This window comes from Periplaneta americana, chromosome 16, assembly GCF_040183065.1.
Source record: "Periplaneta americana isolate PAMFEO1 chromosome 16, P.americana_PAMFEO1_priV1, whole genome shotgun sequence".
NCBI classification, from domain to species: domain Eukaryota; kingdom Metazoa; phylum Arthropoda; class Insecta; order Blattodea; family Blattidae; genus Periplaneta; species Periplaneta americana.
The window spans coordinates 174,872,343-174,944,431 of NC_091132.1; the positions used below are offsets into that span (position 1 = coordinate 174,872,343).

General features: G+C 34.8%; 4 protein-coding genes across 9 annotated transcripts in view; all 4 read right to left on the reverse strand.

Annotated features, from left to right (window-relative positions):
• Positions 1 to 16,678: 16,678 nt before the first annotated feature.
• LOC138691997 (zinc finger protein OZF-like) lies at positions 16,679 to 32,009 on the reverse strand. 3 transcript variants are annotated; one of them, XR_011329997.1, is made up of 6 exons: positions 31,905 to 32,009; positions 30,799 to 30,896; positions 27,867 to 28,004; positions 25,618 to 25,691; positions 19,968 to 21,721; positions 17,994 to 18,121 (listed from the first exon to the last, which is right to left on the reverse strand). XR_011329997.1 is itself a non-coding variant. In XM_069814735.1 (5 exons), exons 1-5 carry the CDS (start codon positions 31,939 to 31,941, stop codon positions 17,305 to 17,307), a joined length of 1,164 nt encoding a protein of 387 aa, XP_069670836.1. In that variant the 5' UTR covers positions 31,942 to 32,009; the 3' UTR covers positions 16,679 to 17,304. The 3 variants fall into 3 exon arrangements, 2 of the variants coding, with proteins under 2 accessions (XP_069670836.1, XP_069670835.1); XM_069814735.1 differs by lacking the exon at positions 19,968 to 21,721 and having other exon boundaries at positions 16,679 to 18,121; XM_069814734.1 differs by lacking the exon at positions 17,994 to 18,121 and having other exon boundaries at positions 19,731 to 21,721.
• Positions 32,010 to 36,308: 4,299 nt separating this feature from the next.
• On the reverse strand, positions 36,309 to 44,635 carry LOC138691983 (zinc finger protein 235-like). Its single transcript, XM_069814689.1, has 5 exons — positions 44,449 to 44,635; positions 42,217 to 42,314; positions 41,329 to 41,466; positions 39,377 to 39,459; positions 36,309 to 38,980 (listed from the first exon to the last, which is right to left on the reverse strand). The coding sequence occupies exons 2-5, from the start codon at positions 42,307 to 42,309 to the stop codon at positions 37,942 to 37,944; spliced, it is 1,353 nt and encodes a 450-aa protein (XP_069670790.1). The 5' UTR covers positions 42,310 to 42,314; positions 44,449 to 44,635; the 3' UTR covers positions 36,309 to 37,941.
• Positions 44,636 to 51,224: 6,589 nt separating this feature from the next.
• Positions 51,225 to 65,097, reverse strand: LOC138691984 (zinc finger protein 235-like). Its single transcript, XM_069814690.1, has 5 exons — positions 65,003 to 65,097; positions 62,878 to 62,975; positions 60,504 to 60,641; positions 59,408 to 59,490; positions 51,225 to 53,740 (listed from the first exon to the last, which is right to left on the reverse strand). The coding sequence occupies exons 2-5, from the start codon at positions 62,968 to 62,970 to the stop codon at positions 52,858 to 52,860; spliced, it is 1,197 nt and encodes a 398-aa protein (XP_069670791.1). The 5' UTR covers positions 62,971 to 62,975; positions 65,003 to 65,097; the 3' UTR covers positions 51,225 to 52,857.
• Positions 65,098 to 66,531: 1,434 nt separating this feature from the next.
• The window catches only part of LOC138691985 (uncharacterized), a 23,213-nt gene continuing 17,655 nt past the window's right edge, over positions 66,532 to 72,089 (reverse strand). For all 4 annotated transcript variants that reach the window (XM_069814694.1, XM_069814692.1, XM_069814693.1 and 1 more), the window contains exon 6: positions 66,532 to 67,094. In XM_069814694.1, the coding sequence (XP_069670795.1) occupies positions 66,642 to 67,094 (453 nt within the window). In that variant the 3' untranslated portion in view covers positions 66,532 to 66,641. The remainder of the gene's footprint in view (positions 67,095 to 72,089) is intronic.

Genomic DNA, 72,089 nt, shown 5'->3' on the forward strand with positions numbered 1-72,089 from the left:
ATTAAAGGAAAATTAGATCGAAATACGTATATAGGGCAACTAGTGTACAAAATGGACGGAAATTAGAAAGGAAAATAGACGGAAACTAGAGCAGTACATAGAGGAAAATAACAGCTAAAATTAGAGGGAAATTATACGGATAATAGAAGGAAATGAAAGCGAATTTAGAGGGAAATTAAAACGAAAAATAGGAGCAAAGTATAGTGTAAGATAGAGCGATATTAGAGTTGGATATAGACTGATATTACTGTGGTAAAGAAGGGGAAATTAGAGTGGAAAATAGATGTAAATTAGAGGGAAACCTAGAGGGGAAATAGAGCGAAGTAGAGCAAAAATGAAGGGAAACTAAAGCGGAAAATAAAGGGAAATTAGAACGGAATATATAGGAAAATTAGGGCCGATAATATAGGGAACTAGAGCGGAAAATAAAGGTATACTATTACGGAAAATACAGGGGAATTAGAACGGGAAATAGACGGAAATTAGAGCAGAAAATTTGAGCGAAAAATAGAAAGAAATTAGTGCGGGAAATTAATACGGAAAATAGGAAGACCTACAGAATAAAGTAGAAGATCGATAAATTTGAATAAGTAGAAGATATTAGAATAGATTAGGATCGATACGGTAGATTAGAAAATACATCATAATACATTATAATAAATGGAATTGATTTCAATAAATTAGAATAAATAGGATACAATGGACGAGAATAAAGTAGACTAGAATTATTTGTTTTATTAGGATCTTTCAGCTATACAATAATTACAATACGTTAAATCAAAATTAAAAAAAAAAAAAAACAAAACAAAATAATAGTACATACAGCGTACTGGATATACAGGCAACAACCTGAACAGCTTTTTGCTGTTCTCTCGCTGGTGAAATTAATGTGCGTTTTGCGCTATTACCACTTATCTCAGTTTTCGAAGTGTTGTCCTCCGTCGCAAATACAAGCATCACACCTGGAAAAAAAGGTTCTTGGACACACGCTGAAGTTCCTCGTTCGCGTGGAATTACTTCACGAATTTTCTCTTCCAATTGATCAAGAGTTATTACGTACATATTTACTTTGAGCATGGATTTAAATCGGGTGAGCGTGTAGGCCACAATTTTCGACTAATTATCTGTTCAAATGCCCGTGAGACTTTTCTTCTTCAGTCAAATGCTGGAAGAATGGAGCAGGATATACCGATCTGAAGTTGTTTTAAATATCGCTCCTACAATTTTGTTCGTACTGACTGCACACCATACTTCGATTTTACGATCATGCAGAGGAATTTCATAATTTAATGAAAGAATGTGGATTTCCTTACTCCTATACCTATTGTTTTGACTGTTAAAACGACCACTTAATGTGAACCAAGCTTCATCTTAAAAAAAATGCATACCGTGGATCGAGAGCACCATCATGACTGTTGAAACTACCTGCAAAACTGTGTTCTTGTTTCATTGGAGGTTCTAAGAAGTGCACTACTTCATTTTATACGGCCTTAATTTTAAGAGTTAAGTTGCAACATGAGCTGTTGTATTAGAAATTGCACACCGTGCAGTTAGGGGACTTAACAACTGCCTAGGGTTGGCATCAACATAATCTATTTTCTGCTCTGGTGTCTTGTTTCAGGCTTTTTGCCTGACACAGACCCCGTTTCGAGAAATTCCTTGGCAATTATATAAACTGCATTTCTGCTTGGGGGATGAACTCCTGGAAAATGCCTAACAAATTCTCGATGGCAACTTCTCAAACAAGAATATTCAGCAAATGTATTGTTTATAAATACCTCCTTCATTCGATTGTAAATATGCCATGCAACAATACCCCACAAGAATCGAGGTACAGCTGAAGTGACCTTTGCAAACAGGAAGTGATAGTGACACGACAGTGGTCCGGGTGAATTGCAGAATACCCACATGGTCACATGAATGAATTCTTCAGGATGCACAAAAACTGATTACACTGGTCTTCATAGGTTTTATTTTCATTAAAGAAAATAGTGTTTCTAAATTAGAATTTTGTGTTGATTGCAAAAATGAAATCCGTTTTCGTATATCAAGTCAGAATTTTTCACAATTCAAAATTTTATGTTTCCAATATTTTTCACAATTTGGAACTTACTTCGACAGATTCAACATTCCAGCAGACATCGACTCTACATGCTCCTGCCGCGAAGACCTTCACAGTGTGAAACAACTTCTATTTGACTGTCCTATTATTTAAGCAAAGAGATTTCAACTAAAGACACATCTTCTGGACTGCAGCACCGAATACAGGACTCCACTATGTGAAGTGATCAAAAAACCCTGTTATTACCGAGAATTCATAGATTTGTTAAACTTTATCTTTAAAAGACTGAAGAGATATATTTTACCATTATCTGTGTACATAAAATAAGTAGTATAGATAAGTAGTATAACGTATAACAAAACTAAAACCCTAGCATACTGCTTGGTTCTTTTCCACGGATATTTAATAATAATAATAATAATAATAATAATAATAATAATAATAATAATAATAATAATAATAATAATAATAATATTGTAAACATTATTACTTTCCTGTGCTTGACATTTCTTAAAAACAATTATCTGAAAGATACGACAGTTTATAATTTCAACTTTATTATCTAAAATGTGAAAGAATATCGTTCCTTATACACACATCAAAAAAAGTTTTCCATCACCTGTCAACCAGACCTTCAATAAAAAGAAGACCAAGGAAAGGTAAGGAATGAAAATGTATTTATTTTTAACAGTTACTGACAAAATATAACAGTTGTTGACAAAATTATAACCATGGTATGGATGGCCAAATGAAAATTGAGTAGTGTAGTGCTTCCTCTTGCATTGATTAATGCTTGTACTCTTCGTGGCATACTGTCTACCAGCACATTTTATCAACTGTTAATCCATTCTGTCCCAGTCTTCAACAGCAACTCTCCATAGGTCTTCGAGATTGTGTGGAGGGGTTCAGAGCGCGCACGAATGGCTATCTTTAGTTGAATCCAGACATGCTCAATTGGATTCATGTCTGGAGAACTTGCGGGCCATTCAAGTCTGTCAATTCCTTCACACTTATGGAAGTCATTGATGACAGCCGCACAATGGACTCTGGAGTTATCGTCCATGAACATGAATCTTTCCCCGAAGTGCTGATTAAACGGGGCTACCATGGCTTGAAGAAAATTGTCCCTATACTGTGGAGCCCTCAGCATTCCTTGGATCGACACCAATCATGTCCGGCGACCCCACATAATGCCACCCCTAAAACACCACTGACCCGCCACCTTGCTGCATTCGATTGTAGGGGTGTCTGAGTCGTGCAGCATTACCTAATTCTCTCCACACATGTTGTCGATGATTATCTGGCACAAGGCATATTCGGCATTCGTCCGTGAATAAAACTTTGTGCCAATTTTGTGCAGTCCATTGGTGACGATTGCTTGCCCAGGTGTAACGTTGTCCATAGCGCCTAGGTGTAAGAGTTGGGCCTCGCCATGGACGTCTGGAGTGCAGTCTGCTATCATGTAATCGGTTTCGTACAGTCTGATTGGATAAGCGTCGCTCTGTCGCAGTTTGAAAGTCATTGTTAATCATGCCAGCAGTATTCTCAGCGCTTCTCATGGCAATAATTCGTAGATATCGGTCATCACATTCTGTTGTTGCACGTGGACGACCACTACGAGGTATGTCGTCGACATTACCTGGGTTTCGGAAGCGATTCCAGGTTCGTACCACAACACTCTGGTTCAATCCTAAGCTCCTCGCTACTTGCCTTGAAGACAGTCCTTCCTGACATATAGAAATAATCCTCACATGGTTGAAGTTCGTAATTTACCGCCTTGCCATTGTTCAGCCTTCTTACAATGAAATAAAATTGTTTTACCCTGAGCTATTCGCTGAGAGATGAGATTTCTTGCACTTCTGTTTAATTTTTCAGTCGGTTTCTAGAGTAGACTTCTACTGTTTCTCAACATTGTTTACGTTTTTCACACAGTTAACCCTCTATATCCCAAATTATTTTCTGAAGTCTGAAAATGTTTTCAAGCCTCTATATTAGTTGATAGTGGTCTAAACAGCACATGTTAGTAAAATTAAATTGTTTATTAATTTTTATTTTACATCACATGATTGTGACATCCAGGTAACAGTGGTCGACAATGACATGGTAAAATAAATATTGACAACTAGAGGATAAAATATGAACTTCAGGGACCATTAAAAATTTAAGAAACAGCAGCCATATTGTAACTTTGAAGTCACGTTGATCAACAATGGAAAGAACATTCCCTCTCGTTAAAAAAAAATAAATAGAATTACTGGACGTGATTTTCAGGTCATACGGGCCAATAGAGGGTTAAAAGGATAGTTTTCAAATGTTTTTATGGACATTGCTTGAAGTGGAGTGTAAATATCACTTCTACAGTTGGTGGAAAACTTTTTTTAATGTGTGCATATTCAGTAAATCCTAGTCTTTGCAATTATTATGATGTACAGTAGTACATATGATATTTCCGTGCAGTAATTCTGCGTTACCATATGATGAAGGATGGATAGAACAGAGAAAAATTCTTTCCGGCACCGAAATCCGAACCCGGGTTTTCAGCTCTACGTGCTGACGCTTTATCCACTAAGCCACACTGGATTCCAGTTCCGAATCCCCTCAGTTTAAGTTCTACCTCTCAGTTTTCCCTTTGGTGGCCTACCTTCATGTACTAATTCCGTTATTCATCCTTGAGGATTGAATAATTTCAAGGGAAAAATTGTTCCGGGGCCGGGTATCGATCCCGGGACCTCTGGTTGAAGGTAACAGCGCTCTCCCAACTGAGCTACCCACCCGACACCGTCTCAACTTTTCCCTTTATATCCACACAACTCGCGTGGGCTGACGAAACGCCAGAGACCCACATCGAGTGCACACAAACTCTGTGTGACTTGGAATTGTGGTTTTCTGTTAACGTACACAGTGACGTATATATTATGCAAATCTAGTCTTTCAGGTAAAGCTTCCTGTAAAGCAGATTTGAAAGACTAGATTTGCATCCTTGAGGATTGTTATTCGTCTCCATCGAACGTCATCTACAAACAGAAAGTTGAAATCCAAGTGTTTTCAGGTCATAAAAATTTTCTGAAGGAAATATGATGCATTTTTATTACTGTACTGCCAGTATAGTAAATTAAAAACAAGTGGCCGGAAAGATCCTTAGTTTTGTAGTGTGGAGTAGTAGAAACTCGATGTGATCACTGGGAGAGCTGTGGTCCCAACCGACCCGCCCTAAATAGGTTCATTACTTATATAGGAAAATCGTCGTACTTGAAGGAAGAAGGCGGCCATATTCCGTCGTTGTGACGTTATTTGAGGTGGAGTGGGAGAATGATTGCAGTATCGCCAACTGTGGTACACACCTAACAAAACCTAACCTAACCTAATCTAATGTGCTACACACTTATTGTAACATTCCTCACTGTTTCATTTCATTTGCCGATATTGACATCCCTGCTACGCGTCTGCTGGAACTCAAGAGTCATCTAGTAGAAGTGAAGTGAAACTGCTACTCTGTTAATAACGTTTCCGAAGTTGTTTCTGTGTTATCTGCAAGAATTATTGCATCATTGTAGTGATAATTGCATTTATATTGTACAATAAAAATTAAAATGTGTCGTGGCTGAGATAAAAGTGTTCTAAATTGATTTCCAGCGGCACAATCCCAGTGATAAACGTGTGAATATTCGTTAGTAGTTCGTTGGAAGTGGCCGTAGAGTAATAAAAATTGACCGGAAATATTTACTCTTTAAGAGTTTGCTACTGAAACACTATGGGAGAGTTAACTGTTACAAGGTCAGGTGCGATCCAGCCTGTGAGACAACACATGTAAAACCTTTCAGAGATAATCTACCTCTCTTTAGAAGTTGTGTTAAACTTAGAGGTTCAGTTTAATGTTGTTCATTGTCGTGCTGAAGTGAAATGTGTTAGCAGGTCTCATTTTTCCGCTAGAGTACAGAATAATACCACAGTCTAGTATATACAGTCACGAAGCTTGAGTTGTGAGGGTACTAGGAACAATAGACTGTGCCGGTACTATTTCGCATTGTCTGTAATGAGGCGATATTAGCGATCCTAGTGGTTAGCAACTATCTATGGATCCATATTTACTACGTATTGAGCTTCGTGACTGTATATACTAGACTTGATAATAGTGTTGTTTCATAGAAATGTCGAAACGTGTGAAGTTAGGTTTAATGAAACAATTTGTAAAAGCTCTAGATAAAAGATACTGAGTCCTTTAAAACCCTCATGTTAAATTTCTTTAATTAACGTATAAAAAAACTGAAGTTGGTATATTCATTGGTCCACAAATTCCAAAATTGATGATGGACAAGCAGTTCGAAAATAGTATGAGATGAAATGTAAAGAATGCGTGGAATGCGATCAGTAGCATTGGTTTTAATTTCCTTGGAAATAAAAAGGACCCACATTACTTTAACGTAATAAAAGTGATGTTACAAAATTTCAAACAGATTGGTCCCAACATGTGTCGAAGTATATTTCCTTCATTTCCATCTAAATTATTTTCTTGATAATGTACGATATTTTAGAGAGGAACATGGTGAAATATCAAAAAATGAAGAAAAGGTACCAAGGCAAATGGAGGTGATTGATTATTGCTGGATGTTGAAAAGGGACTGCCCTGAATAAAAAGGTCAAAGAGGAGGGAATTTGAAGTGCAATATTTAGATAAGGTTATGAATGTGATTGTTAATGGTTAATAGCAAATTGTAGTCTACTTTTTATCACAAAATACTTGTTGAAAATAATTTATATGACGTTCCACGAAGTTACAACTTCATTTCTAGGTAGAAATAATTTATTTGCATTTATTCACATTTTTATGATTTTCGTAAAAAACTGAAGTGCTGCAAAAAAATTGGAGATTATTTTCGAATTCAGTAAAAAAAAATCCATTAAGACCATTGTTATCTTCAAAAGCATTTGGTATTTTGAGGTGACTATTTTTCTTATTCAAACATAACAAGTTGTAGTGTTTGATATACGAATACATAAACTTAAAATTTTTTTCTTTAGTATTTTATGGAAAGAATTTTAATTGCCTGGGCATGTGGGATTTCTGCAATTCACGACTAGTAACAAACATTTTATTTCTTTAAAGCAACTTTTATGTCAAGAAGACGGAGAAGAAAATTTTCTTTATTTTATAAACAACTTTACATATACATTTAAACCAATAAAAACAAAAAGTACACAAACATATATAAATGCTAAATTATATAACATATTTTATCCTTCAAAATGTATTTAATCCTATAGGAAACAAAGAAAATCAAAGTGTTTTTTTCTACTTTCTAAACAACTTCAAATGTTCTGGATTTGTGGCGTTTCTGCAATTTTCTGGGCAATGCGCTGTAACTTATTGTCGCTGTGAAAGGTACACTGAGTACTGGAAGTGTGGAGTTCCTGCACCACTTGAAAGGCCTGTTTGAATATTACAGCCATATGAAAACTAAATTTGAGGAAAAATGTGACTTGTGACCATTAATTTATGGTCGGTGACAGGTGGTAATCTGCTGACACAACACATTATGTTCCAGACTTATACAGCCACGGAAATGAACATAATGTATAACAGAGTTTTTTTATTTTATTTTAGTTGGTTATTTAATGACGCTGTATCAACTACTAGGTTATTTGAATAGGTTATTTATGAAAGGGCCTAAGTCTTGAATACTAAATTGTTAGCAATGATAGCTGCGAGCACATTGTTTGCCGATAGAGTCGGAGATGCATAGCCCTTTAAGCGAACTGCATACATTACAATAACCACCTACATATTTAGATATGTTGAAAATTATGTCCTTGAGCTATTACACATTTCTCACATCTTTTAAGAAAATTTGCAATAACAGGCATTGCATACTTCCACTCGATAATGAGTTTTGGAATAATATTCTGGAGAAATTCTACAGATAGTAACAGTATATCCCTACTACAAGAAAAAGTAATTAGAATAACAGTAGATGCCAAATCTAGGGAATCGTGTATGACATTTAAAAAAACTACAAATAATGCCCATGGCTTGTCAAAATGTGTTTTCATTAATAAATTTCCTCGCACTATATGTAATCGTGAAAATTTTGTAACTAATTCAACAGTTCATAGCAGGAGAGAGAATATCATCGAAATGATAGCCGTCCAAATCTTGGATTTAAAATATCGGCATCCTTATCAATTCAAATGAACAAAAAAGAAAATGTAAATGGATGTTAATAAAATACATAATGAAATTTTAAAAAAGAATATTCTGCGACAAGATTTGGTAGCTATCAAAACGATAAAAATGTATTGAAAATAAATAATATACATTGAATATTATAAAGATGAATAGAGATGGTGATTGATGATGTTCAATGAAGATTTTAAAATGGTGGATGCAATTGTCTGAAGAGTCTTATCAGGAACCTTTAATTTTCTGAGGATCTCATATGTAAATTTGGGAATTGTTCCTCGCACACCAAACATAAGTCCAATGACATTCCAATCTTCAATATAAAAAAAATGACTTTCATACTCCATCAGCAAGTCTATCATGCTATCAAAAAGGAGTGCGTTATATGGCAGTAAAAATTTTTAATAGCCTCCCTATGCATATAAGAATTCAAACTCAAAGCATATGATTATTTAGGGCCGAATTAAAGCAGTACCTAATTTCTCGTGCCTTCTATTCTGTAAACTCTTGGCCTCGTGTTGGGCTTTTGTCGGAAAGGAGAGTTATTGCGTAACAGCAGACATCATAGAGTCCGTGGAGCTATCGCCTGTCTTCTTCGGAACAAGGGTTGGGAAGTTCATGAAGAGGTGCACTGCATTTCTGAAGACGACTCTCATAGAAGAGCGGATATAATATCAATAAACAGGCAACAACAAAAGGCTATTATCATAGATCCAACTATACGCATGGAGAGAGATCTAAACCAAGCTCATCAGGTTGATCAGGAAAAGAGGGCCATTTATGAACCTTGTATTCCCTACCTTAGTGCCAAGTATAACATCTCTCTCTTCAATTGGTCAGTGACAGGTTTATTTTTTGGTGCTCGGAGTTCTTTACCAAAATTTACATATAATTTTCTTAAACAATTATCATTATCATCTTTTGAAATTCAAAAAATCATCTCGCAAACTCTTAAAGATTCCCTGCAGATTATACAATTTCGTTTATACCACTCAGAAAGCCTTAATTAAGGATATGCTAATCTATACTAATAATAAATCTGTAGCCGAAATTTTTCTGGTAATTTTCGATTTTCCAAAAATAATTGGTCCTAACATATATAATTAACCACCCTGAAACCGAAAATCGCTTTTTTGAAATTTTTGTTTGTATGTCTGTCTGTCTGTATTTTTGTTACCTTTTCACGCGATAATGGCTGAACCGATTTCGATGAAAATTGGAATATAAATTAAGTTCGTTGTAACTTAGATTATAGGCTATATAGCATTCAAAATACGTTATTTAAAAGGGTGGTTATAAGGGGGCCTGAATTAAATAAATCGAAATATCTCGCTTATTATTGATTTTTTGAAATATGTTACATAACAAAAGTTTCTTTAAAAATGATTTCTGATAAGTTTTATTCTTTGAAAAATTTTGATAGGACTGATATTTAATGAGATAAATGAGTTTTAAAATTAAAATAACTGCCATCTAAGGCGGTGTATTGAAATAAAAAACAAATGACTTCGTCTATAAGGGGCCTTGGACACAACAATCGAAAGCTATGAAACATAGCCTACAGACAATGTTTCTTTGCTTGTATGAAGTAATATCGGAAGCTAAATTTACCGATTTGTATAATTAATTATTATTTCATCATTGGAAAGTGTAGTTTCTCTGGATGGACATAATGCTATAATGTTATTACAGTAACTTGTGAGTGAATTGAGGACAGGTAAGATTAAAATAGCTTCTTATGCACAGAAAACTTGATAGGTTATTCTGTATATTCATTTCCTGTATTTCTTATAATAATGTTTATGAACATATTCATTTTTATCTCAGAGAATTAACGAACAACGAGAGTGTATTGATTTAGTATGCAGTAATAGTACATTAGCTTAGCAATCCATTATTTTATAATTCAAATTTTAACTATGCTCAATTGAATCGTGTTAAAATACATATGCAATAAATGCAATGCAAAAAAATTGGGTAATGAGCCAAGCAGATTATGTTGCGCTGTTGTAAAAGTTGTTCCTCCTGAGATTCAAGAGCTCCCACAACAAATTAAAAACTTTCTAATTCGAGTACATCCGTTATCAACACACTTTTTCATAATATAATATAATATAAACATAATAATAAATGTGTAGCCAAAATTTTTCTGTTAATTTTCGCTTTTCCAAAAATAATTGGTAATAACAATTAAGAAACATGTTAAAGGAATTGTCATTGCGCCAAATGAGTGTCTCTGGATCAAAATGATCGCATTTTAATATTTTAAATACAATTTAAATTAAGTAACATATTAAACGATTTATCCTTCTATCAAACACGAATGTTCCCTGGATCAAATGTCCTATTTTAATTATGTAATTACTTTATATTTATTTCTAACGGGTGCAGCGGAGCGCACGGGTACAGCTAGTTTTAAATAAAATCTTTCATTTATAAGTATAATTTTAAAGTCATCTACTAAGATTTTATTTTATAATTGATAATCAGTGGTACTTAATTATTACATTTTATTTTTATAATAATACTCATATTTAATTAATTTGATTTTTATTTGCTATTAATTTCCGGATCCTCGTGGTCATCCTTAATTAAGGCCGGATGTTTCATTTCTCTCTCTCTCTCTCTCTCTCTCTCTGACATTCAACAACGCTGCATGAATATTTCTGTCTTGTATTAAGTTTCGATACTAACCCCTTGTGTTGTACTAGTACATTGTAAACTTTTCTGTATATATTTTGAACTAGTCTGTGACTATTTATTAACAGTTTATATAGTACTACTAAGATTTTTGTGACGTGTTGCATATTTTAGCTGCGAAGCGATGTAGGAATAGCATGGAAAGTAAATTAATACAAAACAATTAGTTCTGAAACTGATGCAATTTCCCTTACTACATTGCCTTTCAGTTCTTCTAACATATGCAGCTTATTCGATACAATTTATTTTTTAAGTTCCCCTGTAAACAGAGATCGTAAATGGTAAGATCTGAAAACAGCACTAGTCATACTTCCTTACTCAAGACTCTATCTTAAAAAATTCCCACAATTAATGTTAACGAGAGATCAGCCGCATGTGCTTGTTGAAAAAAATGCCTCTGTACTATCAGATAATGGTTTAATTATGTTATCCCAGTACCTCTGCGCATTCACGGCAATTTTGTAAAATATAGGAAATGTCTGTTATTATTCGGTTGAGAAGCTTTTGTCATCTAGTCTGCTGTCCAAAAATCTGAAAGTTAGAATTTATAAAACAGTTATATTACCGGTTGTTCTGTATGGTTATGAAACTTGGACCCTCACTTGAGAGGGGAATAGAGGTTAAGGGTGTTTGAGAATAAGGCGCTTAGGAAAATATTTGGGGCTAAGAGGGATGAAGTTACAGGAGAATGGAGAAAGTTACACAACACAGAACTGCACGCATTGTATTCTTCACCTGACATAATTAGGAACATTAAATCCAAATGTTTGAGATGGGCGAATCCAGAAATGCATATAGAGTGTTAGAATTATTAGTATTTATTTATTTATTTAACCTGGTAGAGATAAGGCCGTCAGGCCTTCTCTGCCCCTCTACCAGGGGATTACAACTATAATATGAAGAATAAAATTACAATTAATATTAAATTTACAATTACAATTACAATAAAAATTAAAGTACGACAATATTACCTGATTAATGAAAGCTAGATAATTTATCATAGAAGTTAAGAACAAAGAATATGTTTGTATTTACTGAATAACAAATTAAACCTAGAATAACAAAATTCTATAGTGATGAAATTACCATATATTGAAATATTTTGTCATAGATTAAGAGAACTATTTACAAGAAACCATGTCTGAACGAGTCTCAATTACTGACCAAGTGCCTAGTAAGTTTGCGTTTGAATTCAATTTTATTTCGACAGTCCCTGATGCTAGCAGGTAACGAATTCCAGAGTCTTGGTAGGGCTATTTTGAAAGAAGATGAGTATGAGGAGGTGCGATGGGATGGTATTGTTAGTATTGTTTCATGACGAGAGCGTGTGTTCAGATTGTGGTGGGAAGAAAGGTAAGTGAAGCGAGACGACAGGTATGAAGGAATAGAAGAGTTCAAGATTTCGAAGAGAAGAAGTTAGTTGGGAGGCTCCAGGCAAAAAGACTTTTGGGGGAGACCGAGACGTAGATTGGAGGATAATATTAAAATGAATTTCAGAAAGGTGAGACGGATTAATCTGGCTCAGGATAGGGACCGAATGTGTTATGTTTTATTTAACGACGCTCGCAACTGCAGAGGTTATATCAGCGTCGCCGGATGTGCCGGAATTTTGTCCCGCAGGAGTTCTTTTACATGCCAGTAAATCTACTTACATGAGCCTGTCGCATTTAAGCACACTTAAATGCCATCAATCTGGCCTGGGATCGAACCCGCAACCTTGGGCACAGAAGGCCAGGATAGGGACTGATGGTGGGCTTATGTGAGTGCGGAAATGAACCTTTGGGTTCTCTAAAAGCCAGTAAGTAAGTAAGTCATAGAGCTATTATTAACATTATCCAACATTCAACTGCAGATATTAACTCTACTCACATTATCACATGGCTTCAATTCCTGAAGAAATAAAGCGGTACATGGCTATTTTTGCATACATTAATTATGAGATCTTACAGTGGATATTCTTGTAATACCATGCGGGATGTCTACTTATAGGAACTTAAAAAGTAATAAAATAAAGTGTATGGAAATAACCCGGATATGTTAGAAGAGCTGAAAGACAACATAAGAAAGGAAATTGCAGCAATTTCAGAAGAACTTATGCGTGTTAATGAAAATTTTCTTAAAAGGTGTGAAAGATGAGATGTGAGAAACCATTTCCAACATCTTCTGTGACAAAGACAGGTGGTTATTGCAGTTTTCACGAGCAATCGATGCACTTGACCTAGGTAGCTATGAATATCCGACTCTGTCAGCAAACAGCTGTGAGCCACCACACACTCATGGATGAAGGCTCTGTATTAATGTAGGGGAGAGTCGGGTAGTATCGGACATCGGGTAATATCGGACAGTGAGTTTCTTTCATCTACCACACGATGATAGTACCTGATTGACGTGGTTACGTTTCTGTGATGTCGCATAGAGAAACGTAACCATGTCATTCAGGTACTACCATATGGTGGTAGATGAAAGAAACGCACTGTCCAATACTACCCGATGTCCGATACTACCCGACTCTCCCCTATATGTCTAATTTTATTGACTACAAGAACTGAAAACAACAGGCAAATACCACATTTATAACAAAAAATAAATAAATATTTCGTAATTAAATTAATTTTTAATAATTGAAGGCTTACGTACCTGATATATAAGTTGGCTATTCTGGTGGCTCTTCTTCGCTGAACACAGAAGGCAGCAGTTTGTTGAAGCAGTTTTGATTTTAAATAATTAAATTATGCATTTAAATGTATGTCATGAAACTGAAATTTATTCAATATATTGCACAGAGACAATGTTTTTTGTGTATTGTTTCCACAATGTACAGTGTTGCCAAAAAGTTTAGGGTTAAATTATCAGAGAAACTAACAATGTTTTTAACTGTTGATTTACAATAGGAAAGACTAATATTTTAGTGCAATAATAAATACCGAATTTTTTCTCAGTTTTTTCTCAAACAAAATAAAAAATCTTACGGAATATGTATGATAAGTCTTTCTTGTGTTAAATTTTAACGTACCTTGTTAACATGTTTCGACTTATTTTGGGTCATCTTCAGAACTGGTCGTTGCTGGTGTTGGCACCTCTTGCTTCCTGTGTGGGTGCGTTCGTAGTGTAGAGTAAAAGAGTGTATGTGTTTTTAAGTTGAGTTCTGTGTTGAGAATTTCGTTGGGGTGTGTTTTCGTGTGTCTGTATATCTCATATTTTTCTAGTGTGTTAAGTTTCTGGCTTTTTGGTTGGATGTGCAGTATTTCCATGTATGTGTTGATGTCTCTGTGGGTGTGGTTAGCATTTGTGATGTGTTCTGCATATGTGGAGGTGTTTTGTAATTCTGTTATGGCTGTGATGCAGAACACATCACAAATGCTAACCACACCTACAGAGACATCAACACAGACATGGAAATACTGCACATCCAACCAAAAAGCCAGAAACTTAACACACTAGAACAATATGAAATATACAGACACACGAAAACACACCCCAACTATATTCTCAACACACAACTCAATTTCAAAACACATACACTCTTTGACTCTACATTACGAACGCACCCACACAGAAACAAGAGGCGCCAAGACCAACAACGACCAGTTCTGAAGATGACCCAAAATAGGTCGGAACATGTTAACAAGATACGTTAAAATTTAACACAAGAAAAACTTATCATACATAATCCGAAATGAAACAGTGTTAAAAGTTGTGTAATCAAGATATATAATAGTACATTATGCAACGAGCCTATAATAAAGGTAATTAAGAAGTGAGTATGGATATTTATGAAACGAGCGCAAGCGAGTTTCATAATTTTCATACGAGCTTCTTAATTACCATTATAGGCGAGTTTCATACGACTTTTTATGCTCGACCATATTTCTAACTTGATATTATTAATTTTTGAGCAATGTCCCGTATGTTGTGAGATGTGCGCAGAGGCGAAAGTATTGATTTTTTCCGAGGAACAGATATCCACATTGACCTTGCTAGGCCATAAGAACCTACAGAGATAAAATTTAAATTAAATTAGACATTGAAAAACGAGATGACAAATTGAATTTGAATATTATTTACAATTAACGCTAATTATTATAGTAACAGAACATAACCTTCTGCGACAGTATTGGATTTCCATCCTCCGTGACTTTTCGCTAATTCTCTTTCGATTGCATATCCGAGAATAATCGATACTTGCGGTTTTATAACGGTAGTAAGCTGACCGTCATTGGCTGAACAGTTGTAACCTGAGTCGTCATTGGCTGAAAGACCTGACCTTTAATGAGTAGGTGTACTTTAATGACATGCATTAAAGGTCTGATACCAGGTGTATAATTACTACATTTCGGCATGGTTGAGCATAAAAAATCTTACATTTCCAGTATTAAAGTTCAAAATGAATGAATAACTGATTGGTGTACAATTCTTAACTGTTGCTGGATGATGTAGGATATATTACACTTTAAATTACTAAAGATCAAATATTTGTAAAAACTTTTCTTTGTGAATGTCCTAGCAGTTTCTAAGGTTTGAAGATTAAAAACAAAAAGGAGACATTTTGTTATTGGTCGGTTCATCTGTAGCTGTAGAATGAAGACAGTTACAGCTGCGTTCTTTGGGGTCACAGTGGTAGGAGGGGGGGGGGATTGTAACTGTAACTTTTTGGCAACACTGAAAAGGGAAATTTGATATTGTAAAATATCAGAGCTCAAAGCTGTATCTACACCTTTAAACTGCTTTCGTGTCATGTAGTTGGTAAGTGGAACTCACCTTACAATCTATTTTAGAAGACTCTACATTGTCTGATATCTACTGTAACTTCTTTCTCTGGCTGTCGTTTTCTATAAGCTGTTTCATCTGCCATTTCGGAACCACGATTGTATATAAATGTGTGGATTGAACTGTAGAAGTGGAGAGCCAACACTGCTTAAGAATATCAACCCATTTGCCCGGGAGACTAGGACAGCATTTCTCTTTTTTGACATTACTTCATTCACTGTCCTGAATGATCTTTTGAACTCTGATATTGAAATTGCCAGAGCGTCGATCGTTTGTTTTAAAATTTTCAGTTTATGTGTTTCAGTTTCAAAGTCAATAACCTCACGGAAAGCAGTTATGAAGAGTTGCTTTTCTACCAAACGAAAAAATGTCACAGTCTGTTCACACTTTCATAAACTCCAGTGATATCAGTCTCAGGAGGCCAGTTTTTATGTTTTGCCAAATTCAGGTCATTTGCAAGTACATTCAATTGTTCATCACTTAGCGAGAAAAAATTTCAATTGGTGACACTGAAAATTGACTAGATAAGTAGCATTTCCTGAGAGTAACTTCACTTTCATACAACAGAGTGCATTCTCTGTCTGTCTGCATAGAGAAAAAAGGTCGACTGATCACATCACATTCCGTTTTTTTTAACATAGTGTATTTCTGTTTAATGAAAGCCTACTTTAAATTGAAATTTACTCGAATATTGTAGCTATCCGATAAAAATACAGAAATGTTTCATTGAATTACACTTTTACTACGTCATACTTCTTTTGACCAATAAAACGGTACGAAAGGACGTCTTTCAACCAATCATGGCTGCTTATCGCACAATTTTATCGGTTCCCTAGCATTTGTTTGTTTGTTTGCCAAACTGCAAATTCTTTACGGTACTATAAAACATGCTCTGCGATCGTAATTTGTTTCCCGCTTTGATAGTGGCTCCGTTCAAACATTTTGGTGAAAGTAACTTTAGTGAAATAAAATTTTAGTAAGTCAATATCTATTTTATTGTATTAGAGTATTTTATTTCTTCTGATCTTTATATACTTTCTCCTGTTTTTATCACCTTCCTACCATTTGTTCCTTTATTTGCCAACATTTCAAAATGCAAATTCTTTATGGTACTATAAAACATGCTTTGCGATCGTCATTTGTTTACTCCAAAGACAGTCAACTGAAAATGGCGGCTCCGTTCAAACGTTTTGGTGAACGTAACATTAGTTAAATAGAATTTCAGTAAGTCAATTAATATTTTATTGTATTAAAGTACTTTTTCTTCTAATTATATATATTTTCTTCTAATCGTGTAATAATTAAATCCCACTCGAATTTTGATTTTCTCTAGATAAATATTTAGCTAGAATTAAAAGGTTATTTATATTGTTAGTGAAGTACAACTGAAATTTTAGTCAGAACTGCGTTCTGGTCCATTCTGACCTAACTACAGTTCTATACATAAAAACGGGCCTGTGAGATGCCTGCAATTATAAAGCATTTTCTATATTTTTTGGAATTCTCATAGCTTTCCGCTAGTGAGTGTATGTAAACTGAATCAAAAAGATAATGACTGGAAGAAACATATCACATTGATAATGCATTTGAATAGCTTCTAGCTAATATGCGTACGTACATGATCTCCGAGGGTTCCCAACCTTGAGAAACATTTCCCACAACTATCACACTTGAACGGCTTGTCGCCAGTGTGCGAGCCTACATGGCGTCTGAGAGTTGCTGATCTTGCAAAACATTTCCCACACAAATTGCATTTAAACGGTTTGTCGCCCGTGTGCGTGCGTACATGGTGTCGCAGAGTCGCTGAATGCGAGAAACAATTGCCACAAACATCGCATGTGAATGGTTTGTCGCCTGTGTGTGTCCGTACATGGTCTTTGAGACTTCCCGATCGCGGGAAACATTTCCCACAGACATCGCATTTGAATGGCTTGTCGCCGGTGTGTGTTCGGAAATGATCTTTTAGATTTCCCGGTTTTGAGAAACAGTTCCCACAAATATGGCATATGAAAGGCCTCTCGGACGAGTGAGTGCGTAGGTGTTCTTTAAAATTTGCCAAATTTGAGATATATTTCCCGCAGATATCACATTTGAATGGCTTCCCACCTGTGTGCAAACGCACATGGGCTTTTAGATATCTTGATTTAGTGAAACATTTCCCACAGATGTAACATTTGAATGTACTTACGCCCTCGTGAATACGGATATGCTCCCTGAGACTGTGCAGAGTCGATAACAACTTGCCACACGTATCACACTTAAATGACTTCGTCCCTGTATTCCTGTGCTTCTGTGACTCCAAGGTCTTCTGGATACGAGCTGTACTTCCACATGCAGGATTCTCTGAGGAGACACAATTCTCAGGGCCTGGGTTCTTCAAGTTCTGCGTTTCATTTCCGTAAGTATGCAAAATGCTGCAAGGACAGAAAATAAAATATACGTCAACATACAGTACAATGAATTAAGTGCATATATGAGGACTTTGCATACATGATCAGGTCAAGGTTTGCAATATTTATAACCCATTGACAAATTTTTAGTAAAGATTTGCAATATTTATAACCCATGTGATTAGTTTTTAGTAAAGATTTGCAATATTTATAACCCAAGTGATTAATTTTAGTAAAGATTTGCAATATTTATAACCCGTGTGATTAATTTTTAGTAAAGATTTGCAATATTTATAACCCATGTGATTAATTTTTAGTAAAGATTTGCAATACTTATAACCCATGTGATTAATTTTCAGTAAAGATTTGCAATATTTATAATCCATGTGATTAATTTTTAGTAAAGATTTGCAGTATTTATAACCCATGTGATTAATTTTTAATAACGATTTGCAATATTTATAACCCACGTGATTAATTTTTAGTAAAGATTTGCAATATTTATAACCCAAGTGATTAATTTTAGTAAAGATTTGCAATATTTATAACCTATGTAATTAATTTTCAGTAAAGAGTTGCAATATTTATAACCCATGTGATTAATTTTTAGCAAAGATTTGCAATATTTATAACACATGTGATTAATTTTTAGTAAAGATTTGCAATATTTATAACCCATGTGATTAATTTTTAGCAAAGATTTGCAATATTTATAACACATGTGATTAATTTTTAGTAAAGATTTGCAATATTAATAATCCATGTGATTAATTTTTAATAAAGATTTGCAATATTTATAACCCACGAGATTAATTTTAGTAAAGATTTGCAATATTTATAAACCATGTGATTAACTTTTAGTAAAGATTTGCAATATTTATAACCCATGTGATTAATTTTTAGTACACAATGGATCCCAGGGTTGCCAGATGTCCCAATTTGGCGGGACATGTCCCGATTTTCATATAAAAATCTCGAGTCCAGCTTCGATTCCAGGCGGGATGCAAAAAGTCCCTCCATTAGAAAATTAACATCAGTTGTATATTTTTATTGTTATGTAATAACTGAAGAGTCCACTGCAAGAATGATGGATGTTACTTTCTTGTCGAAAATGAACCAAGACTGTCAATGCATAGCTTAAGACATATTGAATGTATATAGAGAGATCTATGGCATTAACACTGATAGTCATTGTCCAGTAATGATCGGAAAATCACAGTTAATCTTTGAGCGCTAAGCATATCAAACTTTCAATTGCTTCTCCTGGAAAATGTATTCCAAATGACATCCATCATTCTTGCAGTGGACTCTTCAACTATTTTCGACTCGGCCTAAATAATAATTACATTAAATTTAAATTAATATTTCAACAATGTAGCATTGCACATTGAAAAAAACTAATATTTTGGCAAGTGTAAGCTTTGTGATAGCGAATTCAGTTGTGAATATAATATTTCTGAACATTTAAAAAGAGACGTTCATCAGAAATTCGTAGCACAGAGAATAGAAAAGAAGTTTGTTGAAAATGCTAAATTACAGAGATAAATATGTATATAAGCTCTGAATTTAGCTATAAATTAATTTTATGTCACTGTAATCAACGAAAAACTTTGAAATTTAAACATTGTGTCACATGTGATGGTATCTTATGGAATTTCTGTTTTACAGTTAATAATAGACAGCTGGGGAAATCTATCAGACAGAATTACCATTAAGTCATTGAGTTAATAATAATTTGGTATAACATATTATTGTCACAAGCCTTTCAGAAAGACGCCAGATAAATGTGGTGCAACTTACAGCCCAGATAAATATTGTTTTGCGCTTGGAAACCTGTACCTACAATATTTTTTTATTAAAAGCAACTTACTCTAAAATACCCGTAACCGCTGTTCCTCTATCAAAGTGAGAGTCCAAGTTTCACAACCATATGTAAGCCCTGAAACCTTCAAACCACACTTTCTCGACTTGCATTTTGGCGATGTATAATGTTTCTATTTAGTTTGAGAGACCGTTCACAACATCCACCATGCTCCATATTCATCACTGTTTAATTATAAAGTCTTTCCATAAACGAGAGTTAAGTATGGTATCCTTTACGTAAATAAACACCAAAAAGAAAATTCTTAAACTTTCGAAAAATAAAGAGATTGTGCTTTAAAACTAGAACTAATTATCGTAGAGATTTGAAGATGTTCTTTGTCTTCCATCCAATAGAAAAGGTTCAGTACACGTACATTTGTTCACATGCGGAGACTACTTGTATGGATTGATGATTAAAATCAGATTTCGTTTCACTGGCACATTTCTGAACTACTGCATTTCAATTGGTTTTTCTTCGTGTGCGTATAAGCATGACGTCTCAGGTGTCCCGATACGCGAAAACACTTCCCACACACGTGACATTTGAAGGGTTTTTCGCCAGTATGACGACGTACATGAACTTTCAAGGTTCCAGATTCCGTGAAACACTTCCCACACACATTGCATTTGAAAGGTCTCTCGCCGGTGTGTTGACGTTCATGTGTTCTTAAAGACCCGGACTGCGTAAAACATTTCCCACACACGCCGCATTTGTATGGTTTTTCACCTGTATGTTGACGTAAATGAAATCGTAAGGTTCCGGACTGCGAGAAACTTTTTCCACAGACATCACATTTAAACGGTTTCTCGCCAGTGTGTAGGCGTCGATGAGCTGTCAGCTGCCCCAGATAAATAAAATTCTTCCCACAGATATCGCAAATGATCGATTTGCCGCCCGTATGAGAGCGTGCATGTGATTTTAGCTGTCCCAAACCTGAGAAACACTTTCCACATACATCACACTGCAAACGTTTATCGGTATTGTGCTCACGTGCGTGAATTTTGAGATATCGCCACTGAGAGAAACATCTACCGCACACGCCGCATTTTAATTCCCTCTCTTCAGCATGGATGAGTACGTGTCTTTTCAGAATCCCCGAATCCGCAAAACCCTTTCCACAAACAACACATTTGAATGGCTTTTCGCCTGTATGCGTCAGTACATGCCGTTTCAAATTAGTCGAATACGAGTAGCTCTTTTCACAGACGTCGCACTTGAACGGTTTTTCTCCAGTATGATGGCGCTCGTGACTTTTTAAATGGCCAGACTGGGAAAACCTCCTTCCGCAGACACCGCATCTGAAAGGCTTTTCACCTGTGTGCACCAGAGAGTGTTTTTTCAGACTACATGAATACGAAAAACATTTCCCACAAACATCGCATCGGAAAGGCTTCTCGCCACTATGTTTGAGCATATGCCTTTTCAAACTTAACGAATACGAAAAACACTTTTCACAAGTATCGCACTTGAACTGCTTCTCACCTGTATCACTCCGCAACTGGCTTGCGGGAGATATTGAACTTTCTGAAACCGTGCCAGAAATATTACACTTGTTTGGGCTTCCACCCGTTTTATTGGGAATAGAACACTTGGTCCTGTTGTCTTGAGTTTGTGTGAACAGTTTGTCGTAATTTTGATATTCGACAGAACTTTCGCAGACATCTGAGGAAATAAAATCCTTGGGAATTTGACCCATAGTCACGTGTGCCTTTATAACATTGTTGCACTCTCCTGACACATTGTCGTCGGTAATAGCGATGCTAGAATGAAAATATATCGTCAGTCTAAGCAATAATCATAATAGTAAAGCATCCATTTCATAAAATTATAATAAAATTAATGAGATTTATAGAACCGAAGCCTATAAAGACAGGTCCACAAAAAACTGGGAATGAGAACGGGAAGCGGAGGGCGTGAACGTAAAGATTTTTGATTCACAAAAAAACGAGAACGGAAACGATTATCCCTGTCAATATGCATATCGATAATACGTAAAGCCGATATTACGCATTCTGATGTTATTTGTGTGTGATTGACCAATGACGTTCTCTCATTAATACAAGCCAGCCAACATAAACACAGATCAACCAACTTTAAAAACAAGACGCAGAATATTAAGAATTCAATTCACGTGGGATTCTGGTCACTTCCATACGTAGCATACATTGAAAGTGAATTCTCACGGCTTCCTTACAATATACAACCAAATATGTTTAATATTAGACAAAGAATCTAGCAGGCTGTGATGGGAAACTAGAAGGACAAAGTTCCGTTCCAGTGTCCGGGCTCCAGCGAGCTTCTGGTTAATTGTGAACGTTCACATTTAAATACACACACATATATATATATATATATATATATATATATATATATTAACAATTTTTCCTTTCTAGTTAACGTTTCCATTCCCGATTTATTGTGCACCAGGCCTAACAGCTTTAAGGTCCTTGGTGACCCTATCGAACTTCCCTCATTTCGATTCCATATGAAGGGAAGACAAAGGCGCAGCGAAATTATTATCGTTGTTATTGAGAATTTTAACGCAAGTATTATCCTCAAATACCTTACTATAATAATACCGGACAGTTGTATACTAGCAGCATTAGCTTGAGTGCGAAAAATCGCGGACCTGACATCTAGCGCAGAGGGATAAAATTACGTCCACATATACAAATATTAACATAGCGAGATTCGGACTATTGTTTAAAACGTGAGTTACTAATGAGGAATTATATATGAAACACTTAAGAAATGTTGAATAATATTAGATGTAAAATTATTATCTTATATCAAAGCTGCAAATTATGAGAAATATTGCATACTTCGTATTACTTTCCGTAATTAATTGTTACATATTTTTTCTTTGGTTTACCGAGACAAAATCAATTCTGACATTAGGAATGAATTTACAGTAATGTTTTATATACGCATTGCTGACAACTGCAAAGATAAAATTGATAGTAATCTGATGCTTGTAATAATTAGTAAAGGCATGTGGACAACAATAAAACTTAATTTGATAAAACCTTAAAATCCAATACATTTTAATTTCTATTTATTTATTAGGTCTAAATAAAAAAAAACTAATTTGTATTTTTCTATCAACACAAAGACGAAGGAATTAGGCCTACTAAAGAATGTTGTTGACTCACGTTTTATGAACTGTCGGAAATCGAAAGTACGATTTGGAGCAATTTGTAATGCTGCAATTGTCACAATTATAAACAGCACATATACACCCTGACATTTAACACTAGTACTAATTCATAAAACTATTAACAAATTAACTAGCCCAGCAACAATATACATTGCAGTTGATTACAGCTTGGTTCGCGAGTATCTCCATCCCGGCAGGTAGGTAGCAGCACCATCGTCGTTCGCACGTAAAACTGCTAGCTGTCCGGTATTATTATAGTAAGGTATTTGTTATCCTCACCGATGTGGATGACACTGAGGGTTGCTGTCCATGTGGAAGTTACGTAACACAAGAATAATAAATATAAACAATTCTTCAAGAAATTAAATCAACCAACAAACCTCAGCGACAAGAATTTGCAACTGAGATCAGATTCTAGAATGCCTTAAGAAAGGTCAGGATTTCCTCCACTCATGCTATATTTCCTGAAAAGGCAACTTTTTATCTGTCGTGAAAGTTAACCCGCACAATGTTCGAATATGGGACTCTGAAAACCCTCCGAACAGTCATGGAGCATATTCGACATAGCACTGAACTACTTTCATCGGGTTGAAACATTATCATTAGTCGACTAAATGTATGGTGTGCTATTATAAAGAATATAATTGGATGTTTTCTTTTTATTGTGAATACTGTAACAGCACCTCTATACCCGGACATGCTAGATGAATATGTACATGAACGTCTCAGCATAATCTTCTAACAAGATAGTTTGCTTCATATATGTCAAAAATAAAAATTGTAAGGTGTGATGTCCGGACTGCGTGGAGGCCCTCCTAATTAAGGTAATTAAAACAGTCCCAACATACCTATATAATTCCGTTTCGTTTAAGTACACCACGCAAAGAACAATGGGACTATTACATTAAATCTGGCAGGAACATACCACATATATACGCTCAAGTTCGAAAAAATCACGGAGGATTCATTAGCTCATATTTTTAAGTACTGCTGATGGCCGTATGCCGAAATATTAAAAGTGTTCTGATTTCTGAACATTATACGATCTAAAAAAATACTCGTCACTGTCAATTTAATCATGAAAATCGGCAGGTAATTCAATATTTTGCGATTACTACATGGGCAGATAGCATGTAACAATTGAAGGAGTTAAAAAGTGGACATTTTGAAAGCTCTATGTAAAGTTGCTTTTGAAAGTGTTATAATTGTCGAGTTCTCCAATTCACTGCGGGCTAAAGCAAGGAGATGCACTATCTCCTTTACTTTTTAACTTTCCTGTAGAATATGCCATTTGGAAAGTCCAGGATAACAGAAATGATTTGGAATTGAAAGGGTTACACCAGCTGCTTGTCTATGCAGATGAATATATATGTTAGGAGAAAATCCACTTAAACTATTAGGGAAAACACGGGAATTTTACTGGAAGCAAGTATAGAGATGAGTCTGGAAAAAAATCCCCAAAATAAAAAATACAAGTAGGTATATCATTATGTCTCGTGACCAGAACATTGTACGAAATGGAAATATAAAAATTTAAAATTTATCCTTTGAAAAGGAAAAGTTCAAATATCTTGGAGCAACAGTAAGAAATATAAATGTACATGTGGGAGGAAATTAAACGTACAATAAATATGGAAAATATCTGTTATTATTCGGATGAGAAGCTTTTGTCATCCAGTCCGATCTCAAAAAATGTCGAATTTTAGAATTTATAAAACAGTTATATTACCGGTTGTTCTTTATGGTTGTAAAACTTGGACTCCCACTTTGTGAGAGGAACAGAGGTTAAGGGTGTTTGAGATTACGATAATTAGGACAATATTTGGGGCTAAGAGGGATGAAGTTACAGGAGAATGGAGAAAGTTACACAACACAGAACTGCACGCATTGTATTCTTCACCTGACATAATTAGAAACATTAAATCCAGACGCTTGAGATGGGCAGGGCATGTAGCACGTAAGGGCGAATTCAGAAATGCATATAGAGTGTTAGTTGGGAGGTCAGGGGAAAAAAAAGACCTTTCGGGAAGCCGAGACGTAGATGGGAGGATAATATTAAAAGAATTTGAGGGAGGTGGGGTATGATGATAGAGACTGGATTAATCTTGCAGAGGACAGGGACCGATGGCGGGCTTATGTGAGGGCGGCAATGAACCTATGGATTATCTAAAAGCAGTAAGTACTGTAAGTAAGTATAAATATGGAGTATATTTACATATTAATTTTTATGGACTGCGAAATGTAACTTGTGGATGATCTTTGCTGAACATTCATCTTGTATACAATCGTTACCATAGAATGGATTTCTGCCTGTCCTTTGTTTTTAATACCAACGCCAGGAAAACTTGGGCAGTTAAGTTTTTATTTGCTGTGGTAATTTTGCTGTACCATAATATAATTAAGGAAAATCCGCCCGTAATAGTAGGCACCTCATCAATAAAAATATTTAATAAAGTAATAAAACAAAGGACAAAATGGAGTCTTGCGCACTACGCTCACCTTTCAGCTATAATCTCGTTCTCCTGTGTTGTTACTTCCAGCTTTAGCTCTTCCTTTACTGTGTGCAACTGTTCCTGAAGGAGGAAAGCAGAGAAAACACAAAAAGTGTATAAATTTACTGAATAAATAGTCCATCTTTTTCCGGTACAATACATCTACATTTAAATCCCTCAGAATCTAAGTAAAATGTCTAGTAAGAGATTATATTTCTTAGGAAACATTTTCATAAAGTTCTTTGGTTCCCTACAACTTAAAAGTGAAACTAACAGTTGTTGCAGAGATTAACTGTGAACCAACATTTCGTCAGTCATTTTCGTGGAATCCACTTCGATGTGATAATATTAAAGAGTTAATTGCATTAATAATTTTTCGTTTGTTTTGTCTAATTTCTTCAAATATCTTGCAGCAGCAGTAACAAATATAAATGATACTCGGGAGGAAATTAAACACAGAATAAATATTGAAAATGCCTGTTATTATTCGGTTCAGAAGCTTTTGTCATCCAATCTGCTGTCAAAAAACCTAAGAGTTAGAATTTATAAAACAAGTTACAATATCGGTTGTTCTGTATGACTGTGAAATTTGGCTATTCACTTTGAGAAAGGAACAGAGGTTAAGGGTGTTTGAGAATACGGTTCTTATGAAAATATTTGGAGCTAAGAGGGATGAAGTTACAGGAGAATGGAGAAAGTTACAGAATGCAGAACTGCACGCATTGTATTCTTCATCTCATATAATGAGGAAGACGTTTGAGATGGGCAGGGCTTGTAGCATGTATAGGCGAATCCAGAAATGCATACAGTATAGAAAGTTAGTTGGAAGGCTGGAGGGAAATACCTTTGGGAATGCCGAGACGTAGATGGGAGAATAATATTAAAATGGATTTGAGGGAGGTGGGGTATGATTGTAGAGACTGGAATAATCTTGCTTAGGATAGAGCCCAATGGCGGGCTTATGTGAGGGTGGAAATGAACCTCCGGGTTTCTTTAAAGCCATAAGTGATTAAGTAATTTATTGTAGTCCATACGTCTTACGTAAATATTGTAGGTTCGAGATGAACAAGTGAAAAGTTATAAATAAATACAAGCTTTGTTTCAAGATAGCTTAGAATCGATTCTGAATTGCCTGCTCATGCACAGTATCTCAATATACGTTCCACGAAGCCTTGAACTAATTCTGAACTGAGTCTGAACTTGCAATTTCCTGTTGCAACATACTTTGGAACTCATTCAGAACGAGTGAAATTGGTTTTCGATTAAGAATTATGAACTGCTAACACATGCGCAGATGGTTTAATCTTAAATTGAGGTTAAAGAACTTCGAGATTGGGCAGGTTGAAACTATAAAATAATCGATCACGAGTGATTTGGAAAGTGATACTTAGTGATATATTTTATAAATATTTAAGTAAGTAAGATGAATATAATTTTAATCTGAGAAGAAACTCACAAGTCAGAAGGCCATGAAAGAACAGTTCGAGAAAGTTTTCAACAACGTGAAATCCCAAGCTTGTTCTGACAACGTACTCTACTAGTGCATGAATCGAAAGACGTTCGATATGAGTTCGTAACGAGTTCTGAATTGCTCATGGGAACAAACGTACGAGTGTGGAGAAATATTGTTGATTGTGATCGTCAAGAACATATTATTTGCAGATGATCAAGTAATATGATAGAAACAGTTCACTATTAACAACATACAAACTGAATAAATAAAACAGAACCATATAGGATGAAAAATTGAACCAAAATATAAGGCACAATGGCTTTTAAGGACAAATACTAGTATAGTACACGTTAAATAATCTAACACATGATTTTTCGCGAAGTACATTACAAAACAAAAGGAAAAAACTATGTTTACATATATATATATATATATTTTTTTTCACGATGTATATATTTCATTTCTGAAATTCGTATGACTGAAGTTCGCTGAAACTATTTTATTTTGTGCATATGCATAGATGTCAAGGATAACAACATTTATTAATAACACATTTCAATGAAGGCACTATTATTAAAATTGCTTTCTGACACTAATGGTCATATTTATATATTGCAGAACATGCTGCGGTTATTGTTGTCTAGTAAGAAAAAGAAAATGGAATATAACAATATTTCGAAGAAAATTATTATAAAAACTACAGGAAAAAAATAATTTCTTATCCATAATTGCAACACCAAACTATCACATTCAAACTTGTATAAGTATTGAAAGACATGGTGCACCATATGATCTCCACTCACCTCAACTTCACACTTTATCATGGGAACATTAATTGTCACTGGAGTTTCTGCGTCTTGCAACTCTGATGTGACATCATAGCCGAAATCCTTACATTCTGTCTTTATCTCAGTTGGGTGCAGATTCAGTAAATTGACATCCTGGACAATGTAGAGATAAAATATGTCAGTAGATTAAATTTGTAGTATTGAATATGAAGTTAAATGTTAAAATATACACTCTGGTTCTTCATACAAGGCTTGGATACTAGTTACAGTAAGGGGGAGAATTTATGAGAACAATTTGAAGTAGTATGTAGACTAGACATTTTTTAATTGTTCATTTTAACCCCTCCAGTCCTGAATTTATATTTAAAAAAAACTGGTCACATAATCATTCTGGGGATCCAAAATTCCCAAATCAAGTCTGCACAGAAAATAAAAATTTGGGGACAATTTTGACACCTGGGGCCCCAAAATTTAAAAAATTTAATTTTTAGAAATGTTTAAAAAATAATATTCTCCATTTCTATCACACTGAATTTTTCAAAATATTCAAAAGTATCGAAGACATTCCAAAATATATATACACTATAATGTACACCAGGTCTGAAAGGGGTTAAGATGCTTTTGAACTGCAATGATCTCAGAGAAATGAAGGTGATAATGCCAGGAAATGAGTCCAGAGTCCAGCACCGAAAGTTATCCAACATTTGCTATTAATAGGTTGAGGGAAAACCCCGGATACGATTAAGTACTAAGAAACCTTGTTTCCACAAGTGCCTGTGGCCCAGGCACAAGCGTGCTTAAGTCTTATCCAAGTGACTCGAGTTCGATCCTCGGACAGATCATGACGGAATTCATGGTGGAAAAAGCAGACATTGCAGTGTTTTTCTCAAGGTATTCCCGTTTCCCTCAACATTAGGCTGCGTTTACTTGTCAGCTTCTAATTTGTGCTTCGATTTATTGGTGAAGATTACTTATGTCCCAGACACTATAGGAAATTGATAAAATACCTTGAAAATGCCTTGGATTTATAGAATTGGTTAGTAGAAATTAATGTGATCACAGGGAGAGCTGTAACCCCACTCAACCTGCCCTAAATACGTACCTTACTTATAAACGAAAATCGTGGCTGAATGAAGAATAGGGTCATATTTCGTTAATGTAACAGTGGGTTTCAGTGTCGCCAACATAGTAATAATACTACACACCTAATCAAACCTAACCTAACCTTTCTCATAATCCTAAACACCTAATCAAACCTAACTTAACTTGTTATATAATACACACCTAATCAAACCTAACCTAACCTTTCTCATAATCCTAAACACCTAATCAAACCTAACTTAACTTGTTATATAATACACACCTAATCAAACCTAACCTAACCTTTCTCATAATCCTAAACACCTAATCAAACCTAACTTAACTTGTTATATAATACACACCTAATCAAACCTAACCTAACCTTTCTCATAATCCTAAACACCTAATCAAACCTAACTTAACTTGTTATATAATACACACCTAATCAAACCTAACCTAACCTTTCTCATAATCCTAAACACCTAATCAAACCTAACTTAACTTGTTATATAATACACACCTAATCAAACCTAACCTAACCTTTCTCATAATCCTAAACACCTAATCAAACCTAACTTAACTTGTTATATAATACACACCTAATCAAACCTAACCTAACCTTTCTCATAATCCTAAACACCTAATCAAACCTAACTTAACTTGTTATATAATACACACCTAATCAAACCTAACCTAACCTTTCTCATAATCCTAAACACCTAATCAAACCTAACTTAACTTGTTATATAATACACACCTAATCAAACCTAACCTAACCTTTCTCATAATACTAAACACCTAATCAAACCTAACCTCTCTCATAATACTACACACCTAATCAAAGTTAACTTAACTTGTCACATAATAGACACCTAATCAACTTAACCTAACCTCTCTCATAATACTACACACCTAACCAAACCTAACTTAACTTGTCACATAATACACACCTAATCAAACCTAATCTACGCTTTCTCATAAGACTACACACGTAATCAAACCTAACTTAATTTGTCACATAATAAACACCTAATCAAACCTAACCTAACCTTTCTCATAATACTACACATCTAATCAAACCTAACTTAACTTGTCACATAATACACACCTAATCAAACCTAACCTAACCTTTCTCATAATACTACATACCTAATCAAACCTAACTTAACTTGTCACATAATACACACCTAATTAAAACTAACCTAACCTCTCACATAATACTACACACCTTATTAAACCTAACGTAATCTGTCACATAACACTACACACCTGTAGTAACACTCATCACGTTTAGTACAATTTCGTTTGCATTTATTGCCAACCCTGCTACTCGTATCGGGAACTATCTAGTGGAAGTCAATCGCAATGCCAGAAATAAAATATGGCGACTTTCATAATAATTACATTACACCTCAAAATCTGTGCTTCAGTGACTGACCATGACAATATCTTTGAAAAATATTGGGAATTGAAATGTGTTGTGGTTGTGACAAAAGAAATGAAAATTGGTTTATAGCGCCACATTGGCAGTGATAAAAGTGTGCAATATTCGTTCAGTGGCCGGTGTATACTCTACCTTGTTCAATTTATTTACTGTATTACTGATTATATCACGATTGCATCCGTCTTCTTGGGCTATATATTTTGTACTATGGAGATCATCGTTGCACCCGTTTAATTTTGTATGATGACTGTAAACATCCAATTCTATCTAGTATGCCTCATGGTGAAATATGGTTTTTACATAATTATTGAATAAATAATAATAATAACAATAATAATAATAATAATAATAATAATAATAATAATAATAATAATAATATAAATAACGCATATATAAAATAGATGGCAATAATTTTTAATTTACCTCTGAGAATGGCTTCTTCTCCTCCGAATCTGTGTTGTCATTTGTTTCTATCGCCAATGGGTCGATCTCTGGTTCCTTCTTGATAACATCCATTACAACTGAAAGAGGCGATAAAGAAACTAAAGGCTGGTTCACAATAAACCAGACACGGAAGCGAGAACAAGAACGGAAATATTGTTAAAATAAATGTATTTAAATGTGAGCAGTCACAATAGTTGATTGTGAATGCTAAGATTTAAATACATTTATTTTAATATTATTTCCGTTTTCGTTGCCGTTTCTGGTTTATTGTGAACTAGCCTTAACTTAAATTCCGCGAAACAGTTGAATGTCATACATAGTGCATAGTAAATACCTTAGTGGAATTCGCAGCTTCCATAATAATAATCAACCGGTTTGTGTTAGGGTAATTAAATTTCACAAGATTTTGAACTCTCACATAACAAATAAAAGTAAAATTTAAAGTTTTTGTTCACTACATGGCACCAACTATGGACAGATACCTATTCCCTCATCTGAACTTGTGACAATTCTGTATCTCCTCTCGTCCAACCCACTCTAACCTTGTCACAGTTATGCTGACCTTTGTCACTAACCTATCTCATCGAACTTGTCACATTCCTGTGCCACATGTTGATTAACTATCTCATCTAACTTAACCTTTAACCAGAAATTTTGAGGGAAATATATGTTGGTGGAATATTGAACATCATGCAAAACATCTCTACGACCAGACGTTGCTACTATGTGTCGAATACGAATAATCCATGGTGCCATTATATAAATAATTACGAAATATAAATTTAGGATCTATCAGTCTAGAACACACTTGCTTCCTGACTACCTTTAAATACTAAATTATTTTTAGACTATAATTGGAGGTTAATGGAAGACAGTGAATCACATTTCTACACTTTCGGCACACGTACACTAAAACAGAGAGTTTCAATATAATACTGAGAAGTAAGTACCGATTTTCGGATGTATCTTTCATTCTAAATATTTCAAACGGACTTGGTTTAAGACAAAGTTTCATTGTGAAGAAGAGGTCTTATGTGAGCTGCATAACAATATGCAGCATTTTGTGCGAGAAGAAACGTACTTACTTAGCTGCGTTTTAAATTTCAATTTAAATAATAACATTGAGGTAAAACATTAGTACAATAACAGAAACAATGAAAGTGCTTTGAACACATAAGTACATGTTCAGCAGGAATAGAGATCAAGGTAGCCGTGATCTCCTAGTTCGTAAAGGCAGTGTTGCCAACAGACGGAAATTCGGTCAAAACTTGAAAACTGACGAATTTCAATATAGCGGACGGGAAAATGCTTTTGACGGGTAACGGGTTTTCTGTCGGAATAGTCTTTTGATTTCTTTTACCTGATCTTATTTTTAATTGTTTAATTTTTGGGGGAGCGTAGACCAATCTAACACGTCAACTGCAGAACTAGAGGCACATGTTGTGGATGAATTATTATTACAATGAAGATTGGTAAGGAAGTTGCGATTTTGCTTTTATTTGTCTTACCGTATTTATTATTTTTTTATTTTGACGGATTCTGACTTATTTCCAGGGGTTAGACTGACGGCGATACAATTTGTGTTGGCAACACTGCCTAAAGGCCAGCGCCGTAACTAAAAAAAAAAAAAAAAAAAAAAAAAAAAAGTTGAATTATCGAAATATGGTCATCACGATTTCCAAATCAAAGACACCTCAAAATAAAAGTAAAAACTAATATGCCTGAACAATGTGCAGAGTTGCCATCATTCGTTTTTCAGGAGTAGTGCCAATATCAAGTTCGAAGTGTCTATATCCATTAATAGCTGCCTACGTGTGTTGTACTCGAAATATATTCCTTTCTATACCATGCCTACAGTAGGTCTACCATTTATGTAAGATACGGGACAGAAGTGTCTCTCCCTCTCTGGCAGCGTTGCCAACCTGAACACGAGAGCGTCGGCTACAAACATCCCGAAATTTAGCTACAAAGACTGAAATTAAGCTACGCTCAAAACTTTAAGAATTTGCGTATATGTTTCATTGTTATTTGAAGTCGGAGTACGGTTATTTTTGCGGACTAGGCGACCCCTAATAAAAACTCTGCTGTGTGCCGGGAAGTTCACAAACAGAGGAACTGTCAGGTTACTGGTTTACTTTTGTTGGGTAGGCGACCCCTAATAAACCGCCTGACGGGTGTCTGCAAATTCACAAGTACAGAAATTGTCTGTTAGGTTAATAGGCGCTATTCACATAATAGGAAAATAAAACTGAAAATAGCAATGCTATCCTTGCCATAAATGCGGGTCACATTGTTCAGAATTCAATCTGTGACGCAAAGTTTCTACCGGTATGTTTTCATAACTTTAATGAGGAAGTGAGGAAATTCTGGTGGGTATTAGTATGAGAAAATAAATTTGTTAAAAGTGTTTACACATAAAATTTGAGTATTCACAGATGGTCGCTCGATCGAATCTCAATTCGGCTACATTTTGACATTCGGCTACGACCATTCTGCTACAAGCTACATGACTAAAAATCAAGCTACGTTTAGCCGAATTCGGCCACGGTTGGCAACGCTGCTCTCTGGGCTTCATTCTCAGAATTATTGTTGATTTAAACATACTAAGCTGTGCTTTTAGACCCATAAATAATAATAATAATAATAATAATAATAATAATAATAATAATAATAATAAATTGCACTACCGTAAAAAAATTTACAATATACAGACGCCTAAACCATCTAACCTAGTCTCAGTAACATAAATGACGAATTCAAATGAAATGCATAGAATACATTCCCAAATATTTCTAATGACAAATAATGCAATGAATTTGATTGGACTTCAATATTGCCTTCATTTAGTACTTCCATTTATTTTGTTTTTGTTGCTCCTAGCAGATTCCTATAGTTGTATTTAGTGCTTTCTTCCTGAGAAAAAGGTAGTGTAACTCTGTAAAATACATGATAACGGTTGGGGAGATGATTACTGTCCATTGCCCGGGAATTTTTTTTTCTATCCTTCTTTTAGTCCAACTTCAAGACTTTCAATGCATAAGAGGAGTTCAAAGAAAAATGTTAAACACATAGCCTAATTATTAACACTGTTACGGATTCAATGATGAACAATAGACAACAAAAAGGTGACGAAAATGCTCATACTTTAGTTTTTTACTTGGTTATTTAACGAGTCTGTATCAACTATTAGGCTATTTAACGTCAATAATTGGCAATAGCGAGATGATATTTGGAGAGATGAGGCCGAGGATTTGCCACAGATTATCTGACATTGAATCCACACCTGAGTACCTATTTTTTGCCTTCCTCTTGGTCTCTGCATATAATCCATGTATCTTAATGTTGTATATCTTACTTTGTTACAAATGAAGAGTTCGCGGGAAAAACGATGAATGTCACTGTTTTCTTAAGGTTGATGTCATTATCTAATTCAATGGATCACTGCGAAATGTAATGTTGTTCTTATGAAAAATGGTAAAAAGAAGAATTATCACCATGAATACAGTAATCCTTTCCTTTATTTTCTATAGAAACAGCACTATATCTTGCAGTTATAGACTCAATTAGATCATTATCTAATCCTTAACAGAAATGTGACATTCGTTTTTCCCGCGAATTCTACAAATGGTTTTTAGAGAACCCGGAGGTTCATTGCCGCTCTCACATAAGTCCGCCATCGTTCCCTATAATGAGCAAGATTAATCCACTCGCTACCATCATATCCCGCCTCCCTGAAATTCATTTTAATATTATCTTCCATCTATGTCTGTCTCCCGAAAGGTCTTTTTCCCTCCGGCCTCGCAACTAACACTCTATATGCATTTCTTGATTCGCCCATACATGCTACATGCCCTGCCCATCTCAAACGTCTGGATTTAATCTTCCTCTTTAGGTCAGGTGAAGAATACAATGCGTGCAGTTCTGCGTTGTGTAACTTCCTCCATTCTCCTGTAACTTCCATCCCTCTTAGCCCTAAATATTTTCCTAAACACCTTATTCTCAAACACTCTTACCCTCTGTTCTTCTCTCAAAATGAAAGTCCAAGTTACACAACCATACAGAACAACCTCCCTATAAACATTCAACTTCTTCCTGTTGAAAGTTATAAAACAAAATTGTACAGTTGGTTAATTAAAAACCCAATGAGTTCTTTGAAACTGAGATACATTTTTAAACAATGCAGTTTTAAATATTACGGTTGTTGTTTCTATTAGTAGTGAGATTTTGAATGAAACCTACTGCTAATCGATTTATATTTAAATTTCAATGTAATAATGAACAGAGCAAATTGCACTACCTTATGTTGCATTTTTAAAGTTTATTATTAATCTCTGTTGTAGTATTCTTAATTAGTTATTAAACATATGACAATTAGTACGTGATACTGTCTTTTATCTAGTAAATATAGTACTTTTAACTTTATATTATATAATATTTGGATAAATATCTACATTGTTTTAATAATTAAATTTTGTTTTTGTATATCTATGAAATGTATTGCAGTAAGATTGTAACATTTGACAATGTCTATAGTGAAGTTTTTCATTCAATGGCAATAAAGATTATTATTATTATTATTACAACTGTTTTATAAGTTCTAACTTTTAGCTTTTATAAGAGCAGACTGAGTGATAAAAGCTTCTCAACTGAATAATAAAAGTGTCATTTATATTTAATGTTGTATATCATCAGATATATTCCTCTGCTTCGAATTTTTCTGACGTTTACCATTCCTTACAGAATATTCTTCAGTAGGCGTTTTTTTTCGGCCACTGACCAAGTCAATTTCTTTTTCTCTTCCTGATTAGTTTCAGCATTATTCTTTCTTTACCCACTCTTTCTAGCACAGCTTCGTTTCTTATTCTGTCTGTCCATTTTAAAGCTACATTCTTCTCCATATCCACATTTCAAAAGTTTCTAGTTGCTTCTCTTCACTTCGTAGTAATGTCCAAGTACGATAGGCAACAAATGAAATGATTATCAACTATGTTACTAGTCCTAAAAAAACAGGTCTGGTAATGAAAATGGATAAGTGCGCGATCTCAGAATGCAAACAGGAGGGTAAATAAATTACAAACTAACTTCCCAGAAAATGCAAAACTGACAATGAGTTTAATTGCCAAACATTAAATTAAAGAAAAACATCCTCCAAAAATAAATACACAATTATTATTACAACATGAATATGCCAATATTAGTGGCCTTAAGAGTGGAAGAACTGCATATTTCCCATAATTTTTCTTTAGTCACGCAAATGTTTCTAATTTTTGTTAAAATAAAATTGTATCATTAATTTCACAATCTGCACGAAGAAATAAACCATGGAAAATGACAGCAAATAAGTTTGAATGTACAAGTTAATTTCTGGGAGAAATACGTCGTTCTTTCTTCTGGCACTGTTCTCAGTGGGAAGAATGTTTTAAGCTTAACACTGTAACATAACAGCAGGTCCATTAGTGACACATTTTCATGCATTCAATAAAAACTGATAAATTTGAATAAGTTTTATTATCATACAGATGTGACAAATGTGATATGTAAAATAGAGTATTTACTAATACCCATACAGATGTACAAATTGTTTCAAATACTGCTGGTTCAGATATTCATACACACAAGCATCAATACTAACGCAAAATATCGCATTGAAAGATTTTCTTGGAACAGAAATACAATGCTTTTCTTTTTTAGTAGGTTATATCACAACACTTTATCAACATCTTCGGTTATTTAGCATCTGAATGAGATGAAGGTGATAATGCCGGTGAAATGAATCCGGGGTCCAGCACCGAAAGTTACCCAGCATTTGCTCAATTGGGTTGAGGGAAAACCCCGGAAAAAACCTCAACCAGGTAATTTGCCTCTATCGGGAATCGAACCCGGGCCACCTGGTTTCGCGGCCAGACGCGCTGACCGTTACTCCACAGGTGTGGACAATACAATGTTACTTGGTATTGTTAATTAATAATATAGTATGCCCAGTACTTTAATGTTCATGAGAATCAAGTCCAAATAATGTAATGTCCATAATTCGTTAAGTCCACAACAGAAATTTAGTAATTGCGGGATGCCGTTAGGGTTGCCAACTATTTTTCAAGAAATCAAGTAATGACGCTAGATTTATTAAAGAAAACCCTTATTCTAACATGGTCAAATCTCATTGTATTTTGTTACAGATTTGGCTTCACAAATAAGGTTGTACATCATATTTTATAAATTGTAAAAATTCTCTGCGGGAATATTTGAAGTTGACTGCAATTTGTATTTCTCCTTTTATGAGATTTGTACTGTCTCTATAACCTCTACTGAAATCATACGGTCGATAACTAGAAGACGTCAGGTCCAGAACAAATTTACACGGAACATATAAAGCATTCACAGGAGATACTGGACAAACCTGTTCAATATTTGCCCGAGGTCTGGAACAACACAAGGTAAATGGACATCAGCAAGAAGTAAAAATCTGCAACTTCATAAAGGCTGAGATGATACCTAATGCCTTCAAATCATTATCTTCATTGTTGTCTAATATTAAAACTTGGAACTGTTTGTTCTACTTGTCGTATCTTCATTGTTGTAATTCTTTTCCGACAGAATAAATAATTGTGAGCCTGCCTGGATAACCCCACTTTAAGTTGGCAGACATAATTTTTCAGTAGAGCAAAATAAAGGGAATCAGGACAAAAAAATCGATTTTGAGATCTGTTAGGTTACTTCACGAACTACATTCAAAATACAGCTCAAAGGCTGCCAACGATGTCGAAACATATTATATTAGTATCCAATTTTGTTTGTTCAACTTTAAATGCAATTTGCTGAAAATATTATTTAAAAAATAAAGATTTCACAACTCATTAAAATATAATTCTTGTCGTACAAACATGATTTTTTTGTTTAAAATGTTCAGCATTTTCTCCTCTATCAAATACGGAAAAAAACAGAAAATTAATATTTGGCGACTCAGGGTGGGATTTAACAAGCAGTCTCGCGAATAATAAACAAATTTCATTCCCAACTAAATCTGGGATACCCTAAAACGACTTTTACAGACGTCGTCACTAAATTTCTTGCATGCCTTCTAACATAAACCAATACACAGCAATGTATTCCAGAGACAATGATTTAGAAAAGCTTCTCGTCCATATGTTGGCGTACATGTTTTTTGAAATACTGCAATCGAGTGAAAAACTTTCCACACACTTCGCATTTGAAAGGCTTGTTGCCAGTATGGACGGTTTCGTGGGACTTTAAATGTACAGACTGAGTAAAACACTTCCCACAAACATCGCATTTGAAGGGCTTCTCACCCGTGTGAAGAAGCGCATGCTTTTTAAGGTGACCTAAATGTGAAAAACATTTCCCGCAGATATCGCACTTGAATCGTTTCTCGCCAGTGTGTTGACGTTCATGGCTTTTCAGATACGCAGAACGCAAAAAACACTTTCCGCAAACTTCGCATTTAAAAGGCTTTTGGCTTGTATGTACACGTGCGTGGGTTTTGAGATATCGAGAACGCGTAAAACATTTTTCACAAACATCACATTTAAATGGCTTGTCGCCAGTATGTACAAGAGCATGGGAATTCAAAAGTCCCAACTCCGAAAAACAATTTCCACAAACGTTGCACTTGAATGGCTTGTCACCTGTATGGAGACGTCCGTGGCTTTTACGATGATTATCTCGAGTGAAACGTTTTCCACAGATATCGCACTTGAACGGTTTCTCACCTGTGTGAACGCGAATGTGATTTTTAAGATGTCCCAACTCTGAAAAACACTTTCCACAGATATCGCATCTGTATGGCTTCTCGCCGGTGTGTATACGTGTATGTTTCTTCAAATGATCCGAACGCGTGAAATCCTTTCCACAAGTATTGCATTTGTATGGTTTCTCGATTGTCTGCGAAGAATTCGCTATATTGGCGTCTGACGTATTACATTTATTCCGAGTCTCCGTAGCTTTACTGGGTCTGTGGCTACCAGATGTCTTCAAACGCTGTTTGTATGTCTTCTGTTTATCAATATTAGACAAATCCATAGAACTTTCAAAGGTAGGCTCGCGGAACGATGCAACATTTCCCCTCCTCTGGCCGATGGTCAACTGTTCCTCACGTAAAAAACCGTCGCATTGTGATAACTCGTTTTCATAGGTGCCTGCACAGCTGTCAATGAAATGCAAATGTTCCATCAATTGAAACATTAGTCATGGTTGTAAAATCACAATACCAAAGGGGCTAATAAGATTACCCAACTGATGACTTTCCAATATTATTTTTAATTCCATGTATTTGTCCTTAATAAGAAAGACGCAAATAATCAATGTACTTTTTTTTTTTCGTTGTTGGTAACTCTATAGCATCTATTAGATGCTTTATGGTTGTGCTAACAGATGGAGTTACTTGTCAACAATGTGACGCTGAAACATGTGTTCAGGTTACTGCCCAGCGACAGTCCTGATGTTAAGTATTAATGCGCATTATTCTTGCGTAATGATATTGTTAACCCTCTTCATAGTAATGAAAGAAAGGAGGAGGTGAAGTCTTATGCACTACACTTACCTTTCAGCTAGAATCTTATTCTCCTCTGCCGTTACTTCCAATTTCAGTTCTTCCTTCACTGTGTCCAAGACACAACACTGTTCCTGAAGAAGGAAAGCAAAGAAAATAGAGTTATATAAATTCACTGAATAAATAACCATGCACCTGTAATCCATTGAAATCCCATAGAATATCTAGTAAAAGATAATAGTTCTTGGGAAACATTTTTCGTGCGGTGGTTTGATTCTGTATAACTACAAAGTTAAACTAACTGGCCTCTATTTGACGAAAGTAGAAATTACAAATCACAGGCAATAAAGTTACAAATTTTTGTGTTTCACAAAGATACTCTTGTAAATATGTAAGTGAAGTAGAAAATAACAGGTTCCTGGCCATGATACTACAAATTCAATTGTCAATTGTTTACAATTTTACAAATCGTATGTTACAAATGCACAAATTTTGTACCAAATTCTTATCCTACTCTTGACGTGGGTAAATAGTTAAATTACAGGTTATACTGTATTAGTTTAGATTCTAAAATCGTCTGAAGTGTTTTATTAAAAGAAAAAAAAAAGCATGTACTCTTCTTCTGGTGATGAAGAACTTGAGATTTATCAACATAATGGTCGTAGAAGAATATTTCGAGAAAGAATTAATGTTCAACTTGAAACTTCAGCGGAGTTTAATTACAGATTCCAGATGCGTCATGAGAAACATAACTGCTATTAAATTAAAATATAGGTATCATATTGCATTTATTATTCATCCTATTTGGTCAGCATCGATAGCGTAGTCGATATAGTGCTGGCCTTCTGTGTTCGAGGTTGCGGGTTCCATCCCAGGCCAGGTCGATAGCATTTACGTGTGTTTAAATGCGACAGGCTCATGTCAGTAGATTTACTGTCATGTAAAAGAACTCCTGCGGGAGAAAATTCCGGCACATCCGGCGACGCTGACATAACCTCTGCAGTTATGAGCGTCGTTAAATAAACTATACTTTAAAAAACGATTTTTCATTCTATACGCCAATAATATTGATGGAGGATATTTCAAAGTATAAAGATAGGCTACATATATAGGCATATGAAAGAAATCATTTTATGACTTATTAATACACTGGTAGATATGAAGACAATAGTGACTTACAAAAAGTCCATAGTTATTCTTTATTACGTACATCATATTTAGTTGTAATGTTATAGTTGACATTCTATTCAGTTTTACATTCATGGCTAATGAGAGCATTATTAATATAACTTCAACAACGACTTTTAAGTAAATCAAAGCCTACTTTATACATCACTCATGACCTACATTTATAAATCACTGTTACAATTACAGAAACATTTACGAATGTTTCGTGGAATACATTTTACTGTAATTTGTAGCTACTTCTGGAAATTTGTACATTAGTAATTTGTACTTTCGTGAAATCGGGCACTGCTGCTGCAAGAATTATCTGTGAACCACGTTTAATTCGACAGTCATCATTTTTTTTAAATACACTTAAATGCGATACTGTTAAAAAGTTTAATTGTATGAATATGTTTTAATATTTTTATTTCATTTCATTTATTGCATTGTATAGGTGATGAGTAAACATTGCAGGTTTGTGAGAAGCACGTCAAAAGTTATACAAAATATAGACAACAAAGTAGGCCTCCCTAAGCAAATTAATTCAGTACCTACATAACTGAGTAGGAGCTACGAATAGGGATGAATTTTGTTAAGTTTGCTCGGAAATGATGTATTCTACGTGAGAAACAGTAATATTTGCATATGATCGATTAGTTATATCGAACGATGAAAACAATTAACTATTAGCAATATAAAAAGTGAATAAAAAAAACATACCGAAGAAACCAGTTTATTTAATTATTTACGAGGATTAATATTACAGAAAAATGAATACATGTCGGTAAATAAACAAAAAATTGAAAGATATGTTGCACCATATGATCTCCACTTACCTCTGCTTTACACTTTATCATGGAGTCTTTAATTGCCACTGGAGTTTCACCATGCTGCAACTCTGATGTGACATCATAGCTGATGTTCTCACGTTCTGTTTTTATCTGAGTTGGGCGCAGATCCAATAAATTATCTTTCTGGCGAATATAGAAATAAATAAATATATCAGTAGATTAAATTTGCTATACTGAATTTTATTTTTGCTATTACAGTTTGGATATTACTCACAATCAAATTGAGAATTTTATTAATGAAAAAAAAAATGGAAGTAGTATGGCGCACAGATTTTTTAACTTCGTTATTTAAGACACTGCCGAAATGTACCCAGTACTTAAAGGTTTCCTAGATAATTCCGAAAAAAAGAAAACCTCTACCAGGTACCGACCAAATCTTAACAGCTGGATACAACTAGGTACTGAGAAAAGCTGTTTCTACACGTGTCCGTGGATCAGACACTAGCGCACTTGTGTTTCATCAAAGTGGCTCGATCACCATTCAGATCACGATAGGAGTTCATGGTGGAAAAAGATGCAGTTTTTTTCGGGCAACTCCCATTTCCCTCTACGTTAGGCTGTATTTCCTTGTCTGTGTTGGATTTATTTACTATAGTACTATCTCAGACATTCATCTGTCTTCTTGGACTATGTATATTATAATATTGAGTTCATAAATTTAACCGTTTTCATAAAATTAGTAGCCTAAATACCTTTTATAATGTACAATTGTTGAGTTTTTGAAATTAAACCCACTTATACATCTCATTATTTTGATGCTGAAACTGAAATCTTAATTTTATATAATGATTGTAAATATATAACTCTACTAGCTAATAAATGATATATCATAAATATCACATAACAAAATAGATAGTAATACTTTCAATTTACCTCTGAGAAAGGCTTTTTATCTTCTGCATCTGTGTTATCACTTGTTTGTATAGCCAATGGGTCGACCCCAGGTTCCATCTTGATCACATCCATTGCAACTAAAAGAGATGGGATCTACTGAAAGTTACGATATGAAATTTCACGTTTTTTTTCTTTTTGGCAGATTGAGAGTTTTGGTAAGGAAGAGAATCAGTGACAAGTTAGGTTAGGATTGATGAGGCTTTTGGTGTGCTTACAGTATCATTATTAAATTACGTCATTGTCGCCATCTTTGTTTCATCAGCAGGGTGTAATATGACTATCTTTTTTTTTAGTAGATTATTTTACGACACTTTACATCGTAGTTATTTAGCGTCTGAATGAGATGAAGGTGATAATGCCGGTGAAATGAGTACGGGGTCCAACACTGGAAGTTACCCAGCATTTGCACATATTGAGTTGAGGGAAAACCCGACCGGGAATCGAACCCGGGCCACCTGCTTTAGCGGCCAGACGCGCTAACCGTATCGTATTCTTCAGTAAGGCCCGTAACACACTTGCAGAGTTTTCGCCAGCGAGAAATGTGTTGCGAGAAAGAGGCGAAGAGCCCTCCTCCACACACTTGGCGAGTTCTCGCTATCACAGATCACACCTCGCTATGATCATCTATGCACAGCCTTCATGCAGAAAGCATTTTTCTGATTATAGTAATGACTCGTTGGGGGAAATATTATAGGTTATGTATTTACGTATATTGTCGTTCTTAAATATATAACCTGTAAGTATATTGTCGTACTTTACAAATTACGTACGAACGCTATGTTGAATCTGAGTATTCAGATGATGAGGAAATGGAGTTACATGATCATATTTTGTTAATGAAAAGAAAAAGTAGGCCTAAAATTAAAGCCAGAAATATCTGAAAATCACATTGTACCTTACGAAAATAAGGGCGAGTTTTGGACACTGGTCTCGATTTGAATGATGATGCGTTTAGGCGTTATTTCAGGTTGAATGGACCTCAGTTTTTGCCATTCATGATATGATAGAGGATTCTTTGCTATGTTCGGATTAGAAATTACGTACTCTGTTAAGACATAAATACATTACTTCAAATGTTTAATTAATACTATTAAATCTCATCAAAATAAAATATAGCCCTATTTATTTTCAGATAATCTGATATTTGTCTCCAGATTTCTTCTTTAAGTTTCGTGTTTTTATAGTTTTCATCCCGTGTATCATATAAATAGGCCTACGGGTGACATCGTACAAGTTGGATAGGTTTCTGACTGCAATTATCAGCCATCGTTTCTCATTTTCAAATAAAAACAATACAATTCATTGCCACCTGTGATATCTTTTTCTACATTCAATCGTCATAAAGAGTATAAATGTCAAACATCTCTGATAAATGTGTCAAGAAAATTCGCTGAGCTACCGATTCCAGCGAGAAACTCGCGCGAGGTTTTTGCCTTGAACGAGAATCTCTTCCAGTGTGTGGACGTCCATTTGAATCCATGTTATCAATTTTTTAATTTTCTCGCAACACATTTCTCGCTGGCGAAAACTCTGCAAGTGTGTTACGGGCCAAATCCCAAGTGATTAAGAAACTAACATGTATTTCCAAAATGTAAGATACTGGAGAAACTTGTTACAAATTATTTATTGATATCGCTGTACAAAAACATAACACCTTTAATATTAGTGGATACATGGTTATGAATGTAATTACACTATTAGAGCTATGTCCACATCTCAGATGTGTGTTCGCGCGAACGCACGCACTCACAGATTATATAAAGAGTTAATTATGAAGCAGATTACAGAAAGTTATGGATTATGCATGTTAATCCCGAGGATGCTATTAAACTTATGAGGTAAAGCATCAATTTGCAATAATGCGCCACCTACGTTATTGCGAATTTGGAGCATACGTAATGATATTGAGGCAGAAAACTCAATAATAAAGTGTGCAACAGTGTAGCATGATTCCCAGGATCATATGCTACCGCTAATATGCGCCAAATATGGTAACTGACGATGCCATTAAAGTTAAATACGACTTTTAAACATTTCTTCAATTTGGGTCCACGTCCACTACAATAGATAATTTCACTGAATAAAATGCAGAGAAGTAAGATCTTACACTCTGTTTTAAACTATAATTATGCTAACTTGTTTAAGACAAAGTTTCATTGTGAAGAAGGGAGTAATGTGGCAGTTTGTGCGAGAATAAACTTACTTACTTACCGTGTTTTAAATTTCAATACAAGTAATCCTAGGTATCATGACAATATCAGTAACAATACAATTTCATTTACCTGAGAGTTCAGCATCTATAGAGATCAAGGATGCCGAGATCACTATTTTCGTAGAGGAAAACAACGTAGTAAGTTGTAATATTATTATCAGATGCAGATGTCATGATTTCCGAATCAAAGACGTCTCAAAATGAAAATACAAAATCAATAAGCCTGAACCATGCGCAGTGTTGCCACCTTTAATTGTTTTACAAAATAGAGACAAAATTGGGTGATTCTTTACCTTTCAGTTCCAAGTTACTTTAAATTTTAATATTCTTTAACCTTTACCCTAATATCTGCGTTATGTGAAGGCCCATTCACAATGAAAATTAAACATAACCGTAACATAAACACAGAAGTTTGCGCCCAGGCTACCAAATGGGATCATTCACAATGATTCACATAAGCATTGACATAAACATTACCGTAAGACGTTAACATGAAAGTTTGCAAACTCCAAACTTAGCTCATAACCTCCAAATTAATTCTAAAGACAGCAGATACCGGCAATGCAAAGAATTTTATTGGACACATTCATTTAAGAGTACCTTCATTAGTTTATTTTCTTGCTCCTAGCTTATTCCAATAGTTGTTTTTCATATTTTAACTAAAAGATACAAATTCTGAACAAGTTATATTACTGTTAATATTGATTAGAAGTTCTGTTTTGATGAAATTAACATAATCCTTTTTCATAACATTAGTCCATTTTAATTTTATAAGGAGAAAACCCTCTTTACATAGGAGCCATGACTCATGACACAACCTGCCAAAGCAGGCAGTTTGCACTCCTTGAAAAACACCATCAATATCAAACACACACTCTTGTTGACCTCTTGTCCAGGGTGCGAATTAAGATTTCCGATGGTGGGGGGATAGAATCCTAGATAGAGAATACCATACATAAAATTATTATTATCCTCATTCGATACGGCTCAACGCTTGGTCGCACTGAGTTGCTTGTCTTGCATCTTGATCATAATAATAATCATATCCATGAGCAGGCTTAAGATAAGATGTGTAATTCCTAAGTTATTGATTGTTGTCAGCTTGCCGGCAATGATAATACATCAATATTATTTTCTTAGCTTACTTTATACTTAATAAAGTACAATACAGTAAAACCTCGATACGACGCGCCCGCTTATTACGCTATCCCGTGTAATACGCCTTTTTTGTCCGGTCCCTTCACATTTAATTTATAACGCCTTTATAAAATACCCCGTTTGTTGCGCTCAAGTCCCGCATAATACGCTGTTTCTGTGGAATATCTTCGATGTAACTTTCGGCAATGTTCTGTAACAGCATTGAAACATCTTGGTCACTGAACTCACTGGTGCCATTAACCTGAAAAGTATTGGTATTCGACCCTTTACCTGCGCATTTAAACCTTCATACTTCATACCTTAGTACACCCCACCCTCTTGTTACACTCTCTTATTCGACTCTTTAAATGCGCGCTTAGAGCCTATACTGTTTTCGCTGTAAGAAAAATCCTAATGTAAACATAAGCACGTTGCTGTCACACCCGTGATTGGCTCCCAGGCGAAACACTCACATGGCGCAGGAAAATATCGTTCGTATTTGGAAACCACAATCTTGTATTATTTGAAAATAAGAAATTGAATTCTAGTTGTTAAATACGATGAAACATTTAACTTCACCCATGTGTAAAACGCTATGTAAAAGAAATGCTACTTTTATATTTTGTTATGTACTATGAACGCGGATGAATACCAACAGTAATACCGAGGTAGTCTGTTCTTGTAACAAGTTGGCTCGTAGTTTGTTGTTCACGTAAGCTAGTATTGAAGCACAGTCTAGTATATACAGTCGCGAAGCTCAATACGTAGTAAATATGCAAACATTAGATAGTTGCTCACCACTAGGATCGCTAATATCGCCTCATTACAGGCAATGCAAAATAGTACCGTCACAGTCTATTGTTTCTAGCACCCTCAAAACTCAAGCTTCGTGACTGTATATAGTAGACTGTGATTGAAGTATGGCTTCTGTATCCTCAAATGTCCATTGTGAAGACAAGAGACTTAAAAATAATTTAATTGTAGTAATTATAAAGTAAATGTTTCCTAAACAAATGAATGCATAGTAGTGAGGTTAGGCCTACTTGACGAGTAACGGGAAATGTTTAACATGAAACAGAAAGTACAACAGTGGGCGGGAACACGTACTGAGAATCTATGGCGCCAAACAGCGGCCAATGAAGCCTCACTTCAGTCACGTGCTATTGTTTACATTAGGATTTTTCTTACAGCGAAAAGATACAGCTACAATAACCCACCTTCTTGCTAACCCTCTCTCTCAAACAGCATTCCTCACTCGGCCGTAATAAAATTCTGGAAATTTTTGCTGATCAGTTTGTTGTCCTTTAGTGTATTGAAGTGTCTGTGAATGTGATTACAACGAGTTACAAAGCGCTTTCTGTGTAGAAAAAATTTTGGAAATCTTACGAAAGTACGATGAGAACAGTACTCTTACTCAGAACCAACTCTCTGATGCATTAGGAATCCCATCGACATTAAGGAGGATAATAAAAAATCGCGACTCAATCACTACAGCTGCGATGTCGGGAGGATGTAATCGCAGAAACTGAAGTGTGGTAAACATGAGGACTTGGAGAACACGCACACGGCAAACAACTATAAATTACTTTTCTTTTTTTCGAAAGAATTAAGTACAGTACATATTGTAAATGTCTTTGACGTACAGTACAGTAATTACATAATGGAGCAATACTGTATTACCTTTCATGAATCATGTATTTCAATAAAGAAAAATGCTAATAGATACTGTATATAAGTCAAAATTAGTATACCCGCCTAATACATGGTCCCGGTTAATATGTGGTTTACACCTGGTCCCTTGGACAGCGCCTTATCGGGGTTTTACTGTATATAACTGTATATATATATGCAGTGGTAACTAATTACACTCAATAAAGACAATAAACACAATTAATAAAAATACAATTAATAATAATACTAACAATAATTAATAATAATAATAATAATAATAATAATAATAATAATAATAATAATAACAGGGAACATCCTAAATTAAATGAAGCACGATCACTTAAAATAACATTTAAAGTAAATATAATTTGTATCTTAATCCTAAGTTCGAACTAAAATCCACGAGTATGATATGTTCATATCTGCACAAGTACCTTGCAATACTACACTCATTTCGCTGTCAACTCACTCACTGCACTGGAACTATGACACATTTCACTGATTCTATCCTGATTTCACTAACACTTCAAAAACATTTCACTGTTCAAATACTTTGCACTGCCATTATAAACTATAAAGCTTCACTGACAGGAACACGTTTCACTTACACAACACACTTCACTGACACAACACTTCAATAACAAAATATCAATTACACCCTTTAAATACTGTGTAAAGTCCTTAAGCCTATTTTTAAATACATTTTTGGTTGTTGGTAAAGCCTTTAGTAAATCTGCAGGTAAAGCATTCCAGTCCCTGATAGTACGGTTGAGGAAAGAAAACTTTCCAGTGTCCGTCCTCTGTCTTCTTTCCCTCAATTTATACATGTGACAAAATGAGAGAGCTATGTTCCATGGAAGAAAAAACGGACTACAGTTTTATTAACAATATAGCGGCAGATAAAACCAATTTCTTCCCCATTTTAAAAAACTGTAATTGTATCTCGTCTGTTAAATATAAAGCCAATAGGAAAACAAAAATTTCCGAGTCGAATTTCAGGATGCGTGTCATCTGTGGCGTGGTGGAGCAGGAGGAACTTGCATAATGTCCTACGACAGTGATGTCAACTGATGCCCATAGGAGCATGCGCGCGCTTTAGAGCCCAGGAGAGCTTGAGCGCTTTACAGCGGAAAGGAAAGAGACAGACGAAAGAGGTGGTATATGCCGCTTGGTCGAGCTATATACAGGGATGGCCAGCACTGATTCAATAGATAAAGGGAAGAGAACTTATTAAAACTGTATCCATGTTAATTTTTAGATTTGTCTGAGAAGTATAAGTGCATTATAAGAATGTAAGTTTTAATTTTAATGTTCATTTTTCACGAGTTTGCTTTTTTATTCAAAAGGAATATTTTCTCAACTTTTTTTTACAGAAAAGTGAAATTTTCAAGTATGTTTGTTTAGTAGCCTTACAGGTACTAAAACAATGTTTTCGTAAACCTAATAACGAATTACTGAAGATAGTGTATTAAAATGTTTGAAAATATTCACAGGGAAAATGTTTGTGAGGAAATGAATTAACAAAGCAAATACTGTTACTTCACAAACAAAAGATATGTGTGCCTATGTGTTGGTAAAACATCAGCTCTATAGCTTCAGCAGATTTCGAGATAATTTAATATTCTGATAACAGAAAGTTGGGCACCAATATCACCTAAAAGCATAATGCGATAAGAATTTTATTATGTAATATTAGTTACAGTTAAAACATATACCTAGACAACTTTGCTTTGTACTATAATATTGGTTTGATTACTTTTATAAGGCTAAAGATACCATCAATATCAATTTCAATTTATCATGTCATATGAGTGTCTTTCTTTGGGATAACACTTTCTTTATGAATTATGTGTTTAATTCATTTAGTGCAGTATAGTTGTAGTTATTATGGAATTTGTGTGAATATTCCTTCTTTACTCTATATTATGTTATTAACGTTTAAAACACAACTGCAATATTAGGCTAAGAAATAGGTGTTAGTACTTTAGTTTTACAGACAATATAGAAAATAACAAACAGAAAGAAACCATATAAAAATAACGACCTAAAATTTCACGTTCCGTTTGAAGTTTGTGCACCACTGTTTTCTTAATCCAACAGGCTGATTATTCCTTCTAGCATACCTAGCGCTTAATGCCCGCGCACGACGTCAAGGTCGGAAAAATGCGCTTGCTTTGACATCACTGTCCTAAGACATTCCAAATCGAGATTATTGGTTTTAATACAAACGGTGTACTAAATTTCAGCTGTTGTGGATATGGGTATAACTGGGTGGTTCAGTTTGGAACGACACGTCGTTACTAATATCATAATAATACAAAGGGTGAAACCTAAGTAATATAATTAATTTCAGGAGGTTATTCTTTGAGATATTTCAAACAAAAAAGTGTAATACAATTTTGTTCGTTTCTGTTTCCTTTCGAGATAATTTTTTATGTGAAACATTTCCTTGCGTGTTTTGGGAAGCCATTGATTTAATTTCCAATATGCTGCCAGTCAATTTAAAAGAGCAATGTATTATGATAATAAATGACCAGTTTTGTCCTTGAAATGTGCAGAAATACGATCTGAACAAATGTAACTTTTCGTTCTGCAAAAGTATTTTAAAATGTTACATTTGTTCGGATCAAATTTCTGCACATTTGAAGGACAAAACTAAAATTATTTCAATCACTTATTGGCTGAGCATATTGGGAATTAAATCAATGGCTTTCCCAAAATATGCTACGTAATGTTTCATACAAAATATTTTCTTTTCTCGAAAAGAAAGCAAAGACGATCAAAATTATATTACACTATTTTGTTTGAAATATCTCAAAGAATAACCTCTGAAATTAATGACATTACTTACGATTCATCCTGTATAGCAGAAATAGAAATAAATATCATATCTTTTCATCATGGGATAAGGGTGGGCGAAACTAGCACACGGGAAGTTCAGGTGATTTTCAAAGTGAGAATCATCGAATTCACGAAGGACTTTTTTTTGTGGGGATGAAGTTAAATTTACCTTTGACTTACGTAGGTAACATTCGATCCAAGTTCAGTTCTATGTTCTACCTAACAGTAATTATAGTTGTATTAGATATATCTCAACCCAAACTCCCATGATGCTCAATGAAAATAAAAAAACAGCATTAAATTAATTAAATACATAGACAACAAATAGTATATTAAGTGAGGTTAAGTTATCGGAAAAACATGTTACGTAAAAGGTACGTCTCTATTACTCAATCGCCGAAATCTGTATATTTCACATATTTCTATACAACCTATGTCTTAATAATTAACAATATTCTGAAAACAATTTAGAGGGAATTTTTCTACTTTTTAGCATACACCATAGCCCCTTAAGCATGCTCTAATTAAGATGTATCTTTGTACCCAGTACACTGCTTCTATGAAATTACCCAGATATATTTATTCACCATAAACAAATACATGTTTTGGCTTAGTCAAAAATTCTCTTACATCCATTCTCCATCCACCCACCTTAACATTTAACCATTTTTCGAGGTAGCCAAAGCAATGCAGAATAAAATTGTATTAGTACACAATAAAACAAATACATGTTCTGGCGTCATCAACAAAGTTCTTACAATATACAAGTATAAACCTAAATTTTACTATTTCTATATGTCCACACCTGTGGAGTAACGGTTAGCGCGTCTGGCCGTGAAACCAGGTGGCCCGGGTTCGATTCCCGGTCGGGGCAAGTTACCTGGTTGAGGTTTATTCCGGGGTTTTCCGTCAACCCAATATGAGCAAATGCTGGGTAACTTTCGGTGCTAGACCCCGGACTCATTTCACCGGCATTATCACCTTCATATCATTCAATTCAATTTCAATGTATATGAAACTTTGACCATATAGCTACTTAGAGAATAACCCTACTTAGTGGCTAAAAACTAAAAAAAAAAAAAAAAATCCCACCAGTAGTTTAAAAAATACAAATTTCAGTGGTGCATTGCCTTAAGTGTCCACACACGATCCAATTCTTAAAGTTGTCTATCATCTGATACCTTTTCTGTCCCAGACTTTTCTCCCTTTTGCCGTTATTTCTGGCAGTATCTTTTCAGCCAGTGACCCAGCAAATTTAATCTCTCTATAAATTATTGCACTTTTGCTTTGCACTTCTCTGATGGTTGAGTGTGGAATGCAGACAAACGTAGTTTACAGATGTTGCAAATATCTCCCAGTCTGCATATGTATATATGTATGTATTTATTAACACTACAATTGGGTATACACCCGGTGAGTCATATATAATGTACAATAATATTACAATAATTACAGTAATAAAAATAATATAAATGTAAATTTAATTCTAACTATAAATATATCAATAAATGCAATAAACCAAGGACTATAAATAAAACTATACTATAGTAAATCTAACTTGTAAGTACTTATATTAAACCTAACTATTTTCAACTTAAGTAATTACAAGTCACCTCAATTAATTACATATCAACTTAAGTCTAATCTTAACACTTTCCTTAAATGTATTGATATTAAGACGACCACCCTGAAAGATTGCCGCAGGTAAGCTGTTCCAGTCTACTATTGTGCGGTTAACAAAGGAAAATTTTGCCACGTCCGTTCTTTGTTTTCTACATTTAAACTTCCTAATATGATCAGTTCTGCCTAAGTATGATGGTGTTGCTAATCTAGCACTGATGTCGGTCCATGCTTTGTGTCCCATTTGTGCCTTAAACAATGCACTAAGTCTGGTTTTTCGCCGTCTTGATTTCAGAAATTCCCACCCTAAATCTTTTACTATCTCTTCACCATGTCCCCCTCCCATTTTTATATAATTTGCTGCCCTGCATTGGACCTTTTCTATAGAATCGATTTAGTTTTGTCTATATGGATCCCAAGCTACTGTTCCATATTCCATAATTGGGTGAACAAGGGTTTTGTACGCTAATTCTTTTGACCTTCGGTTAGCTTTCCTAAGAATACGCATAGAGAAATACCCAACCCAGTTTGTTACTTAAATATATACCTAGGTATTTACAAGTGTTCACTTATGGCACCGATGTACCATTCAGCTGATATCTGAGACAAATTTCTTTATGTGTTCTACAGAAGGATATTGACTTACTTTTACTGACACTGATTTTCATTTTATTTTCTGTCGCCCAGGTTTCAATAACGTTAAGATCGTTTTGTAATGCTTCATCATCGGATTCATCACTAATTTGTCTATATATTATACAGTCGTCCACGAATAATCTTACCTGAGTAGTATTTCTATTTATATCGTATATATATATATATATAAAACAATAGAGGTGCAAGAACCGCCCATTCAGAAACGCCTGATGTTACATTTCCTTGTTCCGATATTTCTTTTCCTAGTCTGAACTTTTGGGTCCTGTTTTCTAATAATTTATATATCTATCCTACTACTCGATTATCTATTGGAAGCCTGCTTAGTTTCTCTAAAAGTTTTGTCGTGAGGCACTACGTGGAAAGCTTTAGTTCGTGGTATTTCATTTTGTTGAGTACCTGTATAGCTATAGCTATCAATAAAATGGAAGCGCTTCTTGTGAAATATACAAATACTTCAAGCCATACATTCCTAAGCCAATGAATTAGACTGACTTCTCGCCTGAATGCAGGCGTACATGCTTTTTGAAATATTGCAATCCAGAAAAACATTTCCCACACACTTCGCATTTGAAAGGCTTGCCGCCAACATGGACGCGTTGATGGGATTTCAAATGCGCCCACTGGGTGCAACACTTTCCACAGACATCGCATTTGAATGGTTTTTCGCCAGTGTGTTGAAGTAAATGGCTTTTCAGATACAGCGAACGCAAAAAACATTTCCCACAAACATCGCATTTAAAAGGTTTCTCGCCTTTATGTACAAGTGCGTGGGTTTTAAGGTATCGAGGACACGAAAAACACTTTTCGCAAACATCACATTTAAATTGTTTGACGCCTGTATGTGTGAGTTCATGCGCTTTGAGATATCCCAACTGCGAGAAACGCTTTCCACAGACGTTGCAATTGAATGGTTTGTCACCTGTATGCAGACGTTCATGACTTTTCCGATGATTTGATCGAGAGAAACACATTCCACAGACATCGCATGTGAACGGTTTCTCGCCCGTGTGAATGCGTGTATGAATCTTGAGATGTCCCAACTCCGAGAAACACTTTCCACAAACATCGCATGTGAATGGCTTTTCGCCAGTGTGTGTACGTGCATGATTCTTCAGATGTTCGGAACGCGCAAAACACTTTTCACAAATTTCGCATTTGAATAGTTTCTTGCCAGTGTGTTGACTTTTAAGAGACGAGGAAGTCGCTATATTGTTGTCTGAAGGATTACATTTATTCCAATTGTCTTTGCGTGTCTTCAGTTCATCAGAACAGTTTTCCCGCCTCTGACCCATGGTCAAGTGTTGTTTACGTGAAATATCGTCGCACTGTGGTATTTCATTTCCTTGGGCACCAGCATAGCTATAACTGTCAATGAAATGGAAATATACCCTGAATACAGACAACTTTCTCTTAACGGTTAATGTTGAAAAATCAGAAAAATTAGAACACAGGCTACCTAAGAGGGGGCAATATTACTCCACTGATGATTTTTCATTATAACATGTCTTATAACATTTAGAATAATCAAAACACAAATGAATCGGTTATTGTTGAAAGGAACCAAGTCTACTTTTTAAAGTTTTGAGATAATCGAAAAAAACTGTTTTGTGAGTAATCTATCGAAGATTAAACCAAAATACAATGTGCACATAAAATATAGGCATACAGAATTAGTTTAGACTCTTAAAAATATTCACACAGTCATTAGAATCTTTCCAATCTAGGAAACACGTCATTGGACTTAGTTCCTTTCAACATGGAAATGCTCAATTTATAAAAATGTAAACACATTTTGGCCTATAAGAAAAAAAAATTGGGAATTTATTAAATTACCTGTAATGCATGTCTTAAGAAAATAAATCAACTATGAAACATGTTACTTGCATGGTGCAGTATAACATACATTATTTTCATAAAATACAAAGAATATTTACTGTAATCATACACCTTTGTAATGAGAATAACTCAGAAAATAAAACGTTTTTGAAATATCCATACTATTTGATTGAATTAACCAATATTATTATTCGGTAAATACAGAAGAACAGTGCAAATAAATTACTGTTTTCAATAAAGTAGGTTTTCTTTTTATTCCGTTGGCCATTGCAATATTTCATCATAGAAATCTTTGCTATCTCCTGATGTAGTAACATAACGATAAACTTTCCTCACATCTCGTAGTTTGCTTGTTTTGATTGGAACTCGTCCTTCAGGATAGACTTTCTGTAATAGGCTAATAAGATTACAATTTCTCGTGTATTCCGTCTTCCATTATCTGGTACTGTTATCAAGTATAGAATAATCAAATCTGAACATTTAATGCGACAAACAACTAGTAATCAACAATCAGTCTCTGCAGACTCATAAAACCGCGAAATATTGGAGGCAGAATATACTGTTAGCACAGGGCCGCCAACCTGGAATCTTCGTCGTTCCGTGTTGAAAGGCACTATCTACAGGAGTTAGTTTCCTTTCAACACCAAATGACAAGATTGATCACCTCAAATAAAGCACAACCAACACCAACAGAAGCAGCTTGCTCTCTACATTACAAATCGATAAAAAAATTAAATTGACAAAAATGTGGACTTGGTTCCTTTCAACAAGGAACGATTCAAATAAATAATCAATCTACTTTAAGACTTTAAGCAGTAATTCAAATTATTCTTGCGGAATGATCTTGTAACCCACTTGGTAGTCTGTGTCGTGGAAATTCCAGGATATAAAATTCAATTTGTAGCTTAATTTTCTTCATTTTCAGTTGGTGTAATTGCAAAATACCGATTTTGTGTTATTTACATCATTTTCATATTGTTATTCATATTGTCATGAACGCTGGTTTCTAATTTTCATTGTATTTTATAATTTTGTGTGTTATTTCTAGAAGTAATTATTTTGTTATAAATTTTTTAGATATTCCTTGTTGTACAGATGGTTTTCGAATATTTAATTGCAACAATGAACTGAAATATTTTCCAATCTTTTCGAGATATTCACTGTTATATGGTATGGTAACTTACTCGAGTTTATAAATTTGAACAGTAATCTGAAATAATTTCCAATCTATGTTATAATACTGTGACATTCATAGCTTGTAGCTGTCTTTTGTGAAAATTGTATAGAGTTGAGAAGTCTGCATTGAAATGGAAGGAAGACAAGTTAAAATTTACTCTATGTTATCTTATAGTGTTATGAATAACATATCTAAAATTCGTTAATTTGGTACACGTTGACAACAAAATGGATAGAGATTTTTTAACCAACTTGTACTTTTAAAAATAAGAATATTACTTTACATTTATAAATTTTCTGTAGCTCTACACTCCGTAATACATACATTATTAAATATTCTAAATACTTAATAAAGATTGTGATATGATCTTGACCACAGTAAGATGTGAAAGAAATTATGGTAGCAGAAGAGTTAACAATGAATATCTACATAATAATGCACACAGAATATTTAAAGACCTGGGGCTGTTTCAAAAAACTAAAGTAAAAAAAATTGGAGTAGCTTGCTATAGTAAATTCAGAAGGATAGTGTGTTTGTGTTTAATATAATTTTGATTACGTCGCACCTGGAAGATAACTGCATAGCTACTAGATGACACAGGATTAACATCAGCCCCCCAAAGGGGCTATTAGCTTTCTTAATGATCTCTTTACAAGTAGTGCCTTCTCATTTTCTCGATCACTATCAGATTTTTTTCAGGATAGCTGGAAATCGAACAAGGTACTTGCTGACTCATAGTAAAGGAAAGTATTCACTACACGATGAAGATGTCCCCTATATTTAACGTGCCCCCATAAAGTGAGCATTTTTCAAAGCTACATGTAAAGTTGCTTTTGGAAGTTTTACAACTGTCGAATACATTTGCATACTGATTTCTTTGGACTGCGAAAACAGCTTCAACCAAATAATGAGATCCTGTATAAAAAAGTGGTACATGTCCACCTTTAACACATTTGAAAGTCTGTGTTCCTTATTTTTTATTTTTACTATCTGACCTTCCAAGGCTTGCCTATAGACAGAGAATAACACAATTTACAACAATGGTTGTACATGAATGGGGACATGAAAAAAATATATAGATAAAAATTTGAGATAAAAATACAGATTTTCAATCACAAAGATATAATTAAAATATTATGTGGAGTATTTAGCATATAGATGATTTTTTAAGACGGCAACTGAGTATTTAATTATGAAACGAACATATCTACCAGGGAAAAAATGGATTATGACTAGAATTATGTATCTCCTTGCCATCTTTTATCATACATACTTGTGTACTTCTAGCTGGCATGGGTACTTTGTTTAGTACTAATATAGTGGGCCATGTCCAATACCTTTTCCTAGCTTATCACTAGTTCTTTGAAAATAGCTGGCTCTAAAGTAGATTTCAGTTATTCTGAATGTGATCTGAATTTATGTATTTAGAGATCTGAACAAAAATTGTGGTTAAAATTAAACATTCTAAGTCAACTTTGATATATTAAGTAATTTGAAAATAATAATTTTCTGATATATGAGGTAAGTGAAATCCATTCTCATTATTCTGGATCTGTTTATGACAGAGAGGTGGATGATCGTGATAGAAGTGGTGCCACCATTTTGAGTAATTTCACGGATGATAGTAATTAAATTAAAATACTAAAATTTGCGAAGTTACCATCAGTTTTTAACCTTCGTTGTTTATCGTTGAGAAAGGATCACAGTTTGCTCCCAAATGATGCCGATTTTGGTGTAACTAAAAGAGTTCGCCACAAGAGTAATATTCAAGCCTATATTCCTGAACATTAGACGGAATTGGCATCAAAAGCAAAGAAAAAGAAAGCATTCCTGGTTATAACAATATAGAAAAACGATTTTGTGTCACTTGCTAATTGAGTTAAAGACAATGCTGTTCACAGAAATAAGACCGTAGATGGAAATCAGGTAAAGTGGTTGCAAATTCAATGTCTACATACCTACATAATCTAGTTACACAATGATATTCAAATCCAAAATTCAAATACACACTGAAAGACGTGGAAGACTGGAAGAGTTTGGACTTTACCTTCGCCCACAAGTGGGGGTAGGCCCGCTATTTTATATCCAGAAGGGAGAAAAATCATAGAAGCTAAAATGAAGGATCACTAGCAACTCCTTACTTATATACCACCAGTGCACCACACCTTCTTTCAGAATCTTGCATAGCAAGAAGATCTTAATGGAGGAAATTGATTAAACCATTAACTAAAATGCTGAGTGCAGAAGAAATTTTGCGAATTAATAATGGTATTATGTTATCTAACATGTAAGTTAAGTATTATAAACAGTACAGATATATAAACTAGACGTGATGAAATTTTGTCCTGAAGTTCTGATACTTAACATAAGAACAGTAATTTTGTGGCAGCGCGAGCAATGAAAGGTAATTTTGTTTCTAATTATACAGAGTGTTGTGAAAAAATGTTTCCAATGCCTAGAGAAAAGGTAGCATGCTTCAAACAAGAAATAAAAGTCCTATAACCATGGGTTCTAAAAATAATATCTCCTGAGAAATGAGCAAAATGTTTACCATTGCTGTAAAAGCAGCATATCTTCCACTGTGAGCTCTTTGGGAAGAAACAAAACATTCTCCTGTTCAACAGACACGAAACTATTACGTATACTGTTTTCGCTGTAAGAAAAATCCTAATATAAACATAAGTACGTTGCTGCCATACCCGTGATTGGCTCCCAGTCGAAACACTCACATGACGCAGGAAAATATAGTTCGTATTTGGAAACCACAATCTTGTATTATTTGAAAATAAAAAATTGAATTTTAGTTGATAAATACAATGAAATATAACTTCACTCATATGTAAAACGATATGTAAAAGAAAAGCTACCTTTATGTTTTGTTAAGTACTATGAACGCGGATGAATACCAACAGTAATACCGAGGTAGTCTATTCTTATACAAGCTGGCATCACTTGAGCTCGTAGTTGTTCACGTAAGCACGTGGTACTGAAGTATGGCTTCTGCATCCTCGGTGTGTGTGGTTATTAAATATAAGAGTGGAAACCCTCTCAAAAGCGGAGAAAAACAAATAGTCTTAAATGTATATAATAAGTTAAGTGAGTTTTAAATACAATAATTATAAAGTAAATGTTTTCTAAGCAAACGAATGCATAGTAGTGAGGTTAGGCCTACTTGACGAGTAACGGAAAATGTTTAACATGAAACAGAATGTACAACAGTAGGCGGGAACACGTACTGAGAATCTATGGCGCCAAACAGTGGCCAATGAAGCCTCACTTCAGTCACGTGCTATTGTTTATATTAGGATTTTTCTTACAGCGAAAAGATTATAGTGACAAACGGCTGCATTCTGTTTTCTCATTTGTTTCTTGCCAAAGAGCTCACAGTGGAAGATATGTTCCTCTTACAGTTATGATAAACATCTGTTTATTTCTTAGATATTAATTTTAGGACCGATGTTTGCAGGATTTTTATTTCTCGGTTTGATGCATGCTACCTCCTCTCTAAACACTGGAACCTTTTTTCAGAACACTGCATATTTTCCTAACGTTTCTTAGTAAATACTACACCTAATAAATGAACTACTGCATACATACCATTGATAATGTCTAAAATAAACTAGTTAATAAATTAAATACTCGTGTTCTTGAAACGCGGACATGTTTTTTTTTACGCAAGGGCTTAACTAATGGAGCATCTTGCTGAACATCTATCTTCTGTACAATCGTTACTAGAGTATTGAATACTGCATGTCTTTTGTTTTTAATACCAACTTCAGGAAAACGCAGAGGGTTGAGTCTTTCAGTTTACACCTGTGTGATATGTCTATTATATTTCATCCCGACAATATAACCGTCCTGAAACCTCATCATGAATCTTGGTACACAGTGTTATATGCAGTGAAAATGTTGCTACGTCGTAATGATTATTGGAAATACGTAATAGTTGGTACCTCTGCGATATATATTTTTAATAAATGAATGAAAGGACGAAATGAAGTCTTGCGCACTACACTCACCTTTCAGCTAGAATCTCGTACTCCTCTGTTGTTACTTCTAGTTTTAGCTCTTCCTTCACTGCGTCCAAGTCACAATACTGTTCCTGAAGGAGGAAAGCAGAGAAAATAGAAAGAGTGTATAAATTTACTAAACAAATAATCAACCAATTTTCAATGCCATACACGTTTGCCAGATTCTCTCGTCATGAATCCAGAACAGGTGATGGCACTGCGTACCACAGTCTAGTATATATATATGTATATATATATTCACGAAGCCTTAGATGATTTTTTGCATTTCATGGTCTAATGATTAATATTCCAGGAAAATGAAAAAAATAAGCTGGTAAAGAAATCAAATTTCAGAATGTTTAAGAATAATAGGAATGACTAAAAACATATTTCAACAAAAGACCATTGATTAAAATTGCTTTCTGAGACTTTTAATGACAATACCATAAAACAAAAGTTACTGAGCGCTGTTAAAGTTGTACAAATAGAAAAAATGCATAATTGAATAAGATTTCAGTCAAAATTATTATAAACTTAAAAGGGAAATGCATTACCATACTTACAAATGACTTTTAGAGAACCAGGAGGTTCACTGCCGCCCTCAAGTATGCTCGTCATCAGTCCCTATCCTGAGCAACATTAATCCAGTTCCTAGCATATCCCACATCTCTCAAATCCATTTCAATGTTATCCTCCCATCTACGTTTCGGCCTCCTTAAAGGTCTTTTTCCCTGTAACCTCCCAACTAACATTATATATGCATTTCTGGATTCGCCCATACGTGCTACATGCCTTGGCAAAATGCTTTTTCATAATATTGAGGAATTCGTAAGTAAAACATGGTAAGTGACGTTTTACTGATTTGAAGTTATTAGGTAGTTAAAAAATCTGTATAGTTCTGCCATCTGTTGAGATGTTGGAAAACCGACTACTGCATTAGAAGCAGAATGTAAGATACCATATTATACGCTAGATATCTCATTTTTGACTGAAATGTCAGTTACTATGTTTTACGCCCGAGATCCTCAAATACAAAAAAACACAATTATATTAAAAAGATTTAAAAGTATTGAAAGATATAGCGCACCATATGATCTTCACTCACCTCAGCTTCACACTTTATCTTGGGATCTTTAATTGCCACTGGAGTTTCACCATGTTGCAACTCTGATATGACATCATAGCTGATGTTCTTACATTCTGTTTTTATCTGAGTTGGGTGCAGATTCAGTAAATTGACATCCTGGACAATGTAGAGATAAAATATGTCAGTAGATTAAATTTGCTGTATTGCATTTGAATTTAGCTGTTACAAGTTGGACTCTGGTAATTCATACCAAAATGTATTTAAATACAGGACTTGCATCCGTCTTCTTGGGCTCTGTATTTCATAATAGGCTTATTCAGTTAATCACTCTAATCGTTTAGATAAACTAGTATATACCTTTTATAATGTACGATTGTGAAGTTTTGGAACTTTAACCCATTCAATACAGCTTATTTTTATGTTAAAACTTAAATCTTAATTCTGTAAGACGATTTAAACATTCAACCCTAAAATGGCTTTGGTGAAATAATTATCACGTCTTGAATAATAAATAATAATATGATATCCATGGCATATACAGAATGGCCCAAAAAATGTGTACATGTTTAATTGCCCATGATTTTTAAATTAATTGACTGAAACGTCTCATGTTTGGTAGTTTAATAGTTTAATGTTCTCTTGTTAAATGGCAGTCGCCACACAAGCATTGTTTTGTTTCGTTTTGTTGTAGGTTAAATAGCAACCGCCGCCATTGTTGGTTACGTGAGTAAACCATGGTTGGTACAAGGCTGACATTCGATGAAAAGAAGGTACATTACGTACGAAAACATTAATGAGGTTCAGCGCCAATGGCGAAATGAGTATCTAACACAGTCACCGACACGTGTAACAATTGCGCGTATTCGAGACAAATTTGAAGCCGAAGACTGTGTTTAGGACGTGCACAAACAATGTTCTGGACGACCTGTAACAGCAACAAGTCCAGCGAACTCCCGTGCTCTGATACAATTCACTCGCTCACCATAGAAGCCCGTGAAACCAGCGAATAGGGATTATAAAGAATGGACACTGAGCGAATTTTCCAGTGTTTTGTTTCTCTGTGCGCCGGCGTTTAGTTCCACTTTCAAGCGCTAGAGGTTAGTGTAATCGAGCATACGATAAGATAATAACTGAGTATAGAGTTGAGACACAGGATCCAAACATCGCCTACCTTATTGCATAATCCAGTAACGCTTTGCTTCAAATAAATTCAAGTGAACAGCTTTTCCTTATTTCTCAGTGACAAACTAGTAGTAATAATAATTTTTTTATTTCAGATATAATAAATTATATTATAATATAATACATTATAAAATTATGTATCAAATTCGTTTAATATTTGTATATAATATAATACAGGTATATGGGTTTACTTCTCATAAGAGTTTTGTTTTTCCATTTTCAATGCTATCAAATCATTACATATTTTAATTGTTGTTGTTTTCTAATGATAGGCGTTTGACAATAAAGTCATTTGACCTCTTGCACTCCAATATTTTTCAAAGGTATTATCATGGCCAGCAACTGAAGCACAGATTTTGAGATGTTCCAAATCCATTTCTTGGTTTGAGTTGCACAATGGGCAGTTAGGGGACTGATATATTCCAATTCTATGCAGATGTTTGGCCAAACAATCATTGCCTGTTGCCAATCTAAATGCAGCTACAGACGATTTTCGTGGTAAATCGGGAATTAACTATATTTTAATTGTTGTTGGGGTCAACGTCTCAACTCTCATTATAAAGGAACTCTAGAGTCTAGACATTACAGTTATTGACGGATTTATTATTTTATGGATCCGATTTATTTTGAGTACATAATGTACCTAGATGTATTAATTATGTGTTATATTTCCGCTGTGTCGACTGCTAGCTGGTGTGATGTCAGCGCCAACTCTAGGGAGAAAACAGAATCTCACGCTCTAGCTGGCTTGAAGGTCGTTCAAATCAGTCCGGCTACATCAAAGTACCGACGCGAAGTGTCCATACTTAGTTACCTATACGCTGGTGAAACCGAGGTGAGTCACACCCCAAGATTGGTATACGTAATGAACGATGACGACCCAGATAGTAGAATTCACTACATTTCCCAAACCTAACACTTGTCAGGAACACTAAAGGACGTCATTTATCGACAAAAGTCACGCATATTGGATGAGCTACCAGAATCCATCGCACGTTCCTGTGCAGATATTCAACTGGACACGTTACAGTCGACGACTTCGAACACCTACAGTGATTTCAATACTTCGAACATTAAGCTACACTTTCACCGAAAATAAGACGTTTCCGTGAATTAATTTGAAAGTTATTGGTAATTAAACAGCGTATATATATATTTTTTGCATCACTCTGTAGGTATAAAAAATAAATGTCAAAGACTTTCAATTTACCTGTGAGAAAGCCTTCTTCTCTTCTGAGTCTGTGTTCTCATTTGTTTCTATAGCCAATGGGTCGACATCTGGTTCCATCTTAATGACATCCATGACAACTGAAAGAGACGATAAAGAAACTAATATCTAGGCCTGTTTGCAGAATCTGACTTATTGGAAAAACTTTCAAGCATCTTGCAACAAACTACTTATATGCTATACAAATTACGTCACATTCAGGAAATATGGCGGTGTACTTCATTCACGCACGATTTTGGGTATATAAGATATAAATCCTAGGCGTTTGTATTTCAGCAATTTACTCTAGTGACAAGTGCATAAGTAACCTTCACACCCATTCTAATTTTTTCACAATTCTTTGTCTCCTGTCATTTAGCTACCCTCTCTAACCTTGTCACAGTCTTCGGTCTCTTGTTACTGAACTACCGGTATATCAGCTAATCTAACCTTTAACTTGCTGAAAAACACGCCTGCGCAGTGTTGCCATATCTACTGATTTACCAGGAGATTTCCTGTTTTTCAATGGACTCTACTGCTCTACTGATTTCTTTGTCAAAAGTCTGAATTTCTCCTGCCTTTTGGGCATGCTAAAGTCATAAGTGGTACTATGCTCGGATTTTCAATACGCTCGCAACTACACAAACTCTCTCTCTCTCTCTCTCTCTCTCTCTCTCAATATACAGAATGGAAGGTAACCACTGCACCAAAATGAAACTGGTAATAGATCATGAGGAGAGACTTGAAAAATCTAAGTAAGTTTTTTCTCTAACGTTCACCATTTTAGACGAAATCGTTATGTTTCCGTGAAACATTTGGCAACATCACGGCTATTGCTAATTCTGACAAGCACGGCCTGCACTCCTTACCTTTCCCTCCTCCTCAGATGTATTCAGTGACACACGGCAGTCCGCTGAGGTGAAAGATTTATTTTAACGATTTTCGAAATTATTCCATTTAATTCGTGACTAAACGGTTTAATTTGTATAAAAAAGAATCAATGCCGTACATTACTATTAAGATTATTTTTACCTATCTGCTTGTATAGCAATCAATCATTTCTCCCAGGCAGTTACCGCAATAGAGTGCTGTAAACATTGGGCAAAGACTATTTTTTTTTCTACTTAAAGATGCTTTATCGAAGGAAAATTGTATTACAAGTTTTGATATATAACATGTACAATCACCTCTTAAATTCTGGTGCATCGGTCCTCTTCTACCCCTAAGAGGAAAAATAGGTTTGGAAATGCACGCAGGAACACAAAGTACCGTATTTGAAAAGATCAGACACTTTAGGACAAAAAACGATCAGGTTTTACGAGTGATTTTACAAAAATAAACACTATGGAGGGAGAAAAGAATATTTGTCCAGATTCAAAAATTGCGACAAAGGTAACTTGTGGGCTTACAAAAACTGTAGCTATTGTCCAAAATATAACGGCAGTGGAAAACACAGAAAGATAATGCCGACAAAAGTTCTACCAAACATATTTTATGTATTGTTGCACGTGTTGATGGACTTAGTTACATAAATTGGCTAGAGATGGCTGTAGTTACACAACACTATCATCTTTTTATACTATACATTGTTTTGTAATTAATATAATAGAATGAGGAAATTAATTAATCTACTGTTATCTCCTGTTTTTTTTTCGATGATTTTCTTCCTGATTTTCGTGAGTAGGTCGCGGCAACACTGCACCTGCGGAGGGTGGTACACAGCGCAACACGATCCCCACAATCAAACGCTACTACTCCTATGTGTCAAATATGGTAAACTCACAGTGAGGTTAAGTAAATAATTACGAAATTTAAAAGATTTCTTCTAGATATAATTTGATTACCGTAACAATGAATGATTGCAATTCGAAGTTAATGGAAGGCAATAGTATACAAGGAATGAATGACATTTCTTCATTTTGGGCCCACGTAGAGTAAAATAGAAACTTCCATTAAATTAGATGCATAGAAGTACAGTAATATCTCTTACTGTAAATGTTTTGAAATGATGTTAAGTACTTGGTTTAAGACAGAGTCCCATCGTGAGAAAGAAATAACGTAACTTACTGCCTCATTGGGAACGGCGTAACAATATGCGGTATTTCATGCGGAAATAAACCGTACTTACTTGGGTTTTAAAACTGAATGTAAATAATAATCCTCAGGTACAATATAAACACAAAACCAGTAACAGCGAAAGTACACTTACCTATATGATCAGCATGGATACAGATCAAGACTGCCGTGATTTATGATCTGGTAAAAGAGATGCAATACTGCTGTTATCAGATGTTACGATTTCCAATTCAAAGGCGCCTCGAAATGAAAATAAGAAATCAATATGCCTGAACCATGCGCAGGGTTGCTATCTTTAATTGTTCGAAAGTAAGGGCAAAATTGGGCGATACTTTTTTTTTCACTTCCAAGTTATATAACATGTATTTTTTTTATTACAAATGGTGGGTACTTGATTACGTCATTCAATCATATTTAGACAAATTTAGGGATAGTCGTTGCCCACGAGATTGGTCTACACTAAACCCGTAATGATATGATAATGGAGATTGTTGGGATATCACAGGGAAACCGGGTCCCTGGGAGAACACCCAAGTATTATTGGACCACGGACTTGCCCTGGGGATCGAACCTAGGTCCACAGGATAAGTCCAGTGCTCTAGCAACTATAAACCACCGTGACGACTTAAAAAACATATAATTACTAATCCTTTCTTATTACTACAAAATTACCCCTGATTGAGGTCTCGGACTGATATGTACATCTATTATCAGGCAGTACATCTCACTTGACGATATGTGTCAGAGGAAGAACAATTGTTTGTATGCCTCTGAAGTCTGATTATTGAAATATGTTCCTAATCAGCGAAGTACGCAGTGTAGGAGGAAAAGATCTGGCCATCCTACCTTAGTATCTCCTGCATAAGTGATGATTTATTGGTCTCGCTTCGGACTGCTAACTTACAGCAGTAGAATCTCCACTCCGATTTCTTATTTCTTTCTTTATGATTGTATACGATATCCTTTCCAAATTAATTTGGATTTTCCTTTCTCAGATGTGTCGTTTCATAATTCCTACTTCTTAATTCTGTTTTAATTCTACAAACGAGAAACGATTTTAGCCTTGTTCTTAATTCGCGAATGTTGTTAAGCAATGGAGAAAAATTGTTGTGGGATAATTTCAAATAATTTCAAAATAATTTGGTCTCATTCTAAATTCATATCGAAAAATTGTTCTGAAATGATTTAAAATCATTTCCAAAAAAAGCCTGCCTTCTTCCTACAGAATAGGGTCCAGGAGGAAAACCTGTTAAGTCCAAAATTATCAATTTTTTGTTTTGGATGTCATGTAATACCTCAGGCAGTAGAGATTTCTGTGGTTTAATTATACAGAGTAAAAACTTGATAAAGCCAGAAATATTTGAAGAATCATACCTCAGAGACAATAGAATGTAATGGACCTTGAAACTTTTAACTTTCTCTCCTGTGAAAACAGTAAAATGTGACTTAGCAGGTTTTTCCCCTGGACCCTACAAATTATATCGCGGTGGGATGAATTGTCGTGTTTCTTGGAACGAATTGTCAAGAAACCACAGTAAGAACTACAAGAAAATTATTAACATATTCAAGAAAGACATTGGATATCATTATAATTATTTATACATCTTACAAATAAATTATGTTATTACATATGTTGACCTATTAACAATAAGAAGCACATTGTTTCAGAAAATAATTTGATTTTAAAATGATTACATGAATAATCCATTTTCTAGTTTTGCAAATTCAATTTCTCTAATTTTCTTTTCGATTTCAAAGATTCTTCCTTTAATTTTGGATTCGGTTTCCAAATATTTTAAACGTTTAGAATAAAACTCAACCTTTAGGCGACACAGTTCTTCGCATCTCCTCTTTCTAGTCACTGGAATTGATCGAGAGAGTACGCCATCAGTCCGAAAAGGTTCATCTTGCAGTTTGCGAGAATTACCTTCGTCTGCTACATCTACATCACATGTGGGATTGTTATTTACATTTCCTGTTTTCTGACCGTCCAAATCATCGACTCCAGGAAGGAAATGCACATCAGAGTCAAATTTAGTTTGTAACGGCAAAACCTGAGGTCTTAAGACTGCAATCTGCTTTTCCTTTGTTGTATCCAAAGTTGTCTTAACAGGACTATTATCTCCTTTTTTATGTATTTCAATCTGAAAAAAAAAATAAAGAAAAGTTTCAATTGTTGGATTCTGTATAACATACATGTTATGTTCATAGCATATATAATAATTGGATTTAATTTTGTAGAAAACTAGATTAAAAATTATAATAAAATAATTATTTATTTACCGGAAGAATGGAAAAATAGTGTAATTATTCCCATATATAAAACAGGAGATAAACAAAATGTTGAAAACTATAGAGGGATTATGCAAATCACGCTTTCAGGTATAACTCCCTGTAAAGTTGATTTGAATAATTTCGAGGGAAAAATTGTTCCGGGGCCGGGTATCGAACCCGGGACCTTTGGTTAAACGTACCAACGCTCTCCCAACTGAGCTACCCGGGAACTCTACCAGACACCGATCCAATTTTTCCCTCTATATCCACAGACCTCAAAGTGGGCTGACAACCGTCAAGCAACCAACATTGAGTGCACACTAACTCTGTGTGACTTAAATTGTGGTTTTCTGTTAACGAACAGTGACGTGTATTATGCAAATAAAGCTTTCAGGTATAACTCCCTGTAAAGTTGATTTGAATAATTTCGAGGGAAAAATTGTTCCGGGGCCTGGTATCGAACCCGGGACCTTTGGTTAAACGAACCAACGCTCTCCCAACTGAGCTACCCGGGAACTCTACCAGACACCGATCCAATTTTCCCCTCTATATCCACAGACCTCAAAGTAGGCTGACAACCATCAAGCAACCAACTTCGAGTGCACACTAACTCTGTGTGACTTAAATTGTGGTTTTCTGTTAACGAACAGTGACGTGTATTATGCAAATCAAGCTTTCAGGTATAACTCCCTGTAAAGTTGATTTGAATAATTTTGAGGGAAAAATTGTTTCGGGGCTGGGTATCGAACCCGGGACCTTTGGTTAAACGTACCAACGCTCTCCCAACTGAGCTATAGAGGGATTAGTATCCTCAACATATGTTATAAGGTATTTAGTAGGATTTTAAATGAACAATTAAAAAAACATGCTGAAACTTTCCTTCTGGAGTGTCAAAATGGCTTTAGAAAAGGAAGATCATGTGTAGATCCATTATTTAGTATCAAACTATTGTTAGAAAAAAGAAGAGAATTTAATTTAGAAACCCATATAGCTTTTATTGATTTTGTGAAAGCTTTTGATAAAGTCCAAAGAGACCTTTTATTCGACATATTACAAGATAAAAATATTCCAAATTTGCTATTGCAAAATATAATAGAAATATACACAGACAGCAAAATAAGTGTCAAAATAAATAACTGTATATCCGAAAGAAAATTAGTTAATAATGGAGTTCGACAAGGTTGTCCACTATCACCAACTTTATTTAATATTTATATAAATGAAATTATTTTAAAATGGAACCAAATCTACACATCAGGAATCAAAATAACCAGTGCTCTAACATTAAATACCTTACTCTATGCCGATGATCAAGTCATAATTTCCAATTCAGAGGATAATTTACAAAGAGGATTATATACATTAAATAAAATAGTAAAAGATTTTGGGATGGAAATTTCAGCACAAAAATCAAAAGTAATGGCATATATAGGACAAGACCCAGTCAGAAGTAAGATACTACACAATAACCAATACCTCGAACAAGTACAAATTTCAATTGTCTGGGTTGTGAAATATCTTATCAAAATGAAAAAGATGTGACCAAAAAATTACCAAATTTACACAAATTCTAGGAATAATAAACAATACATTAAAAGCTAAATTAGTACAAAAATCTACAAGAATAAAAATATATAACACACTAGCATTACCCTCCCTTTCATACAAAAGCGAGATTTGGACATTAAAGAAAAAAAAAAAAAAAGACATGAACAGAATCAAAGCAACGGAAATTAAATTTTTCAGGAGGACAGCAGGATATATTCTTTTAGACCGAAAAAGGAATGAAGAAATTTTAGAACAATTAGAAGTAGAGTCAGTAGAAGAAAAAAATCAACAGATACAAATTAAATTGGCTAGATCATGTAAGAAGAATGGAAAATTCAAGAATCCCAAAAATTATGATGCAGTGTAAACCTAGAGGACATCATCGACCAGGAAGGCCTTTTAGAAGACTGCTAGATGGGCCGAAACAGGTCTACAGAGGCCTAATTCGTGAAGGATGATGATGATGATGATGATGATGATGAAACTACTATAGATGCTAACAATGTTAATGTGGACCAAGACTATCTCAGACAAGCAAAATCTCGGATAAAACAGATGGCTACTGAAAAGTGCGTTTTGAAAAGAAATTAGATAAACTTTTTACTCAACAGATTAAACAGAACGACCAAATCAAATTAATATGAATTCCAGGCGATTACAGTAGAAGACGGCAGCATTTAGGCTCGAAACAATTGAATCACTTGACGCTCATGGAAACGCGACTTTCTTTACAGTAATTTTTTTTTTTAATTCGGTTCGGACAACATAGAACCTCGAATAGTGGGAACTGTACTGTAATTTACCTTCTCATCTACCAAATATTTTCTAGATCCTTTTTTAATATTTTCGCAACACAGTTTCAAACTTCCGGAGTCTTTGTGTAATGTGTTTCTAGAATTAAAATCATATTTAATCCCTATCCAAGCCCTCTCTTTAATATTTTAGGTTAGAGAATTGGTCCTTCGAGAAAACATCTTTATATTTTAGCAGAATTTATATATACTATTTTTTGTATTCGACAGATAATGGAGAAAAAATGGGAGTATAAGGGTTCAGTACATCAGTTATTCATAGATTTCAAAAAGGCATATGACTCGGTTAAGAGGGAAGTATTATATGATATTCTTATTGAATTTGGTATTCCCAAGAAACTAGTTCGATTAATTAAAATGTGTCTCAGTGAAACATACAGCAGAGTCCGTATAGGTCAGTTTCTATCTGACGCTTTTCCAATTGACTGCGGGCTAAAGCAGGGAGATGCACTAACACCTTTACTTTTTAACTTCGCGCTAGAATATGCCATTAGGAAAGTTCAGGATTACAGGCAGGGTTTGGAATTGAATGGGTTACATCAGCTTCTTGTCTATGTGGATGACGTGAATATGTTAGGAGAAAATCCACAAAAGATTAGGGAAAACACGGAAATTTTACTTGAAGCAAGTAAAGCGATCGGTTTGGAAGTAAATCCCGAAAAGACAAAGTATATGATTATGTCTCGTGACCAGAATATTGTACGAAATGGAAATATAAAAATTGGAAATTTATCCTTCGAAGGGGTGGAAAATTCAAATATCATGGAGCAACAGTAACAAATATAAATGACACTCGGGAGGAAATTAAACGCGGAATAAATATGGGAAATGCGTGTTATTATTCGGTTGAGAAGCTTTTATCATCTAGTCTGCTATCAAAAAATCTGAATGTTAGAATTTATAAAACAGTTATATTACCGGTTATTCTGTATGGTTGTGAAACTTGGACTCTCACTCTGAGAGAGGAACATAGGTTAAGGGTGTTTGAGAATAAGGTGCTTAGGAAAATATTTAGGGCTAAGCGGGATGAAGTTACAGGAGAATGGAGAAAGTTACACAACACAGAACTGCACGCATTGTATTCTTCACCTGACATAATTAGGAACATTATATCAAGACGTTTGAGATGGGCAGGGCATGTAGCACGTATGGGCGAATCCAGAAATGCATATAGTGTGTTAGTTGGGAGACTGGAGGGAAAAAGACCTTCGGGGAGGCCGAGACGTAGATGGGAGGATAATATTAAAATGGATTTGAGGGAGGTGGGATATGATGATAGAGACTGGATTAATCTTGCACAGGATAGGGACCGATAGCGGGCTTATGTGAGGACGGCAATGAACCTTCGGGTTGCTTAAAAGCCATTTGTAAGTAAGTAAGTAAGTAAGTAAGTAAGTAAGTAAGTAAGTAATTATATCTACTAAATCATCTTTTTCTTTTTTAGAAAAGTTTGCATTTCGCAGCTTTCTATTATGACTAACATCCTTGATTACTTAATTAATATTAGGTACCCTCCACAAAACTGGCTTCATTTATACACCGATGGATCCTTGATCCCCAGAGAACAAGGTGCTGGTGCAGGTGTTACGTCCTGTCTCTTCTCACTTTATAGATCTCTTGGATATGGAACAACAAGTTTTGATGAAGAAATCATTGCAATAAGTGAAAGTCTCAGGAATCTTCTATGGCACATCAATAAATTTAAGAATGCAGTTATATTGTCAGACTCCAAAGCAGCTATTCTATCAATAGTCTCTAAACACACACCTTCATCTCAAACAGCAGAAATAACTAAAATGCTCTCTCAATTAATATCACTCAATAAAAGAATTGTATTCCAATGGATACCATCCCATTGTGGAATCCTGGGAAACGAGAATGCAGATGCTTTAGCAAAGAAGGGCAGCACTGCTACTTACAGACCTGTTACTAAATCTACGTATTACTCTGTGAAGAGATTTATTAAATCTACATACTTAGACTTCAACAAACAAAATTTGATAACACAATCCCAAGGGGAAAAATGGAACTCTCTGCATCACAATCCACAGTTGATTCCCGATTTATCACGAAAATCGTCTGTAGCTGCAATGAGATTGGCAACAGGCCATGATTGTTTGGCCAAACACCTGCATAGAATTGGAATATATCAGTCCCCTAACTGCCCATTGTGCAACTCAAACCAAGAAATGGATTCGGAACACCTCAAAATCTGTGCTTCAGTGGCTGACCATGAGAATATCTTTGAAAAATATTGGAGTGCAAGAGGTCAAATGACTTTATTGTCAAGTGCCTGGCATTAGAAAACAACAACAACAACATCCTTGATTACTTTCACAATAAAATCCAAACAAAGATCGTCCGTCGTTTATTCAGAGATCACGTGTCGTTTGCTACTTTGCAATGGCCAATTTCATTATCTCTGGTTAAATCTAGCTGGAGTTCACCTAACTCAAGTTCATTTTTATACAACGAAAACGTCTTAAACTGTTCATTTTCAGGTCT

Excerpts from the sequence above, each read along its gene's own strand:
- LOC138691997 (XM_069814734.1), bottom strand. The coding sequence starts at position 31,941 with ATGTTATTATTTAAATTGAAATTTAAAACGCAGCTAA. Across the intron at positions 30,897-31,904 it reads GAAATTTAAAACGCAGCTAA|TTGTAATGGATGTTATCAAG; the intron begins GTAAGTACGTTT and ends CGCCTCTTTCAG. Across the intron at positions 25,692-27,866 it reads TGATAAAGTGTGAAGTTGAG|GAACAGTTGCACACAGTAAA; the intron begins GTGAGTGGAGAT and ends TTCCTCCTTCAG.
- LOC138691983 (XM_069814689.1), bottom strand. The coding sequence starts at position 42,309 with ATGGATGTGATCAAGATGGAACCTGGGGTCGACCCATTGGCTATACAA. Across the intron at positions 41,467-42,216 it reads ATAAAAAGCCTTTCTCAGAG|AAAGATAATTTATTGGATCT; the intron begins GTAAATTGAAAG and ends TATATTCGCCAG. Across the intron at positions 39,460-41,328 it reads TGATAAAGTGTAAAGCAGAG|GAACAGTGTTGTGTCTTGGA; the intron begins GTAAGTGGAGAT and ends TTCCTTCTTCAG.
- LOC138691984 (XM_069814690.1), bottom strand. The coding sequence starts at position 62,970 with ATGGATGTCATTAAGATGGAACCAGATGTCGACCCATTGGCTATAGAA. Across the intron at positions 60,642-62,877 it reads AGAAGAAGGCTTTCTCACAG|GATGTCAATTTACTGAATCT; the intron begins GTAAATTGAAAG and ends TACATTGTCCAG. Across the intron at positions 59,491-60,503 it reads AGATAAAGTGTGAAGCTGAG|GAACAGTATTGTGACTTGGA; the intron begins GTGAGTGAAGAT and ends TTCCTCCTTCAG.